The 72,089-nt window shown below is 44.0% G+C and overlaps 1 protein-coding gene across 2 annotated transcripts; it reads left to right on the forward strand.

The window, feature by feature from the left end:
• The first annotated feature begins 18,069 nt into the window (after positions 1–18,069).
• spata48 (spermatogenesis associated 48) lies at positions 18,070–60,139 on the forward strand. Of its 2 annotated transcripts, XM_033049813.1 has the most exons (11): positions 18,070–18,775; positions 27,909–28,006; positions 32,799–32,875; positions 47,452–47,590; positions 48,389–48,421; positions 52,237–52,310; positions 54,455–54,496; positions 54,584–54,691; positions 54,993–55,088; positions 57,003–57,096; positions 58,975–60,139. In XM_033049813.1, exons 1-11 carry the CDS (start codon positions 18,373–18,375, stop codon positions 59,107–59,109), a joined length of 1,299 nt encoding a protein of 432 aa, XP_032905704.1. In that variant the 5' UTR covers positions 18,070–18,372; the 3' UTR covers positions 59,110–60,139. The 2 variants fall into 2 exon arrangements, with proteins under 2 accessions (XP_032905704.1, XP_032905711.1); XM_033049820.1 differs by lacking the exon at positions 48,389–48,421.
• The last annotated feature ends 11,950 nt before the right edge of the window (positions 60,140–72,089 follow it).

Consider the following 72,089-nt stretch of genomic DNA (forward strand, 5'->3'; position numbering starts at 1 on the left):
CTGCCCCTATTCCCCCCTCCCCCCCCCCCCCGCCCCGCCCCACCCCGCAACCACGGGTTGAGGGGACGGACCCAACGGGTCCCCCTTGGTCTAGTGTATTTTAAACATATCAAACCATGAGACATAAACAATACAAATTCACTAAAAAACAGTACTATTCTGAATTATGCATCTGTTCAATATGTATTTGCTTTGAATATTCAATAATAATAATGCAATATTTCCCTTTTTGCATTATTTTCCATAGAGCTGGACAAGCAGCAAAATGAAATGCATCAATTCATCAGGCCTACCAGAACTGGTTCCTTCACCCAGAAGATTTGGTGTTTCAAAATCTTTCACTCTACCTTGATACAGGTGACAATAATAGAACCAATACCAACACCAATTTAATTATTGATATACATATTAAAAGACTGTAGAGAAAAAAATACATCACAAACTGAATCTGCCATTTAAGCCATTATAACAGAATATACTGTGTTCCTGATTAATGATGTAACTGTTTCTTGAGCTAATCAATCAAACTCTGATTTTCAACAAAAATTCCAAGGCTATTTTTCAACTGTTCTGAATAGACAATAGTGATATACAATAGAAAATAAACTTTTAAAGCAAAATAGAGAGGAAAATAAAATTAAAAATAAGAATTTAAGTATAAAGGAAGAAACAGAGATTCAAGTGAACACTGACTCCCAGGGAATGGGGCTTGGGTTATCAGTAAAACAGGAATAGTAGAAGAGTTAAATAGCTATTTGCATCAGTCTTTACAAAGAAGATAGTATGAACATCGCATGAATACTGAATAATGCTAGGGAGGAATTGAATGCCATCACCAAAATGAGAGAAATGTTGTTTGGCAAGATAATGGGGTATAATGGCTTGGGTAACTTTTCATTCAGGACCCTAATAGAAGTGGCTACTGAAATAGTGGGTGCAATGTAATCATACAAATCTAATGAGCCAATTATGTTCTCATATTTCTATATAAACTTCTCCCTAAACACTCGTCTAACCTGTTAAATAAGGACGTAGTTTTAATCTAATATTTTAACATGGTCTTTGCTTCAATCAATAAACTGCATGCATTCTGCAATGTCAGCTTTCTCAATGAAACCAAAATGTGCTTGTCCTTGACCATAATCCCTCCGATCTTTTTTCTTCTCACTCAGTTAATGAGTTTATTTCTAAGCTCATACAATGCATTCAGAAAGTATTCAGACCCTTCACATTTTCCTTACAGCCTTATTCTAAAATGGATTAAATTCATTTTTTAATCATCAATCTACACACAATACCCCATAATAAAAAAGCGAAAACAGGTGTTTAGAAATTTTTGCAAAGTAATTAAAGTAAAAGAAATAACGGAAATATCACATTTACATAAGTATTCAGACCCTTTACTCAGTACTTTGTTGAGGCACCTTTGGCAGCGATTACAGCCTCAAGTCTTCTTGGGTATGACGCTACAAGCTTGGCACACCTGTATTTGGGTAATTTCTCCCATCCTTCTCTGCTGATCCTCTCAAGCTCTGTCGGGTTGGATGGAGAGCATCGATGCACAGCTATTTTCAGGTCTCTCCAGAGATGTTCAAGTCTGAGCTGTGGCTGGGCCACTCAAGGACATTCACAGACTTGTCACAAAGCCATTCCTGCATTATCTTGACTGTGTACTTTGGGTCGTTGCCCTGTTGGAAGGTGAACCTCAGCCCCAGTCTTAGGTCCAGAACGCTCTGGAGCAGGTTTTCATCAAGGATCTCTCTGTACTTTACTCCGTTCATCTTTCCCTCGATCCTGACTAGTCTCCCAGTTCCTGCAGCTGAAAAACATCCCCACAGCATGATGCTGCCACCACCATGCTTCACCGTAGGTATAGTATTGGCCAGGTGATGAGTGGTGCCTGGCTTCCTCCAGAATGCTTGGCATTCAGGCCCAAGAGTTCAATCTTGTTTCTCATGGTCTGCGAGTCCTTTTGGCAAACTCCAAGCGGGAGTTCAGCCTTTTGCTGAGGAGTGGCTTCCGTCTGGCCACTCTATCATAAAAGCCTGATTGGTGCAGTGCTGCAGATATAGTTGTCCTTCTGGAAGGTTCTCCCATCTCCACAGTGCAACTGGAGCTCTGTCTGAGTGACCATCGCGTTCTTGGTCACCTCCCTAACCAAGGCCCTTCTCCCTCGATTGCTCAGTTTGGCTGGGCAGCCAGCTTTAGGAAGAGTCCTGGTGGTTCCAATGATCTTCCATTTAAGAATGACGAAGGCCATTGCGCTTTTTTTATACCCTGCCCCAGATCTGTGTCTCGGCACAATCCTGTCTCGGAGGTCTATGGACAATTTTACTCAATTTTGAGTGTCATAGCAAAGGGTCTGAATACTTATGTAAATGTGATATTTCAGTTATTTCTTTTTAATTACTTTGCAAAAATGTCTAAACACCTGTTTTCGCTTCTTCATTCTGGGGTATTGTGTGTAGATTGATGATAAAAATAATCAATCAATTTAATCCATTTTAAAATAAGGATGTTATGTAACAAAATGTGGAAAAAGTGAAGAGGCCTGAATTATTTTTGAATGCACTGTACCTTCACAATTTCAAACACCTTTGGACCAGAACAAATTGTTAGTGATATTACATCTTGGACCTTGAAACTCTTGACCATTTCCATCCACCTCAGCATTATTGATACAGACAGGAGTGAGTATTATACCACACTTCCTAAAGTTAATGCCCAGCTCCTTAATTTTGCTGACATTGAGGGAGAGGTTATTGTCAGGAGTGGAGAATGAAGGTGACATGCTTAGTATTGTTCCGGACAACCATGCACACTGAGTAATACTATTATGTAAACGGGGTACTGGACTTCAAATAGCAATATAGACATTTATTGTATTGTTGGAATCCATGCTCATATAATTTACCATGCATCATGGAGCTGCAAATTTGCTCTTAGTAAATACTGTTCACCTCAAACGGATCGTTTGTTTACTGGTTGATGACACTGAGGCAAGGTAGAAGCAGCTATTTGGATCAACTATGAACAGAGTAGCGAAAGAATATTGATTGGATTGTCATAGCCGAGCAAGCAATGATAAATGCTCAGTGTTTTCTGCTGTTTAATTCTGTGCTTCTTTCTAGTTACATTGCAACAATACCTTTTCCCACATATTACTAGCCTGAGTTATCCTCACAAAGTCAGTGTTTACTGTTCATTAGAGAGGGTGAGAACATGACAGAACAGTCAACAAAGAGCAGCAAAGTAAAAAGTGGAAGTTAAAAACATAGTAAGCAAATAAATTGGGAACAACAAGAAAGAAAGCAGCAAATTGTGTTTGAGTACAAAAGAATAATAAAATGTCAGATTTAAAGGAAAATAAAACCAAATGTAGCATCCAGTTAGTGGTAGCACCACTCGCAGTATTACTGGTAAAAATGGATCCCTCCCCAATGAACTCAATGCATTGTACACCAGCTTTGAACAAAGGTTGGTGGAGGAATGCCACCCACACTGCTCGTCGAAGGCACGCCAGTTCCAATGGTTAATAGACTAAGTGGGACCCATTGGGTCCCAGTCACACCAGAGGCCTGGTTCTCCCCAACGCAACCCATTCCCCAACACAATATTCTACCACTCACCTGTTCCCCCAATGCAACCCGTTCCCCCAAAGCAATATTTCACTACTCAGGGGAGGTGGTGTGGGGGAGGGGTGGTGTGGTGGAGGGGGGGTGTGGGGTGTGGGGGAGGTGGGGAGGGGGTGTGGGGGAGGGGGTGGGTGGAGTGGAGGGGGGGTTGGGGAGGGAGGAGTGGTCACAGTAGACGCAGCTCACACCGCACCTTCAGCTTTCGGCCTCACGCAGCAGATCCAGGTCCCACTCCAGCTTCACTCAGAGGCTTCCCGTTCAACTCAGCAGTTTCCGGCTAGTCGTGCTATTCGCCGCTGAAGCAGTCCGCAGGCTGCACACTCTCCGCGAGCTGCTAAGTGTCCACGAGCTGCTGACTCTCCACGAGCTGCTCAACACACTCCTCCCCTTCAGCTTTTATTCTCCTCGCCGCGTTATTGACAGCTGGTTCCGGAAGGGGCGGTTTTTACGATTTTTTAACCTTCATTACTTTTATACTACTTCACCAATCTGAACAAAACTTATTTGACTTGCAGCAGAGGGTAATGGTGAGTAAGGTGGCGAAAAATCGTAGCGCTATGGGGGATCATTTTTGAACAAATTTAATTACAACACAGACAAGATGAGAGTTTTTGTGATAGTATAGAAGATAGATGTGGCAGTGCAAGTACAGCCTTTCTTAGACTGAATCTGCGGAAAGCAACTGTCCCCGATGGAGACCCTGGCTGCGTCCTCAGGAATTGTGCGGATCAGCCAGCAGAGGTATTCACAAACATATTTAACCTCTCACTATTCTTGGACCCTACCTGATTCAAGGCCACTATCATCTCAGTGCCCAAGAAATGTAGCGTGCCTTAATGACTACCATCCAGTGGCTCTGACATCCGCAATCATGAAGTTCTTCAAGAGACTGGAGATTGTGCATATTAACTTAAGCCTCTCAGCCAGCCTTAATCCACAAAAAATTTGCTTACCATCACAACAGGTCCACAGCAGACGCCATCTCCCTGGCCCAAACTCATCTCTGGAACACCAACACAACAAGGACTCCTACTTTAGACTCCTATTTATTGACTACAGCTCTGACCACAACACATAATCCCATCCAAACTCATCTCCAAACTCTTGGACCTTGGAATCAGTAGCCCATTTTGCCACTGGATCTTTGACTTTCTGACCCACATACCACAATCAATAAGGATCACTGACAACACCTCCTCCACTTTACTTCTCAATATCAGTGCCCCGCAAGGAATGTGTTCTCAATCCTCTACAATACTCACAATAGTCACAATTGTACAGCTGAATTTGGCTCAAATTACATCTGCATGTTTGCAGATGATACCACTGTGGTGGGTTGAATAGTTCAATAGTGCTTTATTTGTCACATATGCAACTGCAATGAAATTCATTTTGCATATATTACAAATGTGGGCGCCGCCATTTTTTGCGCCATTATTCAAAGTCAGGTTGGCCCTTGCGTTCAATGTACTGGACTAGTTCCCGCAAACCAACGTCCCTCTCCTCACCTGGCCATCTTTATGTCCAGGGGATCCTCCTCTAGCCTACCTGAAGGTGCTGGAGGCATTACCCCGGTTCACCCAGCTTGCATCTGACACCCCATGCTCCTCGCATCTGACTTCTCCAGCTCTCTCCCAACCCCTCCAGTTGACGAGCCTTTGGGTGGGTTCCCAGTAACATGGTGTCAGGACATAACCTCTCTCACAATGCCAGTGAGACAAAGGAGCTAGTTATGGACTTTAGGAAGCATGATGGAGTACTTGCCCCAATCAGTATTTGCACCTCCTCCAACCTCTGCTACTGTATCCGGTGTTCACTCCTATGTCGGCGAGACCAGGCTCAGACTGGGCGACCACTTCGCTTAACACCTACGCTCGGTCCGCTGGGCCTACGTGATCTCCAAGTTGCCAAACATTTTCCCTTCCCACTCCCATGATGAACTTTCTGTCCTGGGCTTCCTCCACTGTCAGAGTGAGACCTCACACAAATTGGAGGAACAGCACCTTATAATTCGATTTGTCAGTTAACAACTCAGTGGCATATTGATTTCTTTAACTTCAAGTAATCCCTGCAATCCCTCTCTCTGTCCCGCTCCCACCCTAGTCCTCTTGCTAATTTCACCGTTTGTATTCCTTCATTATTATTTTGTCCTCAACCAACAATGGGCCATTGTGGACTCCACTTTTCCTGTCATCGATGCAGGCTCTACTTTGTTCTGTACCTTCCCATATATCTAGTGTCCCCCTCCCTGAGTCTGATGATGGTTCTCAACCCAAAATGTCACCTATTCCTTTTCTCCAGAGATGTTGCCTGATCCACTGAGTTACTCCAGCATTTTGTGCCTATTTTTGTGCCAAAATGCAAATAGTTGGGAGCTTCAAGTTCCTTGGTGTTAATATTAAAAATGATCTGTCATGTGCCATATTTATGAGACAGCCAAAAAGGTACACCGACACATCTACTTCCTGAGGAAATTTGACATGTCTCCAATGACTCTTACAAACTTCTACAGATGCACCATAGGAAACATACTGTCAAACTGCATCACAACATAGTTTGGAAAGTCTGCACAAGACCACAATAAATTGCAGTTATCGATGTAGCCCAGTCTTCATTCACCCCATCTACACTTCACGCTGCCTTAGAAAAGCAGCCAACATAATTCAGACTTGTCCTAGCCCAATCATTCCTTCTTCTCCCTGCTCCCATCCAGAAGGTACAAAAATTTGAAAGCATGCACCACCAAACTCAAGGACAGCTTCTTCCCCTCAATTATCAGGCTTCTGAATGGTCCTTCTGCGAGCTAGGGTACTGTCAGATTCATCTCCACCCTATTGTGGACATTGGACTTTGTCTTGGAACTGATATGGTACAATGCTGAGATTTATCCTCTGCACTTTGTATCTGCACCTTTGTTGTATAATTTGTACTTTGACTTGATTATATTTATGTATTATATATTTGATGTTTGGACAGCTTGCAAAATACTGTTTTTCACTGTACCTCACTGCACATGACAACATAAACATAAACCTCAGTCACTAAGGTTGGTCAGAAAATCCTTTATAAGTATGAACCTTCAGGAAGTATTCAGTACCGATGGTTTACCTGATCACATTCTTAAAACCTGCACAGACTAGCTGGTTGGAGTTTTTGCAGGCATGTTCAATCTCTCATTACTGAGGTTTGAGGTTACCACCTGGTTTAAAAGGCCCGCAATACCAGTGTCCAAGAAGAATAAGGTGACATGCCTCAACGACTACGAACGGCCATGGAGATGAAGTACTTTCAATGGGTGATTAGATGGGTGATTCAATGGGTGATTATGGGCATATCAAAATTAGTTTTTTTAATTTGTTTATTGTCACTGAACAGAAATAGAAATGCTTGCTCTATAGTCATAAATTCACACTATACATAAGTACAATAGTTCCTCTTGGAAAAGCACACAGAGAATCAGCATGTTCCATCCAGTGCCTTCTTGCAACTTCAAACACTGAAAAATCTGACCTTGACTATAGGAGGTATTCAATTTTTTATTTTCTCACTTTAAGTCCCGGTATCCTGGCAGCACTGAATTGACGCTGCCGGCTCATTCCACTGCTGCTCCATATTACTGCCGCAGGCTATGCTTGATCCACTCAATCATCCGGCTGCTGTAGGACATCCTACAGGCACCTCTACCATGGCCAGCACAAACAGCAGGCTTCCGTATGCCAAAGCAACCATGTCCCACTTCCCAAGTCGTTCACAACACTTTAGCATGCTTCCCGAGGGCACAGGAGCCGGGTTTCTACCTTAGTAAGGACCTGGACTATCAACAATTCACCTAGCGCCACAAGAGATCAACAGGGGATGCGATTTCCCTGACTCTTCTCTCTACTTTGAATTGAATTCTGTCTTTACTTTGTGTACTAGTCATGTCTCTACTATTTATTTCATTCCCCTTACATGTTTTTCCTCTACCTGCTAAATTTTTGTAAGGTGTCCTTGAGAGTCTTGAAAGGCGCCCATAAATAAAATGTATTATTATTATTATTACATTGGACCACGTGGACAATGAAAATACATATGACATGTTCATCGACTATAGTTCAGTTTTCAACACCATCATCCCCTCCAAACTTATCATCAAAATCAGAACTGGATCTGATCATTGATATGTAACTGACCATAATCAGTATGAATTGGCAACGCTTCCTCCTCAATAATCGTCAACAAAAGAGCACCTCAAGGCTGTGTGCCTCGTCCCATGCTCTACCCGCTCTATAACCATGACTGTGTAGCCACATACAGTTCCAGTGGCATCTTTAAATTTGCCGATGATACCACCATTGTTGGATTGGTAATGATGAGTTATAGAGTACAGGAGATTGAACATTTGATTGAATGGAGCTAAAACAATTTTGTTCCCAATATCAACAATGCTGATCAACTAATGCGGCTTTTTCACGGGGCGACTTGACGCAAGATGTAACCAGAGTGAAGTGGTCGTGGTCTAGCACGATATCACACGATATAACGGGGGGGTAGATAAAGTGTTCCCACGGTACTCGGCATTTCTGTTATTTGTGCGAGTGACTTGTCCGTCTCCCGAGCTTTCCCGTTAAATCTTGAATGAACATTGTGAAGTGTTGTTAAATCATCACGTGGCACAAATGATGTCACTTTTTTTTCACACACTATAAATATCCTCCCTTGGTTGAATTGGCTCATTTGGAGACATGTTTTACTGTGTATGTGGGAGACACAGATGGACTGAGCACAGTACCTCGGTCTTACTGTGTGTGGGAGAGGGGGAGAAAGAGACGTACACTCACAGAGGCAGAGTCTCTCAGCCTGTGTAAGAGGGAGGGAGGGAGAGAGAGAGCGAGGCACACACAAGGTGGATGTGATATCTCACCTGCCTGTTTCAGTGACAGACACCCGCCGCCAGTAAATGAAGACACCCCCCATCTGTCTCCCCCTCCTCTCCCTCGACTCCCCCACCTTTCCCTCCCAACTCCAGTCCTGTCCCGACCCCCTGGGAAACTGAATAGAGCAACAATCAACTGCTGCCTGTGCGCTGATATGACAATAAAGGCTACTTTACTTTACTGAGTTAAAGAGTTCCCACGGTAGACTGTAAAACTGGGACCCTGGTTCTGGACTCCCCCAACATCGGGAACATTCTTCCTGCATCTAGCCTGTCCAATCCCGTAGATACTGATTAGACCGGTATCTATTTATTTACTTTATTAATGATTTCAATTAAATATTGGGAACATCAGGCCGCAAACGTTATTTCTTGAGTGTTAGTGCTGGACTTTGACTCGACCTTCCTAGTTAGCCGGCGCCTGAGACTGAGCCAAGCAATGTCCAGACCTGACTTCAACACAAAGTGATGGAGGAACTCAAAGGGTCAGGCTCGTCCAACGCTCTGTGTTTTGCTCGTGATTCCTGCGTCTGCAGTTCCTCGTGTCTACAGACCAGAGTTGCCACTTTACTCCGAGATGACCATCACAGAGCATACGGAAGATAGACACAAAATGCTGGAGTAACACAGCGGGACGGGCAGCATCTCTGGAGAGAAGGAATGTGTGACTTTCGGTTCGAGACCCTTCTTCAGAGTCTCGTCCCGAAACGTCACCCATTCCGAGGGTCTCGAATGAGGTAGGTAGTAGTTCAGGAATGCTCTGTGGTTGGTGTTAGGATGGTTCAGTCACATAAGTGCTCAAATGTAGGCACCGTTTTCGCAGTGGAAGCTCCGAGACTGTGCAGCGGGCGATTGTCGTGTTGGCTGGGACTCCTGTTATCCATGCAGGGGATTGACCTCAGTCTGAAGAAGGCTCTCGACCCGAAACGCCACCCGTTCCTTCTCTCCAGAGTTGCTGCCTGTCCGGCTGAGTTGCTCCAAGCAACTGGTGTCTATCTTCAAAGGACTGACCACCGGGCTGGATGTCGGAGCTGGCGTGTTGCGTTTCACAGACCGAACTGTCCAATTAATGGTAACAGATGGGCACTGAGGGAAGTCCCCCCCCCCCCTCTGTTTATCTGCCCTTTCTTTAACTTTTGTGCCTCTATGCAAGTATCTCTCTCAACCCCCCCCCCCCCCTCCCCCCTGCTTCCACCCACACACAATAATGCTGGAGAAACTCAGCGGGTGCAGCAGCATCTATGGAGCGAAGGAAGTAGGCAACGTTTCGGGCAGCCTGAAGAAAGTGTCGCCTGTCCATTTCCCTCCGTAGTTGCTGCCTGGCCCGCGGAGTTCCTACAGTCTTAGAAACTGCTTTAGACAAAAAGAGACACAAACTGCTGGAGTAAAAAAGCTCAGCAAGTGAGGTGCCTGAACACTCAAAAATGAAAAAGAATGAAAATGTGATTATTTCACCTCCCTTCAACTATTTTGTGTTTCAGCATGAGAGGGATTATAACATTAGAGACATTAATCTTGTAGTGACGTGTTAATGAAGAATTGCAGACATCAATCTGATAGTAAAAAATATATTTATTTAACAATGAGGTAAAACAAGCACTGACAATCAAACTGCTCAGTTACTCACCGTTCGCAGGAGTTCCCACGGTACCCGCAAGAGTTATTACGGATATCGCACTGGCCACTATGTTCATACAATGTTGCAATGCTCAACCACAAGTGTACAAGTCACTCTTGGAGAAATTCAAACTTTCGTGAATTTTCTCCCGAGTGACCAAGTACACGATTACCTGCCGTTAGCGCTACGGTGGTCCACGGTGGTCCACGAATGCCGTACTGTTATCGCACGAGGTTCCCACGATGTTAAACTCTGGTTAACTCTTGCGTCAAGTCGCCCCGTGAAAAAGCCGCTTAATTGTTAACTTCAGGAGAGGAAATTCAAGGATCCACAAATCTATCTTCATCAACAGGATGGCTGTGGAGGGAGTCAATAGCTTCAGCTTCCTGGACGTGCCCATCTCTGAAAATCTGTCCTGGGTCTAGCACACTGATGCAATCGCAAAGAAACCTCAACTAATTCCTCTATTTCCTTTCTAGGTTGTGGAGAATTGGTATGTTGACAAATACTCTATGAATATTTAGGCTGAATTGTCCCAACCTAATGTGTAATGAGACCCATACACAGGAGTAATAACTCATAGTCTTTATTGCAACACAAGCTAAGGAAACATTACATGCTATCGTCTCCGTGGTTAGCATCTAGTCTGAATATGAGACAGTGACGTGCTGTAATAGTTCAGGTTTGGGATGAAGATCCGAACTGGACTATATATGGAATGTGCAACATGCATAATATGTGTGGTGGTAGATATAGTAAAGGCAGGCTAATATGATTAATCTACATCCTTCCCCTTAAGGAATTAGCCCGTCATAAAATAGATATGATAATCGCATGCAAAATATATGTACCACTGATTACATGTGGTAAGTATAAGTAAGCTGAAGGGAATTACACCAAAGGCAGTTCAAACGTAATCCTGTTACTTGAATTTGGCTTGCAGGTGCGATCTGCACAGGTACGGTACAGTCCTGCATTTCTTCCCTTCACTGGAGATGAAATCGGTGATAGAACAAGTGCAGGAGAATAAAGCAGTATCGCTGGTGACAAAACTGGAGACCAGGCAGGGGTCGAGATGACGTGGTTGTGGGTGAGACCGTCAGATCAGGAGTGGCTGGCAACGGTGGTATGATCGGGTCAAGGCCGTTTCATGGGGATGGAAGTATGCTTGTGCGGTCGGGATGGTGCGGAGGTGGTGCTGGTTCATTCACAGGCAGGATGTGCTGTCTATTACGTCTATAGGTGCCGCCGTCGGCGTTGACTAGATATAAACATGGTTCGGGAGCAGTTACAGATATTACACCGAGGCGGTCGTGACCCTTTTCGGTTTGCAGACGGACTACTTGTCCCTTGGACAGTGGTGGAAGTGGTCTGCTCGTTTTGTCATACAATCTTTTTTGAATGTCTCGTTTTTGTTGTAGCTTGGACTGGATTTCGGATATCAGGCTCCAATGTCTGTTTAGCCACAGGTAGTGTGGCTCTGGTCTGTCTTGACATCAGGCGCTGGGCGGGTGAGCCCAGGACAGGATCACGGGAGATGTTGCGCAGGTTGACCAAGTCTAAGAAAATGTCTGATCCTGTTCTGTGGGATCGTTCCATCACTTGTTTGGAACTCCTGACAGCACGTTCAGCCTGCCCGTTTGACTGTGGGTATTCGGGGCTGCTGGTGATGTGACGAAAGTCCCAGCGTGTAGCAAAGTCTTTGAAGTACTGGTTTGTACATTGACTGCCGTTGTCAGAAAGTAGTTGATAGGAAACCCCGTGGACAGAGAAGTGGCGTGCCAACTTCTGGACCACCGCTGCAGTGGTGGGGCTATGGAGTAGATCAATTTCAAACTATCCGGAGTACGAGTTGACTAGGATCAGGTCTTGTTTGCCATACCAATCATAAATGTCACTTACCACAGTGGACCAAGGGAGATCAGGAACAGGGTGTGAGAGGAGTGGCTGCTTTGGTTGGTGTGGTGCCAAACTGTTGCACACCGTACAGGACCCAACCTTCTCACGTTTACAATCAGTCGTTCCAGGCCAGAAAAACATGCTTTTCACTGGTAGAATAGTCGCCTCTGCGCCTGGGTGTTCCCCATGGACGGCATCAAAGTATTTGTTGTGTTGTGAGGCAGGAATTACAGCTTTGTGGCCCTTGACGTTAATGCCATCTTGTAGTACTAGTTTGTCACGAACGGAGAAGGGCCGAATTGAGAGCGGTAGTCTGTATTGTTTGTCCGGCCATCCGTGCTGTATGACAGAGGAGAACGATCGTAAGGTATCGTCAGCAGCAGTCTGGGCTGCCAGGTCTTCCAGACAGGACGAAGGAACATAGGAGACCATCATGACAATTAAGCCGTCCTCATCCATTGATGATTTCTCGCAGGTCTTACATGGAGCTCGTGACAGGATGTCAGCCAAGAGCATGTCTTTGCCATGTTTGTAAATCAGAGCAATGTCATACTTCTGTAGTTTTAACATCAAATGTTGGAGATTTGCTGGAGCAGCGTGTATCGGTTTGTTCAGAATGCTGATAAGTGGTTGATGGTCGGTTTATATGTGACTGTTTTTCCGAAGATAAAGTAATTGAACTTCTTGCAAGCGAAAACGACCGCTAGCAGCTCCTTTTCAATCTGAGCGTAGCATAGTTCCGTGTCAGTCATAGTGCGAGAAGCATAGGCAACAGGTCAGTTACCGTCACCGTTGTTTTGGAGGCAGGCTGCTCCTAAGCCATACTGGGAGGCGTCGCAGTTTTACATCAAAGTAGGTGTGGGTGGGGGTACAAGACATCTGTTGTTTAAGAGTGTCGAACGCTCTCTGCTGTTGTTCATGCCAGGACCACACAGTATCTTTGTGAGATAACAGTGGGGCCGATAATTCGCTGAAATTCGGAATGTATTTCCAAAAGTAGTTTACCATACCAAGGAATCTCTGCAGGCTGGTCACATCTGTGGGTGCTGGCAACTCATTGATTGCACAGGTTTTTGATGGACCAGGTTTGAGACTGTCACTGGTGAATACCTGACCCACGTAGTTCACCTCACTCACCTGGACTTTGCACTTTGGGAGTTAAACTTGAGGTTGATCTCTTTGGCGCGGTCTAGAACCCTCTTTAAGTTTCCGTCGTGTTCTTGGATATTTTGTCCAGCAATGAGAATGTCATCAACAATAATTGAGCATGGGTAACCCGCAAATAGTTGCTCCATGGTCCACTGAAATACTTCACTTGCTGAGTTTATGCCGAATGGCATGCGCAGAAATTTGTAACGTCCAAAAGGTGTACTGAAAGTGGTTAGCTTGGAAGAGTTAGCTTGGAGCAACGGAATCTGCAAGAATGAACTCTTTGCATCTAGAATTGAGAATACCGTTGCCTTGCCCAGCTGCGCTGTGACATCCTCCATTGTGCTCATGGGATAGTGTGGTCGTTTAATGGCAATGTTTAAATCTTTGGGATTGATACAAATCCATATTTCTTCCTTGTTCTTTTAGGTTGCTACTACCATGGTTGAGACCCAGTCCGATGGATCAACAACAGGAACAATCACACCCAGAGTCTCCATCCTGTTGAGTTATCTTTGTTCGCGATCCCGCATGGCATGGGGAATGGCATGGTGGGCAGGACAGACAACTGGCAGGACCTCTGGGTCAGTCGTGATTGTGTACTAGATGGGAAGCTTGCCAAGCTTGCCGTCGAAGAGATTTCTGTATTGTGACAGGAACTGGTGAGTGGAGTCATGTGCGGGGAACAATTGATGAACCACTGTACCAAAGGTGACCAAACGTAGGTCGTTCTCGGACAATGAAGAAGCTCAGATTGTATTCACGTGATACTCGATGGCACTCTAACTCGACTATTCCACCAAGGTTCACTGCACCCCCTCCCAAGTAACGTAGCAGTAGTTTGTTTGACAACTTCAGCATCCCGAATCCTGTGAAGTTCAGATAACGATAGAATGTTGCAACAAGCTCCAGTATCGAGTTTAGCAATAGAAATGCTACACTTGTCGCTTTACCTCCCCCCTTGTCTCGATTCAAGGACCCAGTCTTTCCAGGTGCGGCAGAGGTTCAACAGCACCTCCTCCAACCTTATCTATTGCATCCGCTGCTCTAGATGTCAGCTGCTCTACATCGGTGAGACCAAGCGTAGGCTTGGCGATCGCTTTGCCGAACACCTTCGCTCGGTTCGCAATAACCAACCTGATCTCCCGGTGGCTCAGCACTTCAACTCCCCCTCCCATTCCGAATCCGACCTTTCTGTCCTGGGCCTCCTCGATGGCCAGAGTGAGGACCACCGTAAATTGGAGGAGCAGCACCTCATATTTCGCTTGGGCAGTTTGCACCCTAGCGGTATGAACATTGCCTTCTCTAATTTCAGGAAGTCCTTACTTTCTCCTCCCCTTCTCAGCTCTCCCTCAGCCCTCTGGCTCCACCTCTTCCTTTCTTCCTCCCGCCCCGCCCCCCCCCCCCCCTCCTCCACCAGTCTGAAGAAGGGTTTTGACCTGAAACGTTGCCTATTTCCTTCGCTCCATAGATGCTGCCTCACCCGCTGAGTTTCTCCAACATTTTTGTCTACCTAGCAATAACACTCGTTCCGTTAATGAGAGTGACCATGGGATCTCGGTGTTTACAAGACAAATCTGACAAGGAATGTATGTTGACATTCAGTCCATCGATAGCAGGCAGCACCTCCTTGCTAGACAGGGAGATTGCTGTGGGTGTTAAGTGGGAAGGTTCTGGCTGTAGCAGGTGCGCTGATTGCTTTGTCTGGTGCTTTGTTTCTACTGTTCCCACGCGAGACAGCAGCGGATGAAGTGATTTCTGCATTTACAGTAATGTTAAACTTTTCCATAAGCAGGGCATTGTTCATGAATGCCTACATGTGAACCACCACAGTTCCCACAATTATTGATAAATCCGGCATTGGATCTGCCGGGCACTTGTGAAGGCTGGCACTGGGCCTGGTAAAACGTGCCAGCAACATTTGCATCATATGCAGAGTGGGGACTCTGTTTCAGAGATTTAGTGTGAGAGTCTGTCAACTCTGCAACACCTCAGCAATTCTCAGCTCTTTCCAGAGTGAGGTCTGCATCACGTATAAGTTCATCTCGCACCTTGTGATTGAGAATACCATATACCAGTCAGTCACAGATGAGACTATCACACAGGTTTTGAACTCGCACCGGCTAGCGATGTGCTTTAAAGAACTGATCAAGGCTTCGACAGGCTCACCTTGCCTTTGGCTGCGCTCAAAAAATCTGTTATGCTCCATTACGAGATTGGTGCGTAGCTCACACAGCTGTCTGAACTTGTTCATTAGGCAGACGGGATAGTCTATAGATTCTGCCAGGATGATCTGAATACCCGCGACATTTACCTGGGCCGGAGCGTAGTGGAATCGGCGTGCACGTCTGATGGCTTCTGGACCAGCCAAATTGATCAGAATAGAGGCACGAATGTCTGGCGGCGCAGCATGATGAGGAACCATTTCATGCTATCGTCTCCGTGGTCAGCATCTAGTCGGAACATGAGACAGTGACGTGCTATAACAACAGTCCAGGTAGGGATTAAGATCCGGACTGGACCATATATAGGGAATGTGCATCATGCATATGTGTGGTGATAGACCTAGTAAAGGCAGACTAAAGGGCCTGTCCCACCAGCATGCGACTGCATGCGGCGAGCGTGACCAAACATGGTGGCATGAGGCGTATGACCTCGCGGGGCCGGTCCCACTTCCAACCGCGGAGCCGTCTGGAGTTGTGCAGGGCTGGTCCCGACATCATACTCACCAATCAGCTGGCAGGACCTGGGCTGACTGAATTTGGACGTTGCACGGCATCAGGCAGTTACATCATCGTGCAACGCCACGTGCTAGGCGTACGCCGTCAAGACGCTGCATACGGGGTCCAGACGCTGCGTACGGTGTCGAGACGCTGCGTACACCCATCGATGCACTGCGTACGGCCTCAATGCGGCTGCAGGCCGACAGGCCGTTGCTGCGCGGGATTTTTGGACAGTGTCAGTTTTTCGGAGCCCCGCGCGATGTCGGGACCAGCCCCACACAACTCCATACGGCTCCGGCGATCGAAGTGTGACCGGCCCCGCTAGGCCGTACGGCTCAAGCGACCACGTTAGGCCGCGCTCGCCGCATGCAGTCGCATGCTGGTGGGACAGGCCCTTAATATGGTTAATCTACACAACTGGAAATGTCACCTATTCATGTCCTCCAGAGATGCTGCCTGAGCAACTGAGTTACTCGAGCACTTTGCGTTGAACTCAAGGTTCCAGCACTTGCAGTTCCCTGCTTTTTCAGATACTGGACTCCTCACCAACTAAAGAGAAACTACAAGAGGTGCAAGCTCTAAAAGGCAGCCAATCAGATCAAAGACCCACATCACCCTGGCCAAGCTCCTACTTCACTACTGCCATTGGGAAGTAGGTACAGCAGCCTGAAAACCGTGACCACAGCTTCAAGAATAGCTTCTTCCCTGCAACCATCAGGTTCTTGAACACAGCATTACACTTTCCTCGGCAACTATGAACTTCTGTGGACTGTGTCTTTGGTCTACAAGTTTATTGTACTTGTATTATCTTTATTAACTTATTGTTCTTTTTCAATTATTATATTTATCTGCATCTATTACATATATATGTCTGTTAATATGCTGCAAATAAAAATGTAATGTCATTGTCAGTACATGTGGTCTTTAAACACCTGAAGTGAAAGCTTATTTTATGTGGTCTTAAAGACCATAACCAGAGCAATACGTGCAATTTTGTTGGATTTTTTTCCAGATTTTCAAATAATAAACTATAAACAAGTTAGAAACAATTCATGACTGACAATGATCCACTATATTACTGGGTCAGATTTGTTTCAAGTTAGAGGTGCATTAACTGACGTTTATCAAATTTCTTAAGGGTTTGACAAGTTTCTTCAGGTCGAGTCTAAAACCACAGGACAGGTTCAATATAAAAGGTCCAATATAAAACATCTGCCAACCCCTGCTGTGCAGTGTCTACCATTCAGTGGTGGCCAGTGCTCTGTGCTCTGTTTTTTGCTGTGGCCTGTTGGGGAGATGGCGCCCGCATAGCGGACAAAAACAGACTGGACAAGCTGATCAGGAAGGCCGGCTCAGTGGTCGGGGCTGAGCAACGAACGGTCCAGCAGGTGGCAGAGGCCAGAACTCTGAACAAACTGGGTTCAATAATGACCAACCCCACTCACCCACTCCATGCCCTGAAGGTGATCAAGAGCAGCATCTTCAGTCAGAGACTGATTGCACCAATGTGCAAAACTGAGAGACATAGGAAGTCTTGTATACCAGCTGCTATAAGGTTATATAATGCGCATAAATAACTGCACTTTTTTTCATTCATTGTATTTTAACTTGTATTTTAACTTGTATTTTAACTTGTTAAGTATGGAAGCTACTTGAGGAAATGTGTGGTGTTATGTCTGTCTTGAAGCTGTTGTGGCACTATAATTTCCTGTAAAGGATTATTAAAGGTATAATCAATCAATCAATGATTAAGATAACATTAGATTTTTTTTTTCACTCAGAGGGGTGAATCTTTGAAATTCCCTACTCCAGAATGCCTTGTAAGCTCAATCACAGAATGGATTCAAGCCCAAGATAGATTTCTGGACAGTGGTGGAGGGTGTATGATGTGGAATTATGTTTAAAATATATTTGACAGTAAAATATCAATCGCTGCATGGATTTAAGACTGAGATAGATTTCTGGACAGTGGTGGAATCAAGAAGGTGAAGGGACAGGGGAGAAGGGTGTTTGAGGTGGAATTAAAATGTTTCAAATATATTTGCGTTACATGAATAGAAAAACGTTATAAGGATAGGAACCAAATACAGCCAAATGAGACTAGCTTCATCGACATCTTCATCGGTGTAGTTGGACCCGTTTCCTTACTGCACTGATGTTGTTGGACGCGGAGAAGAGGCCAGAGGGGCCGAGTGTCCTTTACTCTGCTCTGCTCGAGGCGCGGCCGGTTGCCCTGGCGACACCGCGCTTCGTCGCCGTCACCGTGCAGCGGGCGTTCCTTTATGGCCCCCGGTTGCCAGGCAGCGCGACAAGGCGCGGGCCCGTGATTCCCGCAGTCGCCCAGCGACGTCCATCTGCAGACAGCGCGCCCGGAGCCCGCACCTCCGCAGGGTCGAGACTAACCCATTGGCGAGACATCACTAGAGGCAGGGAATGGCGGCCGCCGTCAGTCTAGTGCGGCCGGCGAGGACGGCCCAGACCGTAATCCCCTTAGTGAGAGGTCCCGAGGACCGGCACTTCTTCACCAGCTTCCAAGACCAGAACAACGTCGCTTTCGCCAAGTGGTCCCCTTACGCGGTACCTCCGGATGACCTGTACCCGCTGGCGCCTCACCGGCAGGAGGTGCCGCTACTCGACTCCACCACAGGCTTCAGGAGCGTGGTGGCCAACGTGGGCGGCCCGCGGATCCCCAGCGCGCCCTTCTACAAGGGACCGGGTGGCGACTACCGGGCCCGCACCGCCATCGGCATGCGGCCTCTGCTGCTCGACATGGCGGCACAGGCGCGCTGGAACTCGAAATCCGTGTCTGCCGAAGCTATGCGGGCCAGAGTGGGAGGTACGACCCGAGGCGCCGGCTTCCCTGCATAGCAATGTTACAAAATTTTGAGATTAAAAAAATCAAGTCTGCAATTTATCCCATCAGATAAAGCAAAAAATAAGTTTAATTTGACACCTAATTCACTTTCATATCTCAAGTATTTAAAAAGTTATGGCCTTTTTCATACTCGGAAATTAGCAGCTTGTTCCCTATTGATTTTCTATGGAGATAACAAAAAAGCTGTGATCGTGGACAGTCAAAAGCCCATAACTTTCTTAAAAATTAAGGGAACTGAATGAAATTTTCAGTTATCATAGATTGAAGCATGCTGAAACAAATATAAAATAATCTCACTTGGATGACCTGAAATTAAAGCAAATAATTAGTTAGTTACCCAATTGTAGCTAATTCCAAACTTCAATTACTAGATCTAAACATCTATCTATTTCTTAATAAATGATTAACATTTTTAAATAGCCTAAGTGTCCAAATAATATTCACAAATAATTCACAATAAAACATGATTTTTAAATCTAATTTACATTAATTTATAGGCCAAATGGAAGGAATTTAGTGTTCAATTGCTGTAAATTAAAGTCCATTTAAATCAGCTTTCTAATGGGATCCTGTGAACGCGCTGGTTTAGAACGTTCACATTGCGGTAGATTTGTGCCCTCAAATGCCGAGAAAAATACTGCGGGATATAATGGGCCCAAAATTAGCTACTCGCAATATTAAACTTTGTATAAAGGGATCTTAAGAAGCCCTTTTTAACGTAAAAATATACAGCCTACCTTCCGTTTTCCCCTGTATGAGATCTGGCCCGTTGTCGGCGGTCGGGGGTTTAGAGGTTAATTTTTAAACTACTATAACAAGTAAGGAAAGCCCTTAAAACTAATAATAGCTCAAGCGAGGGAATCTTCCAGCGATTTTTCGTTAATAATCAACTAGACTGAAAAACCGCGATTTGAACAGCCTAGGGAAAATCGCGTTTTAAACCCGCCCCCTTCTAAACGGCGCCAAAATCGCGCACACGGGCTGGGACAGATTTTCAGCGACGCTTCAGGTAGGCTTTGCAACATACCTACATTACATGGGATTACATTTCATCCTCTTTGGTTTTATCTTATTCTATTATTTTGTGTTATTATTGTGTTCATATTATTTAGGCTAGTTTAAATAGTATAGTGTTAGCTAAAACCATGCACTGTCTGACGATCTAAATTTCAAAATCCATGTCACCAAGGCAATTTGTTCTACCTTCACACATTTCCATACCTTATTCCAACTATTGTCAAGAACCTTATTGATGCTTTGATAGCTCGAAGGTTTATGGAGGCAAAATTGGCCCATGAAATGTTAGTTCCTCTAAGTATTCCTGGAGTCATTCAGCTGCCAATTACTATGGTGAATCATGAGTCGACGTGTTTAATGTGATTTGCACCACTTGACAAATAGGTTACTCAGCAACTAAAGAATAGCAGGCTGTTAATTATGCAAGTCCTGCGCAAAGACACATGACCAGGACTGCCAAAACAGCTGTGATGATTTAACATCGCATGTTAATCATACATTAAAAAAACTGCTATTTGGCTGTAGGAAGAATAATAATAATAATAATAATAATGGATGGGATTTATATAGCGCCTTTCTAGAATACTCAAGGCGCTTTACATCGCATTATTCATACACTCCTCAGTCACACTCGGTGGTGGTGAGCTACTTCTGTAGCCACAGCTGCCCTGGGGCAGACTGACGGAAGCGTGGCTGCTAATCTGCGCCTACGGCCCCCTCCGACCACCACCAATCACTCACACACATTCACACACAGGCAAAGGTGGGTGAAGTGTCTTGCCCAAGGACACAACGACAGTATGCACTCCAAGCGGGATTCGAACCGGCTACCTTCCGGTCACCAGCCGAACACTTAGCCCATTGTGCCATCTGTTGTCCCATGAGCCCAACCACTGCACCAGCCCTTCATCCAGAGTATTTAAATTATTTGTACCACATTTTAAAATAATCTTTATTCCTCATGTGCCAGTCATCTGTGTTCCTTAAACACAATTCATGATTACAAGTTTCAATGTTCATCAATTAAAACCATGTTCATTTAGATTCAGATTCAGATTCAAACGTTATTGTCATTGAGCAGTGTACAAGTACAGAGACAACGAAATGCCGTTAGCATCTCACCCAGAAGTGCGAACACAGAATAATGGAACAGTGATATATATATATGTGTATTTACAGTAGCAGTAGTGCAAATATCCGGGGGGGGGGGGGGGGGGGGGGGGGTAGATCAGTCACTGAGGGAAGGAGTGTCCACGAACGCTGAAAATCAACTCAGGATGTGGAGTAACGCCCTGGAGTAACTATTACTTCTGGTTTCCTGGTCCTCCATAAATATTCTAAATGGAATTTAAACTGTAGGTGGTGGAGGGCTGAACAATAACAGCCTATTGCATTTTATCTGTTTATTTATTGTGTATATATATATCGTCTATGGTATATAACCATATAACCATATAACAATTACAGCACGGAAACAGGCCATCTCGACCCTATAAACACACTGAACATTTATCTCCTGTTCTGTATTATGTTTACATATTCTGTTGTGCTACAGCAAGCAAGAATTTAATTGTCCTATCTGGGACACATGACAATACTCTCTTGACTCTTGACTTGGACTTGAGCAAAAAAGGGTTCTTGGGGGGGAAAAAGAGGTACCTTAAATTTAGTTGCATCTGGTTGGGTAACTATGGTAGGGTGAAGACTATTCCATGCTTTAATTGTGCGGGGGAACTCCATGGAGCAGCCAGCAACTCTGGATAGAAGAAATTGGGTGATGTTTCGGGTAGAGACTCTTCTTTAGACTCCCTCTGATTTTAGTGTTTTTAGTTTAATTTAAAGATACAGCGTGGAAACAGGCCCTTCGGCCCACCGTGTCCACGCCGACCACCGTACACTAGTTCTATCCCACACATTAGCGGAGAGAGTCAAGAGTGTTTTATTCTCTCACGTCCTGGTTAGAACAATGAAATCCTTACTTGCAGCAGTACAACAGAATATGTAAACATAGTACTCTGTAAACTATGTTATAAATGAGAAAACAAAACGGTGTATATTCCTATATGAATATATAACTATATAAGTGTGTGTGTGTAATATATATACACACACACACACAATTTCCCTCGTGGGATTAATAACGTTTTATCGTATAGTATCGTGTGTGTAGGAAGGAACTGCAGATGCTAGTTTCAACTGAAGATAGACACAAAAAGCTGGAGCAACTCAACAGGTCAGACAGAATCTCTGGACAAAAGGAAAATATTACGTTTGTGTTGGGTCTGAAATAGGTTCCTGCATACCTTTGGAATGTGGAAGGAAACAAGAGCAACGTGAGAAAACACACGCGATCAAAGGGAAAAGGAGCAAACTATATAGACAGCACCCATATTCAGGATCAATTGCGGGTCTCTGGCACTTTTAGGCAGCAACATTATGGCCAATGTACTGCCCCATAGTCTTGAACTTAATTAAAACATACAGTAGCTGTAAAGGGGGACATAGCGTCACTTGGAGATTTAAAACTGAAAATGGATATTTTCATTTTTTTAGTAACCAAAGTTATCAACATAATTTTTTGTGTGTTGGAAAACAAAATATAGTGGCACAGCTGGTAGACTTGCTGCCTCACACGCCAGAGATCTGTGTTCGATCCTGTCCTCGGGCACTGTCTGTGTTGAATTTGCACATTCTCCCTGCAAGCGTATGGGTTTCCTCCCACATTCCAAAGACGCATTGGCTTTGTAGGTTAACTTGTCGCTGTAAATCTGTCCCTAATGTGTAGGGAGTGGGTGAGGAAAGTGAGATAACAGAACTTGTGTGAATGGGTAGACAAAAATGCTGGAGAAACTCAGCGGGTGAAGCAGCATCTATGGAGCGAAGGAAATAGGCGACGATTCGGGTCGAGACCCTTCTTCAGACTGATGTGAGGGTGAGGGGGAAGGGAAGAAGAAAGGAAGAGGCAGAGACAGTGGGCTGAGGTAGAGCTGGGAAGGGGAGGAGAAAGCAGGGATTACCTGAAATTGAATAAGTCAATGTTCATACCACTGGGGTGTAAACTGCCCAAGCGAAATATGAGGTGCTGCTCATCCAATTTACGGTGGGCGTCACTCTGGCCATGGAAGAGGCCCAGGACAGAAAGGTCGGATTCGGAATGGGAGGGGGAGTTGAAGTGCTGAACCACCGGGAGATCAGGTTGGTTTTTGCTGACCGAGCGGAAGTGTTGGACGAAGCGATCGCCAAGCATACGATTGGTCTCACCGATGTAGAGCAGCTGACACCTAAAGCAGTGGATGCAATAGATGAGGTTGGAGGAGGTGCAGGTGAACCTCTGCCGCACCTGGAAAGGCTGCTTGAGTCCTTGAATGGAGTCAATGGAGGAGGTAAAGCTGCAAGTGTAGCAATTCCTGCAGTTGCAAGGGAAAATGCCAGGAGAGGGGGTAGTTTGGGTGGGAAAGGACAAATTGACCAGGGAGTTACGGAGGGAGCAGTCTCTGCGGAAAGCCAACAGGGGAGGAGATGAGATGATGTGGCCAGTGGTGGGATCCTATTGGTAGACAAAAAAGCTGGAAAAAATCAGCGGGTAAAACAGAATCTATGGAGCGAAGGAATAGACGACGTTTCGGGTCGAGACCCTTCAGATTGATGTCGGGGGGCGGGGACACGAAAAATAAAGGAAGAGACGAGACAGCAGACTGGGAGAGCTGGGAATGGGAGGGGAAGGAGGGAGAAAGCAAGGACTACCTGAAATTAGAGAAGCCAATGTTCATACCGCTGGGGTGTAAACTACCCAAGCAAATATGAGGTGCTGCTCCGCCAATATGCGGTGGGCCTCACTCTGGCCATGGAGGAGGCCCAGGACAGAAGGATCGGATTCGGAATCGGAAAGGGAGTTGAAGTGTTGAGCCACCGGGAGATCAGGTTGCTATTGCGAATTGAGTAGAGGTGTTGTGCGAAGCGATCGCCAAGCTTGCGCTTGGTCTCACCGAGGTTGATCATACGCTGAATAATCCAACCACATTTTTGTTTGGAAGTGGAAAGAAATAATAGAAATTGCATTCATTGCAATGTGTATAAAGAGTTGAGATACTGTATTATAATTTTGCTGGATGTCATTGTGGTATATATCATGTCTTGATTGGTGAATATGTTTAGTTCGTGACTTTATTTGAAGCAGAAATCATATGTGAATGCTTCATTGGGCATATTTCCGACTGGTAACTACACACTTCGTCCGAGCACATTATCGCACGCATCATGCAAGCCATCTAAATGACCACTTAAACTGTTATTTGGCAACTTAAAGCTGCCAGGGTTGCCCGGCTGACAACAGAGAAAAAAAATTAAGTGAGAGCCCTGCAAGGTGTATAATATTTTTGACACTGTCATATGCCTTTCTTACATATGCTGTCACAACGCACTGTAGTCTCTAAACAACACTTCAGTAATTTTCCTTGATTAATAGTGTTTTAAGCCAATAACTCGACACTAGCACTGGAGATAGATAGATAGATAGATAGATAGATAGACAGACAGACAGACAGACAGACAGACAGACAGACAGACAGACAGACAGACAGACAGATAGATAGATCGATCTTTCCAGCCCCTTATCTCATTGGCCACGCTCGGCTGCAAATCGGTGTCAATCTGGTGGACCATCTTCCTCTCGTCGTGGGGGTGGGGGATTGGGAGGGGCCTCACAAGTGGAACAGCTTAGGGCCTCTCTTCATCTAAATCCGGCCCTGACTGACAATGTGCCGAAAGCCTTTTTGACCACTATCTACCTGTGCTGCCACTTTCAAGGATTATGTACCTGCACTCCTAGATTCTTCTGCTCTACAACACTCCGCAGTGCCCTGCCATTTTCAGTGTACATATACAGTGCATTCAGAAAGTATTCAGACCACTTCACTTTTTCCACACTTTGTTATGTTACAGCCTTATTTTAAAATGGATTAAATTCATTCATTAATCTACACACAATACCCCAAAATGAAGAAGCGAAAACAGGTGTTTAGAAATTTTTGCAAAATAATTAAAAATAAATAACTGAAATATCACAATTACATTATTCATACCCTTTGCTATGACATTCAAGGTTGAGCTTAGGTTCATCCTGTTTCCATTGATTATCTTTGAGATGTTTTTACAACTTGATTGGGGTCCACCAGTGGTAAACTAAATTGATTGGACATGATTTGGAAAGGCACACACCTGTCTATATAAGGTCCGACAGTTAACAGTGCATGTCAGAGCAAAAACCAAGCCATGAAGATGAAGGAATTGTCCGTAGACCTCCTAGATATGATTGTGTCGAGACACAGATCTGGGGAAGGGTATAAAACAATTTCTGCAGCATTGCAGGAGTCCCGAAGAACACAGTGGCCTCCATCATTCTTAAATGGAAGAACTTTGGAACCACCAGGACTCTTCATAGACCTGGCCACCTGACCAAACTGAGCCATCGGGGGTGAAGGGCCTTGGTTCAGGGAGGTGACCAAGAACCTGATGGTCACTCTGACAGAGCTCCAGAGTTACTCTGTGGAGATGGGAGAACCATCCAGAAGGCCAACTATATCTGCAGCACTCCACCAATCAGGCCTTTATGGTATGGTGGCCGGACGTAAACCACTCCTCAGTAAATAGGCACATGACAGCCCGCTTGAAGTTTGCCGAAAGGCATGAGAAACAAGATTCTCTGGTCTGATGAAACCAATATTGAACTCTTTGGCCAGAATGCCAAGCGTCACGTCTGGAGGAAACCAAGCATTGCTCATCACCTGGCCAATGCCATACCTACGGTGAAGCATGGTGGTGGCAGCATCATGCTGTGGGGATGTTTTTCAGCATCAGGAACTGGGAGACTAGTCAAGATCGAGGGTAAGATGAACGGAACAAAGTACAGAGAGATCCTTGATGAAAACCTGCTCCAGAGCGTTCTGGACCTCAGGTTGGGGCGGAGGTTCACCTTCCTACAGGACAACGACCCTAAGCACACAGCCAACACAACGCAGGAGTGTGTGACAAGTCTGTGAATGTCCTTGAGTGGCCCAGCCAGAGCCCGGGACTTCAACCCGATCGAACATCTCTGGAGGGACCAGAAAAGAGCTGTGCATTGGCGCTCCGCATCCAATCTGACAGAGCTTGAGAGAATCTGCAGAGAAGATTGGGAGAAATTACCCAAATACAGGTGTGCCAAGCTTGCAGCTGCCAAAGGTGCCTCAACAAAGTACTGAGTAAAGGTCTGAATACTTATGTAAATTTAAGTTATTTATTTTAATAACATTGCAACAATTTCTAAACACCTGTTTTCACTTTTATTATGGGGTATTGTGTGCAGATTGATGATTAAAAAAACGGAACCCATTTTAGCATAAGGTTGTAACGGAACAAAATGTAGAAAAAGTGAAGGGGTCTGAATACTTAATGAATGCACTGTACATAATAAAGGGAATAATGTGAATAACATTTAGTGCAAGGTAAGGCCTGATCAAAGATAGTCCGAAGGTCTCCAATGAGGTAGATAGTACCTTAGGATTGCTCTCCAGTTGTTGGTATGACGGTTCAGTTGCCTGATAACAGCTGGGAGGAAACTGTCCCTGAATTTTTTCACACTTCTTGCCTGATGAAAGAGATGTGGAGTTGGAGTTGGCTGGAGTGTGACTTGTCCTTGATTATGCTGGTGGCCTTGTGGAGGTAGCATGAGGTGTAATTGGAGTCAATAGAATGGAGCAGACACAAAAAGCTGGAGTAACTCAGCGGGTCAGACAACATCTCTGGAGAAATGGAATAGACAATAGAAAGTAGACAATATGTGCAGGAGCAGGCCATTCGGCCCTTCGAGTCAGCACCACCATTCAATGTGATCATGGCTGGTCATCCCCAATCAGTACCCCGTTCCTGCCTTCTCCCCATATCCCTTGACTCCGCTATCTTTAAGAGCCCTATCTACCTCTCTCTTGAAAGTATCCAGAGAACCGGTCTCCACCGCGCTCTGAGGCAGAGAATTCCACAGACTCACAAGTTTAGAACGTAGACGAGGAAACAGGTTTTCTCACAGAAAGTTGTGAGTCTGTGGAATTCTCTGCCTCAGAGGTCTGGGGTGGAGGGGTGGGGGAGTGGGGGTCGTAGGGGGGGGGGGGTGAGGGAGGGGTGGGTGGGTGGGGGAGGGGGATGTGGGGAGAGGGGGGGCTGTGGCAGAGGGGGGGTGTGAGGAAGGGGAAACTTTCAAAACCTTCATAACTTTTGTGCTATTTCTCCGATTTGAACATAACTTATTTGACTTGCAGCAGAGGAGAATGGTGAGTAAGGTGGTGAAAAATCGTAGCGCTATGGGGGATCGTTTTTGCGCAAATCTAATTACAAAGCAGACTGGAAGAGGTCAAGATGAGAGTTTTAGTAATTAGATGGATGGATGGATGTTCCATTCAATGGTGCAATTCATACTTGGAAATGCACTCCTATTAACCTATGTTGTAACTTTTCAAATCAACCTTCTTTCTGCGTAGCAGTGATAATTACTTCCTATTCACCTTTGTCCTGCAGGCCTCTAGATGCTGGTTTAAGCATCCTAATTCATGCAACCTAGTCACACAGTCAGGAAAGTTTTAATCAGCCTGAGCTAGATTTTTACTGGTTCCAGAAGTGAAAATGACACTTGAGAAGTGATAATGGGCTATAAAGAAATGGCAGGTGGATGTTGGCCCTGAAATCCACATATTTCACTTTTAATAGTCTCCCACTTGTCTGAGGTCCCTTTACTACAAACACCCTTTCCCAGTTAACCTTTGCGAGTTCCTATCTAATGCCATCAAAAATATCTTGCCCCGATTTAGGACTTTAACAAGGACCAAACCTATCTTTTTCCATTTCCTCTTATCATGTTCAATTATTAATGAATTGAATATGAAGGTTTATTGTTAACAATCTGCCTGCTCTAAAATGTTTTCAGTATTTCTCCATTCATTTCTTCATTTGCTGTAACTGTGAAGTAAGACTTTGAGTATACAGCAAAACAAGGTAGAAACAGGTTAACTGATTTATGCTTATTGATTAAATTATTCTTTTTTTCAAGGTTGGACAAGCCCAGTTCGAGTGACACCAACACCACATGCAGTTCCTGTTAATCTGAAAACCCATACTTTTAATTTAAATGTGGATCCTACAGATCAGGTATGTCCAGTTATTGCATATATACTTGAATACAAACTTTGTCTTTCTAGTAAAAATAATAGTAAGATTAAACAAGAACTTACCAGTTTGAAGTTTGATCTTTATTTTATGAGGAGTTACGATGAGGGATTACGTGAAGACCCCGCCGGCACGCATGCGCGACATTCTTCAAAGCAGCGGTGTGGAATCACAGTAATAGTAATTGAAATAAACATAGTAAGATAAGAAGAACTAATATACCAGTTGACCTTTATAATAGAGGGCGGGAGCAGAGGGCACGTAATCCCTCATCGTAATTCCTCATAAAATAAAGATCAAACTTCAAACTGGTAAGTTCTCGTTTAATCTTACTATTTTACTGGGGTGGAAGATTGCAACCTTCACGTGGTCCGCCCTGTTTCGACTAATGCAATCAACTAGACGTGCACAAACAGAAGATCAAATAGAACAAGTTGTCCTACAACTTTAAGCTGTGCATGCCACACGAAAGAAGAAGAAGACTATTTTACTTCGGAGTCACTTGAGTGACCACGTGAAGCTTTTAAAGATCTGTGATTTCAAGCCATGGAACAATCCATGCTTCACTCACGGCTGAAGTCATTCAAGGGAGGAAGTATGTTATCGTATTCAGACATGTATCCAATTCAAACAATAACAATTTATTTTAACAAAATAATACTCCCTAGGGCTAAATATATTACAGAATTCAAACTTGATTCTGCAACACCGCAGGTTTGGTTATTGGCTTATTATAAAGAATTGGAAGGTCTTTCTCTAGACCATCCTGCTGTTGTCAGGATATGGTCCACAGGCACTTCCATGTCTCTTGCTGCCGGTGTTGCTGTTGCCCTTGTGGATAGAAATTTAAGATGTCAGTATCCACCCCAGCAGCTCCCAAACCTGTCTGAGTCATCTAGAGATGGTTTGTGCTGATACCCGGCCATTAGGCTGTTTATGGCTGCCCATAGTGCCAATTTACTTCCTCTTAAAGTTTTAGTAGTCTTAAGGTACAGTAGAAGTTGTGTTATTACACAGAGTCCGATGTCAGATGGGTATGCCTGGAATTCCAGTTTACCCCCCAGGGACAGGGACATTGCTGGTGCATCTAGCAATGTTAGTACAACACTGACGTCCCAGATCTGGGAGTACCTCGCTGTAGGAGGGTTAGTGTTGTAAATAATCTTCATAAGTTTGGCAACTAGAGGGTGAGATCCCATGGAGAGTTGTCGTGGCGCCTGCCACCAGCAAGCTGACAGGGCACTCCTGCGCAATTATAGCACTGCCGCTCAGTCCTTCATCTACATGAAGGCTGGACAGGAATTCCCAGGATGTTGGTGATTGTAGCTGTATTATACGCAACACCAGTCCTTGTTGATTCTTGATAGGCCGCCGTGATCATGTTCATGGTCCTGTCCGCCAGCCCGGATCTTAGCATGGTGGACTATGGTTCAGAGACTATGTCAAGGACCACAGGGACCCATGGCTGTGTAGGCCAATCAGGTACTTCCAAGACACCTGATGCTGAGACCATATGTATTTTGCATAGGATCCGACTGATGAGGCAGGAGGGGAAAAACATTGTAAACAATTTTCCCCAATTCCGTGAGAAACGTCCATTGCTGCTGCCCCAAGTGTGGTTCCCAAGCGACATATGTTGGTAACTGGTGATTGGGTCTAGATGCAAATAGATCGATATCTGGTGTCCCTATCTTTTAGTAATATCAGCAAACTTTTTTGTGGTCCAACAGCCATTCGGTGCTGTCATTGAATTTTCATGACCTGGTGTGTGCCACTGTATTGAGCTTACCTGGTAGGTAAGTTTGCTGATAGCCAAATATGTATGTTAACACACAATTGCCAGATTGTATTGGCCAGATTGACACATGATATCGATTTTATTCCACCCATATGATTAATATATGCCACCACTGTAGTATTATCAATTTGTAGGCGGACATGCAGATGGTGCATTGTGAGCAGTAGGCTTTTAGCCCATGAAACGCACCCAACATCTCTAAATAATTTATACCCAGTGTTTTTAGTAATGATGATTCCTAATGTTCCGTGTGCCACCAGTTCTGGATATAGTGTTAGTAGCTCCCCAGCCATGAGCGCTGACCTCCATTTGTAACGTGAATGATGATTACTAATAATGATGGGCTGGAACTATGCCAAGTATTCCCTTTCATCATTATAACTCCGAATTGCTTTGGCTGGTAACTGCATAGGTCGATCAAAGTGACCTGCAAGGTGTTTTTGCTCTTGCACTTTTGCCCTTTTTGAGCTTTAATGATGCAAGGCCCAAACTGAGTAGCTGGAAATGCTGCTACTAGTTTCCCAATTACTCTTGTCTCCTGTCGAATAGATGGTTTATTTTGTAATAATTAATTTTGTTGTAGGCTTCCACCAAGTCTGCTGCTTTACTCTTTGGCAAAGTTACAGACATATGGATAATGTTAATTGTAAATCCCAGAAAGTCCATAGTTGTGGATGCCGTCAACTTAGATTTATCTGGATGGAGATGACCCCAGAGTTTCAACCCAATGTTTGTTAGCTAAAACTGCTGATTTAGCTAGTTCCAGGGTTTTCCCCCACAATTGATATATCATCAAGATATGCCATGACAATATGTTTTGTTTCCTAAGTATTGCCAAGGCCAGTTTTAATATCTTGGTGAACAGTCATGGGGCTGAAGTTTAGCCCATTAGGCAACGCTATACTCTGCCATAGTTGCCCCATCCAGTAAAATTTTAGGTATCGACAATGATCCCTCCATGCCTCCCAAAACAAGTGTAACATTCCCCCTGTTAGTACAGGTCGTACACCTTTGTGTTCTGGAAGGAACCAGATCCACCTACCTCCCTTGTTGCCGGTGGTAGTCCCTTTCTTCTGCAGAAGAGGCGCCGGAGTGCGGGGTTGGCACATTTTCCATGAGGGTCGCTCTGGGCCTTGGCCTAAAAAGGACCTTCGTGGTTGCTGCGCGGCCCTAATGCTTTCACCAGCGTCCTGGTGTTGATGCCTGCTGGTGGATGCATAGGGGTGCTGCCATCTGAGGTGTGGTCTGCCCGTTGCTGATGACGCTGTCATGAGCCCGACGGCTTTAAACTCTTCGTCAAGCTTTTTTACTTGTTTAGACAAGTTCCCCCCCCCCCCCCCCCCCCCATCGGTTGTGTTGCAGCTGTTTCGCACAACCCTGCAAATTTGGGGTTTAGTGCAGGTTTACTGTGCTCTCGCAAGCAATTGATTTCATAGTGGGTATTGCGGAGCAATGCCAGTCCTGCTGAGTGCCGTCATTTCTGTACCATCGTCTGAGCGAGCAACCAATGATATGCCCGCTGTCAGAAGTTTTAGAATCTGGTGTAGTTTGACCTCCTGGGCTTTTGTGCCAGTCCCACTGTACCCCCAGATCACATTGTTTGCTGCAGGCACTTTTAACGAAGTAAAGTTCACAGGAGGCATATACTTCTCAGTAATTTCGTTGCCTGTTCCTGCAGAGGATGGAAGTACAGGTAGTCGATGCTGGCCGCCAGCTTGGTCTGCAATGGTACTCCTGCTTTCGATGATCCGCAAATTTGGTAATCACTCACAGTAGCTCCTTAGGACTCTGCACCCCCAGCACACTGCCGTTTTCTACAGCCACGTCCCCTTCTTCAGGACCAGCCCTGGTCCACAATGCTCTCCTCTGTTGAGGGAGATGCATTGTTTTACAGCCCTCGATAAGGTGCTGTTATGGGAGTGCGAAGACTCCTATAGTGAGCTTGCTCCATCTCCCGGAACAAGTCACGGACGGACCTCTGCTGCACTCGGGCAGCGCGTCCTCTGGGCCGGACTCAGATGAGTATGATCGGCCGGGCAGAATCCTGCTGGGCTTTGCCTCCAGCCTGCTGCGCTGCTTTGAGCTGTACAGCTCATGGCGCTGGATTCAGCTTGGCAGAGTTGGAGTCGGTAAGTGGACCTTAGCAACCACTCGAAACGGTCACTTCCACTGCCCTTGGGCAGTGCGTCCTCCTGGCCGGACTCCCCGAGTCTATCGGCCGGACCGACTCCTGTTCTGCTTGCCTCCAGCCCGCTGCGCTGTTTCCGGGTATACAGCTCGCGGTGCTGGGCTCAGCCTGCGCCGGTCGTCCCCGGCTGTCGGCTGTCGGAACCTTTCCAGTTCCTCACAGCCTGCGGTCCAGGTGCCTCTGGTCGCCCACAGCTGTCGGCTGTCGGAACCTTCCTAGTTCCCCGCAGCCTGCGGTCCTGGAGCCGCTGGTCGCCCATGGCTGTCGACTGCCGGAACTTTCCCAGTTCCCCGCAGCCTGCGGTCCAGGTGCCGCTGGTCGCCCACGGCTGTCGGCTGTCGGAACCTTCCTGGTTCCCCGCAGCCTGCGGTCCTGGAGCCGCTGGTCGCCCACGGCTGTCGGCTGTCGGAACTTTCCTGGATCCCCGCAGCCTGCGGTCCTGGAGCCGCTGGTCGCCCATGGCTGTCGGAACTTCCCCAGTTCCTCACAGCCTGCGGTCCAGGTGCCCGTTTTTTCTTCCCCTTGTCCAACGTGCTGCAACATAAAGCACAGCAAGGGGAAGAAATACAACTTACCTTCTAGGTCCGTCTTTCAATTTTGCCGCGGGAGCGATCCACCCCCGCCCGTCGCTGTTGCACTGCGTGAGACGCTATGGCATGCATGCGTGCTGGTGGGGTCTTCACGTAGTCACTCACGTGACTCCGAAGTAAAATCTATAATTAGCGGCACAGTTTTTAATTCAGGTGTTTCATATTTATAAAATATGCATTATCTTTAATTTATCATAGATGACCAGTGATCCAACACCTGACAGTATAAGAGACAGAAAAGCAAAAAAATACATGTACACTTCAGCCACACAAAGGTAAGGAAATATAACTGTATTTACTTGTGTATCAATTATGATTTAAATATAGATTTATTCTTACCAACTTTTTGCTGTGTGTTATAAGAATGCATGATAGTCAAAGTACCAGACATGATTTTATTCAGGAGCAAGCACCAATATTAATGGAAAATCAAAATTCTACAGATGGTCAGATTCTGAAATAAACACAGGAAATGCTGGAAATAGTCAGCAAGCCAGGCAAGCGAATAAGAAACAGTGCACATTTCAGGTTAGAGAGACCTTTTATCAGAACTGGGAAAGTGAGACCACAAGCAGACAGTATGGGAGGACTGAGTGGAAATGAGACCAGAATTACCAAGGTGAGTCCGCTGTTTATACAGCTGTGTAGTTGATGGATCAATGAGGACAATCTGAAAGAGAAATGTAAAGGCTGTGAAATATTATTGCTTTCTCCACCAGGTGGTGCCCGTAATGGCTACCTCGCCAGCAGTCTGTCTTGCCCCTTCTCTGTTTTTATTATTTTAAGTATGTCTTGAATGTTTGTTTTTATGTCTCTTGGTATGTTTTATGTGGGGGATATAGGAAGGGGGGGGGGGTTCGGGGGAAACCTTTTTCAGTCACTTGCCTCGACGGAGATGCAAATTTTTTTTTTCTCCGTGTGACATCTCAGCCCCCCCCCCTTTTGTAGCCTACAACGTGGAGTGGTGCAGCCTTTCCTGGAGGCCGGCCCGGAGCTTTAAGCCGCGGGTGTGGCGTGGGCTTAACATCGCGGAGCCTGGGATCTTTTGCCGAGGATTGCCAGTGTTGGAGCTCCGACCATGGTGCTTGTGAACTTTAACACCGTGAAGCAACGGTCTCTGGTAAGATGCGGCCGACTAGGGAGCTCCATGCTGCGGGGTGTTCCGATCCGTCCCGACGCGGGAGTTTCGATCATCCCGACGAGCGGGCTTGAACAGCGGACCATCGGCAACGGCCCCATTCAAAAAGCCACGACCACAGGTGAACAAAGGAGGAAGATGACTGAACTTTATTGCCTTGTGGTGGAAGATGATATTTATCTTTATTTTATGTGCTGTATCTATTTTTGCTTTTTTAATTCATTTGGCTGTACGGTAACTCAAATTTTACTGTACCTTAATTGGTACATGTGACAATTAAATTGAATCTTAAATCTTGAAAGTAAAAGGAGAAAAACTGAAGGTAGACACACAATGTAGGTAGACACAAAAGGGAGTAACTCAGCGGGACCGGCAGCATCTTTGGAGAGAAGGAATGGGTGACGTTTCGGGTCGAGACCCTTCTTCAGACTGATGTCAGGGAAGGGGGCGGGACAAAGATAGATATGTTTTATTATTTATTATTATTTTTTATTTTTTATTTTTATGATACTGCCTGTAAGGGAAATTCATTTCGTTGTCTCTAACTGAGACAATGACAATAAATTTGAATACAATACAATACAATACAGAATGTAGTCGGAGATGGCAAGACTATAGAATCATAGAATCATAGAAAGTAGGTGCGAGAGTAGACCACCAGGTCCGTCGAGCCCGCACCGCCATTCACTCATGGCTGAACACTAAACAGACACACTTACCCACAAACAGTAGACACAAGACACAGAACACAAGACACTACCCTCCCCTTTATACCGCTATCACCCCTCTCCACCCCAAGAACCGCGTGATCTCCTGGGGGAGGCAAAAAAACGGATAAAAACCCAGGTCCAATTCGGGAAAAAAATCCGGGAAATTCCTCTCCGACCCCAATCCAGGCGATCGACACTTGTCCAGGAGATCACTCAGGTCTTACTATACTAGTGGGAGAACTGGGAAGAAGGAGAGGATAGAGAGGGAAAGCAAGGGTTATCTGAAGTTAGAGAAGTCAATGTTCATAATGCTGGATTATCTGAAGTTAGAGAAGTCAATGTTCATGAATGAATGAATGAATACGTTTATTGTCATTGCACAATACTGTGCAACGAAATTCCATTACATCTCCTCCGGTTAAAAACAATACAAACACGACAACCATTGACACATATGTACACTTATTAGTAAAAAATAAATAGGTGTTTTAAAAGAATTTAAAAGAATTTAAAAGAATTTGGCGGCATTTCTTAGAATTACATTTTGCTTCCCCAGCATTCTCTGTTGGAATTTAGCTCTTTTATCGCACATGGGTAGAAACTATTCTTTAGTCTACCAGTGCGAGCCTTCAGAGTCCTGAATCGCCTCCCAGAGGGTAGCAGAGTAAAAAGGTGGTTGGCAGGGTGGGATGTGTCCTGCTTGATATTTGTGGCCCGGCGCAAGCATCGGGCCCTATATATGTCATCCAAGGAGGGCAGTTGGGCGTTTGTAATGTTCTGCGCAGTTTTTATAATTCCCTGCAACGCCCTCCTCTCAGCCACAGTACAGCTAGCAAACCACACCAGGATTCCATAGGAGAGGATACTCTCCACGGCGCATCGGTAGAAGGACAACAGCAGCGGCTGTGAGACGTTTGCTCTCCGCAGAGACCTCAGGAAATACAGCCGCTGATGTGACTTCTTCACGAGAGTGACGGTGTTCATTTGCCATTTAAGGTCCTGGGAGATGTTTATTCCCAGGAACTTAAAGCCAGTGACTCTCTCCACCATGTCTCCTTTGATGTATAGAGGAGCAGGTTCCTCTCTCCTCTTCCTCCTGAAGTAAACGACCAGCTCTTTCGTCTTCGATGGATTGAGTACCAGGTTGTTTTTGGTACACCAGACAGTCAGTTTTTGGACTTCATCCCTGTAGGCAGACTCGTCGTTGTTGCCTATCAGTCCCACCACAGTCGTGTCGTCCGCAAACTTAATGATCCTATTTGTACTGTGTGTTGGTATACAATCATAAGTGTATATTGTGTACAAAATGGGACTCAGCACACAACCTTGTGGCGCTCCTGTGCTGAGCGTCAGGACCGGGGAGTAACTGGACCCCATCCTGACAGTCTGTGGGCGATCTGTTAGTCTGTGGGCGATCTGTCATACCGCTGGAGTGTAAACTACCCAAGCAAAATATGAGGTGCTGTTCCTCCAATTTGCGCTGGGCCTCTGACAATGGAGGAGGCCCAGGACAGAAAAGTCAGATTGGGAATGGGAGGGGGAGTTGAAGTGCTGAGCCACCGGGACATCAGGTAGGTTAAGTCGGACTGAACGGAGGAGTTCAGCAAAACGATTGCCGAGCCTGCACTTGGTCTCGCCGATGTAGAGAAGTTGACACCCGGAACAGCGTATACAGTAGATGGGGTTGGAGGAGGTAACTGAGGTAACTCACCTGGAAATACTGGTTGGGTCCTTGGATGGAGTCAAGCGGGGGAGGTAAAGGGACAGGTGTTGCATCTCCTGCGGTTGCAGGGGAAAGTACCTGGGGAGGGGGTGTTTTGGGTGGGAAGGGACGAGTTGACCAGGGAGTTTCGGAGGGAACGGTCTCTGCGGAAAGCAGAATGGTGTGGAGATGGGATGATGTGGCCAGTAGAGGGATCCCGTTGGTGGTGGCGAAAATGCTGTTTGCGGCGGCTGATGGCGTACAAGGGGGACTCAGTCCTTGTTACGAATGGGCGGAGGGGGAGGGTAAGCTGGAGCAGAGCTGCTGGATATCGAGGAGACCCTAGTGGAAGCCTTATCTATAATGGAAGAGAGGAGAAAAACTGTTCATTTTTTAAATATAGTATTCCATCCCAGGTAGTTGCAGGCCAGTTAGTTTAACACTTAAGTGTAGGGAAATTATTTCAATCCTTTCTGAGGGATAGCACAGGCCTTGCTTTATAAAGGGAGACATTTTTTTTTTTAATGACTTGCAGAGACCTTGGGATGCAGTTAGATAGTTCCATGAACATGATGACAGCTGTGGTCAGCGTGATTAAGAATGCATTTGCCATGCTTGCCAGAATATTGAGTGTATCATGTGACAGATGTTGGCAAGGCCACATTTTGGAGTATTGTGCAATTCTTGTCAACATGCCAAAGGAAGGAAGTAAAAAACTGGAAAGAGTTTTAAAAAGATTTTAAAATATGTTACTAGATTTGAAAGGTTTGAGATGTATGTAAAGACTCAATTAGCTGGGAATTTTTCCCTTGAGTATAGGATGCTGTTGATGACTTTATATAGAGGTATACAAAATCATGAGAGGCATAGATAAGGTGTATAGCCAGCTGTTTTCTCAGGCTAGGGGAGTCAATACCAGATAGCATAGGTTTAAGGTAAAATGCAAAAGGGACCCGAGGGGCAACTTTTCCACACACAGAATGGTGCGTACATGGAACGAGCTGCCAGAGAAAGTGATGCAAGTGGGTGTAATCTGTATTATACTAAAACTCTCATTTTGTCCGCTTCGGTTTGCGTTAATTTAAAATTTGTTCAAAAACAGTACCCGATAGCCACCTTACTCGCCATTCTCCTGTGCCGCAAGTGCAACAAATTTTGTTCCAATCTCCAGCGTGCGGAGAGAGAGCGCGCAGCATGCGGAGAGAGAGCGCGCAGCGTGCGGAGAGAGCGCGCAGCGTGCGGAGAAAGAGAGCGCAGCGTGCAGAGAGAGAGAGAGCGCAGCGTGCGGAGAGAGAGAGCGCAGCGTGCGGAGAGAGAGAGCGCAGCGTGCGGAGCGAGTAGCTGCGGGGACCAGCATGACGAGCCGGGAGCCGGTGTGTGGAACCAGGAACCATTAAGTGAAGCCAGAGCTGGACCGGGAGCCACTGTGTGAGGCTGAAAGCTGAAGGTGCAGGGTGGGCAGAGTGCGACCACAACACCCTTCCCCCCAGCCACCACCCTTCCCCCGCGCACACACACCACCACACCCCCCCTACCGCCATACCCCCACATCCCCCCTTTCCCCACACCCCCCCCTTTCCCCACCCCCCCCTTTCCCCACCCCCCCCCCCTTTCCCCCCCCCCCCCCTTTTCCCCACACCCTCCCTTTTCCCCACACCCTCCCTTTTCCCCACAACCTCCCTTTTCCCCACACCCTCCCTTTTCCCCACACCCTCCCTTTTCCCCACACCCTCCCTTTCCCCACACCCTCCCTTTTCCCCACACCCTCCCTTTTCCCCACACCCTCCCTTTTCCCCACACCCCCCTTTCCCCACACCCCCCCCTTTCCCCTCCCCCCCCCCTTTCCCCACACCCCCCCTTCCCTACACCCCCCATTCCCCACACCCCCCCCATTCCCCACAACACCCCCCTCTCCACAACCTCCCCCACAACACCCCCGTCCCCCACAACACCCCCCTCCCCCACAACACCCCCCTCCCCCACAACACCCCCCTCCCCCACAACACCCCCCTCCCCCACAACACCCCCCTCCCCCACAACACCCCCCTCCCCCACAACACCCCCCTCTCCATCACACCCCCCTCACCCCCAGTCCCTCCATTCCCCCCTCTTCCCCACCGCCCTTCCCCACCGCCCCCATTCTTTCCCCCACTCCACTCTTTCCCCCACACCCCCCCCCTTCCCCCACACCACCCCCTTTTCCTCACATCTACCCTCTCACCCCATTGAGTTGCATTGGGGACCAGGCCTCCCGTGTGACTGGGACCCAGCGGGTACCACTTAGTCTAGTTATACATTTAAAAGACACTTGGGTACAAAAAGAAAAAATGTTTGGAGAAATATCTGACAGGCATGTGCAAACGGGTCTAACTCAGTTAAGAAACTTGGTCAGCATGGAAGAGTTGGACCAAAGGGTTTATTTCCATACAATATGATATAACTACTGAGCCTGTCCCACTTAGGCGATTTTTTTAGACGTCCTCCCGCGACTGTCATTGTCTTGTCAGATCGCAGAAAAACCAGCGACTGTACCCCATCCTGCGACTCTTTCTTGGACAAGCTATGACAACCTACAACCTATACAACCGGAGTCATGACTGCCATGAAGAGGGCATTGCTCTCAGTAGAAGAAGAATCCCTGCTGCTTGCAGCAGCCCTCATGCTTATAGATCCGCAAGCCAGAAGGAAAGGAAGAATGGTGAAGAAGCCCAATAAGAGGTTTGTGTGGTTGAAACCCTTGTTTCAGAGGAGACCCAGGCTGGGCTAATATGAGAACCTGATGACCGTACTCCAGCAAGAAGATCAGGCTACTTTCAGATACTTTACTAGAATCCCCCCTGAGCTGGAGATAAAGGAGTCCCACATGAGGAAGCCACTGACCCAGGCCTGCGCCTAGCCATCATCCTCCGCTACCTGGCATCAGGAGACTCCTACAAGAGCCTCTCCTACAACTTTCTTGTGGCCCACAACTCCATCAGCAAGATTGTCCGAGAGACCTGTGAGGCCATCATCAATGCTTATTGTAGATTGATGATGCATGTGAACCAATCACCCATAAGCCAGCATCACTAACTCCACCCCACTATAACACTTATACTAACACTCGTTTCCGGCACTGCCAGTCTGAGCAGCTAGGATGGACTGACAACCTATCGGCCTTAACGCTGTAAAGTTACAGTGCTGATTAAAGATGTGTTTAAATCATACACTGTGTCTGGTGCTTGTTTACATGGTGTCAGAAGTGGGATGATCCACTCCTGTATAACGGTTTTTATTTTATCTTTTGTGAGTTTTTGTTTTACGATGGCCTCTTCTTGTCTTTGATGCGGATATCAGCGAACGCTGGGCCACGTTTGAAATTGATTACCAACACTACATGAACATGGCACACCGAAATGAACCAGATGCTGTCAAGGCCTCTCTCCTGCTCAACTTTGTGGGCCCAGATGCCCTTTGTCGATCCGGAACATTTCGTTATGCTCCGGCAATCCGCGATGCCAACGACCAGGTAATAACCCCAGCTGAATCTCCTGATGACCCCAATGTTCTGCTGCGTAAACTAAACCAGATCTGTGATCTGCCCTCAAATCACATTTTGGATAGGGCAAGGTTTTTCTCCCGTCGTCAGCTCCCTGGTGAACGAGTAGACTCGTTTATCTCAGACTTAATGTATTTAGCCCAGCGCAGCCGATACCAAAATATGCCGGTTAATCAGCTGACTGATCAGTTAACGAGGGACATTTTAGTGATGCTGGCTTATGTGTGATTGGTTCACATGCATCATCAATCTACACTTATGAAGTAGATGGACTGCCCTAGTACACCAAATGACTTGAATAGAGTGGCGCAGGGCTTTGATACAAGATGGAACATCCAACACACATGTTGGGCAGTTGAAGGCAAGCATGTGGTCATCAGGTGTCCACCCAAGGGAGGTTCAATCTACTTCAACTACAAGAAGTTCCATTCCATCGTACTCATAGCTGTGGTGGATGCAAACTACAACTTCCTGTTTGTGGATGTGGGCACACCTGGCTGTGTTGCAGATGGTAGGATCTGAAAGGAGACCTCCATTGGGCAAGCACTGGAAGAAGGAACAGCAGGCTTTCCTGATCCAGAACCTCTGCCAGGAGAACACAACATTGACATCCACTACACACTGGTTGCTGATGATGCCTTCCCACTCAGGTCATGGATGATGAAGTCATACCCTCACAGGCAGATGTCAAGGGAGCAGAGGATCTTCAATTACAGGCTGTCCAGGCCTAGGAGGGTCGTGGAAAATGCCTTTGGCATCCTCGCCAGCAGATTCAGATGCTTGCTGACTACGATGGAGCAGGAGCCCAAGAATGTGGAGACCATTGTGTTTGCAGCATTACCTCCACAACCTGATCCGTACCAGTAGTGCAGCAGCAGCAGCCATGGAGGAGGGTGACCGAGTGGACAACCAGACGGGCAACATCACACCTGGCTCATGGAGAACTAGAGGACAGGCTGCACCTATGGTGTCCCTGGAGAGATTGCCAGGAAACACCAGCAAAAAGAGAGCCAAGGAGCAGGGAGACCATCTCTGCACTTACTACAACTCCGAACTGGGTAGTGTACCATGGCAGAAGGACATGATCTGAAGACCAGCAGCAAACATCCCACACCACAAACAGAAGTCCACCACTCCAGGAAGAGAGCCCACTACAGACCATAAGATAAGTCCCTTTTCGGGGTCACCCACATCCTCCCAAAATAGTTTAATTTTAAATGCAGTGCATTGCTTGTGTTTGTGATCAAAATATATAAAAATATTTTGCTTTTTAATGCATTGCACTGCTAGTATTTGTGTTTATTCTATTCATCACAATATATAAAAAGAATTTCCTTTTTAATGCAGTGCACCATGTGGAGCTGTGTACTTGCGTTTTTTCAATGCGCCAATCAAATTCACTGGACAGCAACGGCGGCAACCTAAGTCACCCTGGCCACAGCCTAGGTCATCCTGGCGACCCACTACCACTGTACCCCCGTCATTGCGTCAAAACCACTGTCTCCGCTCATTTTTCAACATGTTGAAAAATGAGCGGCGACCAGAATTCTGTTATGACTTGTTGCGCGTCTGAGGAAACTACTCACGGCCATGGAGGCAACACCTCGGCAACTACCCACGAACATGTGGCGACCGCATAGTCTCCTGCAGTCGCCTAAATGGGACAGGCCCATTAGGCTCATCAATTGGAAAGGTTAATACTGTTTTTCTCTTCTAACTTGTTTGGTGCTTCCAACATTTTATTATAATTTTAGATTTCCAGCATCTGTAGTGCTTTGATTTTCTATTTAGAAAGGCATAGGTTTAATTAGGGGTAGCAATTAAGGATTTGTTAAAGAATAATGTGTCATTGAGATATAATAGTGCAAAATTGTATTTAATTCAGGCTTAAATTGGAATAGTTTATATGAAAGCTTAATTTGAGCACTGTACTACACAAATTACCTTTTTTCCACATTCTCTTTCAGTATTCCTAAGCTACACTGAAAAATGTGAAATAGATTCCTTGAGCAATCAAAAGCAAGATGCTCTTCTGCAATTCTCAGTAAGGTTAAGCCTTACCTGAACTGGACAGTATATTTCACCAACATTTAAGAGCAGCGTCATCCAGTTATACTGCATGGAAATAGGCTCTCTGGGCCAACCCATCCATGCCGACCTAGATACTTGCCAGAGCTAGTCCTATTAGCTTGCATCTGGTCCATATCACTCTAAATCTTTGCTCTCCATGAATCTGCCCAAATGTTTTTTAAACATTGTAATTGTATCCACATACACAGCTTTCCTCTGGCAGCTCATTCCATATATTTACTATCTTGCCTCTTGGGTCCCCTTTAAATCATTCCTCCCTCAGTTTAAATCTGGGCCCTCAGTTTAAATGAGGAAATCTGGGTCCTCCAATTTTAATCATCAGCCCTAGGAAAAAGACTGTGGATATACACCTTCTCTATGACTGACATGATTTTGTAAATGTCTTTAAGATTACCCAGCAGCCTCCTAAGCTCCAGGGAAAAAAGATCCAGCCCCTCCAGCTTCTGCATGTATCTCAAACCCTCCAGACCTTGTAACATCCTCATGAATCTGTTCTCAACCAAAACTGCACACACAGCACCAGAGATCAGGATTGAACCTGGGTTGCTGGACCTACGAGGCAAGAACACCAGCTGCTGCTCCACTGTACCACGTGTTTTGGTCATTACATATAATCTGATTATTAATGCAGGACAACCTCTTCCTTTCTAAAATAATTGATATGAAGATTCCTGATGCCTTTAGAAGTGTCATGCATGTCTGTGTCTTTGGGGTTTGCTTGTAGGATGACTGTATTCGTTGGGTTCTTGCAATCATCTCTTACTGATTTAATTTATGCAGCTGTGTTTAAAACCCTAAAGAAATGCCAGTCCTTTTCTCCTTGATATTTTGAAATTCAAAGAAAATTGAAGTATTATCGAGTAAGAGCAGCAATAAAGAAAAATCTAACCGATGCAAGTTACAACAAAGTGAAAAGAACTACACCAAGTCTTTTAACAAAGTACCTTCTTCCTTTCAAAAGTCTGGTTCAGCATTGCAGAACTAATGACAACCTAGTTTTACAGGGTCTTCGATTGCATTTCATTTGTGCCTCATCTTTTACTCCCTGCCCGGAATAGCACAGGGGCAGAATTTCCCTCGTCTTCACCTTTCACTACACCAGCCTGCACATTCAACTGATCATCCTTCACTATTAGTACCAGCTCAAATGTGTTTTCAACATCGGGGACATATCAGCATTTCAAATGATCTGTTCCCGAATGGGCCTGTGTTGTATGATTCTATGTGAGAATGGAGGGGGGGGGGGGGGGGGTGTGAAACAGGCCAGTAAGTAAAACATAGACATAGAAAATAGGTGCAGGAGTAGGCCATTCGGCCCTTCGAGCCTGCACCGCCATTCAATATGATCATGGCTGATCATCCAACTCAGTATCCTGTACCTGCCTTCTCTCCATACCCCCTGATCCCTTTAGCCACAAGGGCCACATCTAACTCCCTCTTAAATATAGCCAATTAACTGGCCTCAACTACCTTCTGTGGCAGAGAATTCCAGAGATTCACCACTCTCTGTGTGAAAAATGTTTTTCTCATCTCGGTCCTAAAAGATTTCCCCCCTATCCTTAAACTGACCCTTTGTTCTGGACTTCCCCAACATCGGGAACAATCTTCCTGCATCTAGCCTGTCAAAGTCAAATGGGGTGGGGTGGGGGGTGGCCAGGTGTTAAATAAATATTTATCATCCATATTTACTGAGGTGAAGGACATGAATACAAAAGAATTGGGAGGAAGGAGTTGCAATGTGCAGGCAGGAGATGCTAACAGTCTTAAAGAATATTGAGGTATGTTAATCACCTGGGCCTGACTAAGCCTACCCTTGGATATTGTGGGAAGCTAGAAAAGAAATTGCTGGGGCCCTGACAGAGTTATTTGTATAACTGTGCAAGGAGGGGATGTGATGGATGGTTACTGGAAGATTGGAGGATGCCTAATGTTCTACCTTTATTTAAGAGGGGCTTGACATCAGTGGTGGTTGTATTGCTGGAGGGGATTCTGATGGACTGTAGGAAATGATCAGACTCGCACATAGTGATTAGAATCCATAGTCTTATTAGCAACTCTGTGGAGGAAACACTTTGTACTATCATCTCCATACTTCAGCTAGTCTGCCCGAGCGAGAGAGAGAGAGCTCACTTATTAGCCTGTGTGCGGACCAGCAGTGTGAGTGACACACTAATCCACATCCTCCCTCTTAAAGAATTACATGCAAATGCAAAATGACTGAATACTACAAAGAACTAAAGCCAAACTTATACTGTTGATTATATAAAGCGCACATAGCATGTCGCAATAAACTGGGGGAAGTTTAAACATAGCCTGGGTACTTTACGGTGGGTTTGCAAACACGACCACCTGCATCTCCTCCCGTCACCAGTTACACGCTTGGTGGTGAAACAGGTGAGGTTGAAATGGCACTCCTGGGGACGAAACAGGAGACTTTGGTACAGGTGAAGGCAGCATGGCCATCGGCAAAGTAATCGGATCAGATACAGGTTGTCATGCTGGTGCAAGGGTCGATGCCGCTGGATGTGGATAAAAGTGTACCTGTGCGGCCAGGATGGCGGAGGTGCCGCTGGTTCAAGCACAGGCAGGATATGTTGCCTATTATGTCAGTAGGTGCTGCCATCGGCATTGACCAAGTATAAACGTGGCCTGAAGGCAGTCCCAAGCATTGTCTTTGTGGGTTAGCTGGCGCAGTGGGGCTGATTGTTCACTCAAGTTTGGAATTAATTTCCCCAAATAATTTACCATGCCAAGAAGGTCTGACGCCATATATTAAATGACCAGACTCACACATAGTGATTAGAATCCATAGTCTTTTATTAGCAGCTCTGTGGAGGAAACACTTTGTGCTATCATCTCCATACATCAGCTAGTCTGCCCGAGAGAGAGAGAGAACTCACTGATAAGCCTATGGGCAGACCAGCAGTGAGTGACACACTAATCTACAGGGACAAGATCCACAAGCATTTGGATAGGCAAGGACTGATTAGAAATAGTACAGCTTTCTGTGTGGGACAACACGTCTCACAAATTTGAAGTCACCAAGAGAATTGGCAAGGCGATGGATGGTGTTTACAATACCATTAGCAAGGCCTTTAATTATATTAACAATTTGGATAACAATGATTAGTAAATGTGTGGATGACTCAAAAATTGATGTATATGGGCAGTGAAGAAGGCTATCTAAGTTTTCAAAAGGATCTGGATCAACTAATGAAGTGGACCAAGGAATGGCAGATGGAATTTAACTCTGATAAGTGTGAGGTGATACACTTTGGTAGGTCAAACCAGGTAGGACTTGCACAGTAAATTATAGAGCTCTGTAGAATTATAGAGCAGAGATGTGTAAGGAAACTGCAAATGCTGATTTTGACTGAAGATAGATACAAAAGGCTGGAGTAACTCAGCAGGCCAGGCAGCATCTTTGGAGAAAAGGAATTGGTGACATTTCAGGTTGAGAGTAGGGTCTTGACCTAAAACGTCATCAAGTCCTTTTCTCCAGAGATGCTGTCTGATCTGCTGAGTTATTACAGCTTTTTGTGTCTACCATAGAGTAAAGAGACCTAAGGGTTTCCTGAAAGTGGCGCTGGGTCTCATCCAGTCAATGCGAAAGGCCATGGATGGACAGACAGATAGCTGTGGGAATGGGAAGGGTTAAATAGCATGCAACCGGGAGTTTGGGTTAGCAATTGCGGAGAGCATGAAGGTCTCTGCAAACTGGTCGCCTTGTCTGCTTGGTTTCTCACCTTCCTCAAGGGGCTGTCCCACTCTACGAGCTAACTCAAGAGCTCTCTCGAGTTTAAAAAAAAAAATCAAACTCGTGGTAAGCACGTAGAATGTACGTAGCGGGTACGTCGGAGCTCGGGACGTCTCTTAGCGGCTCGTAACGCTAACGGCAGGTACTTGGGAAACGCGGTAAGTTCGTGAAGACTCGTGAAGATTTTTCAACATGTTGAAAAATGTCCACAAGAGCCCCGAGTACCTACGAGCGGCTATTACCGTAATTCTACAAGTTCGAATCAGGGGAAACTCGGGAGAACTCTTGAAATAGCTCGTACGGTGGGACAGCCCCTTCACATACCAGATTCCAGCATTTACAACCTTTGTGTCCCCACTCATCAGCCAAGAGCCCCTTTTTCCACCACCTTCCCCATCCCTTTTGGCTTTATTTGCTTTCCTCAGTCCACCTGTTATTCAACTGCTCCTGTCACATTCCTTACCCTCTCCTCATCCCTTCCCATTTCCTTTCCCCTCAGCTATCTTCTCTATTGATATAGGGTCTTGAACCAAAACACAAATTATTTCCCTCCATAGATACTGTTTGACTGACTATGTTTCTTCAGCTTTTTTTCTCCAGCTATTTTTATTTATATATACCTTAAAATTCCATTATTTACTATGTTGCCATTATTTATTTTGTAATTCCATTATTTACTGTATCTTATCCGTATTATAAAAATGGCATACTTGCTTTTTCTAGACATCTGACAATTCTACGACATAACTAGCATTCACTTTGAAGATTATTTTATGATATTGCCTATTGTAGCAATGTTACAAAATTTTGAGATTTTAAAAATCAAGTCTGCAATTTATCCCATCAGAGCATAAAAAGAAGTTTAATTTGACACCTAATTCACTTTCATATCTTCAGTATTAAAAAAGTTATGGCCATTTTCATACTCGGAAATTAGCATTTTGTTCCCTATTGATTTTCCATTGACTTAAAAGCTGTGATCGAGGACATTTAAGTGCCCATAACTTTCTTAAAAATTAAGAGAACTGAAAGAAATGTTCAGTTATTATAGATTGAAGCATTCTGAAACAAATATTAAACAATCTTACTTGGATGACCTGAAATTAAAGCATATAATTAGTTAGTTACCCAATTGTAGCTAATTCCAAAATTCAATTACTAGATCTAAACATCTATCCATTTCTTAAGGAAAGATTAACATTTTTAAATAGCCTAAGTGTCCAAAGAACATTCACACAAGAATTCACAATAAAACATGATTTTTAAATCTCATTGACATTAATTTATAGGCCAAATGGAAGGAATTTAGTGTTCAATTGCTGTAAATTAATGGCCATTTAAATCAACTTTCGAGTGGGATCCTGTGGAACGCGATGGTTTGGAACATTCCCATTGCGGTGAATTTGTACCCCATATGCCCAGAAAAATACTGCGGGATTTAATGGGCCCCCAAATCCGCTACTCACAACATAACATTTTGTATAAAGGGATCTTAAGAAGCGCTTTTTAATGTAAAACAGCCTACCTTGCCTTGTTCCCTACATGAGATCCGTCCCGTTGTCGGCGGTCGTGGCTTTAGAGGATGATTTTTAACCTACTATAACAATTAAATAAACCAATTTAGTTTAAAAATAGCTGCAGCGAACTAATGTCGCAGCGATTTTTCATCAGCAACTAAGTAGGCTGAACAACCTCGATTTCAATAGCCAAGAGAAAATCGCGTTTTAAACCCGCCCCCCTCTCAAAGGCGCCAAAGTCGCGCACACGGGCAGCGACAGACCTGCAGCGCCGCTGAAGGTAAGTTTTGAAACATACCTACCTATTGATTCTCAATTGTAAGTTTGGTGATTTTCATGTCTCCTTATTCATCAGACGTTAATGTGGGTTGTGATGTTTGTTTTTTCGAAATGCACAGGAGTTACGAGGATGTTAACTGGGACTGCATGTTACCACCCAAAGCCAAGCCTGCAGATCCAACACAGGACATTCAATCTGACCCTTTGTCACGACATTCAACTCTAAAACGATTCGAACCAAGACCTCATGTGTGGCAAGTAAGGGTTTGCATTGGACTGTATATATATTATAGATTTAATATGGAAACATTCAAAATATATGTGCCTAACCTGTTTGTTACTTGTTGAACATTAACATTGATAAATTACAGATATATTCCAATATGATAATTTTAAGAATGTACAACAAAATAAAAAACAATTTTGGAAGAACTCAGCCAGTCAAGCAGCATCTCAGAATCACTGAGTTATTCCAGCAAGGAAAGAAAAATCAGTTAATGTGTTATGTAGGGGGGACCCTTCATCAGAACTTAGGGAAGAATGGAGGGATGTTAGTTTTGAAAGCAGAGCTTGGAAGAGTGAGGTTTAAGACAAAAAACGAAGGAGATTAGGTAAAACAGATTGGGTAACAAGGAGCATGAGAACTGACCGTTAGTGAGGTGACTTTATAAAAACAAGGTGAGAACAGGGCACAGGAATGATGATGATGGGAATCAATGAAAGTACAGTTCATCTGAAGCTGTCAGACAGTACCCAAAATTGTCATAATTTCAAAATTCAGCACTGTCACCGTTTAGATTTTATACTTTTTTTTATTTTTACTGTCTAAATGCAGAATTTCATATTTTCCTGCATTATATTTCTATATGCCAGATCTTTCCCCACCTGCTTAAGCTATAGTCCTTTGTGGCCTCATCCTGTTCACTTCACAATTTACTCTCTAGCATACCTTTGCTTTTTAGCACTAATCCCTTGTGCCCCTATATTTGTCGTTAGTATAATTTCTACAAAGTTGAGGCCCCAGCACTGAATTCTGTGATGTGCCATTTATTACAGCTCACCAACCATTTGTGCCTATTCTGTTTCATGGTAGGCAGCTTATTTCCTATTGATGCTAATATCTTGCTTCTGCACCACGAGCTTTCATTTTCTGTATTTTGAACTGGCATACTCATGAAGACAAATTCTTTGGGGCCAAATATATAATGAGGAGAGAAAGAAGCAGTTAATCTTTCCTACCTCGTCCCCAGCTCCAGGTCAGTTTAGAAAAAAATCATCAAGTTAAACGAGGATTTTTAAGCAAACAAAAATCAATATGTAAGGAAAATATATTGATCAATGCCTGATTTGATCAATTTTTAAGGAAGCTGAGACATTCCAGTAAAAGAAGCCTAAAAATATAAAAGACCAAAGTTATTCAGTATTAATTGAAAGATACAGCATTGAAACAGGCCCACCAGCCCACTGAATCCACCCCAACTATCAATCACCCATTCACGCTGGTTTTGTTATCTCACTTTCTCATCTCCTCCCTGCATGCTAGGGGCAATTTACAGAGGCCAATTATCCTACCAGCCCACATGTCTTTGGGATGTGGGTGGAAAATGGAACACCCAAAGGAAACCTACATGGTCACAGGGCAAATGTGCAAACTACACACACACAACCGAAGATTAGGATTGATCTGGGTCTTTGACGCTGTAAGGCAGCAGGTCTACCAGCTGTGCCACCCAATAGATCAAGCAGCATTTGTCAAGAATCAGTGTTTCACTCTCTGCAGTTTATTGTTTCTTTTTTTTTTTAAAGGTAGATTAGTACATCTGCCAAAGTTTTTAATTAATATTTAAATACTCAAATTCACCTTTACATTGAAGGAGATTTGCTAAACTTACAATTGTCTTGCACAATATTCAGTTATGAGTAATATGGACATCACAGCTGTTCAAGCTTACCCCAGTTTACAAAAGAGACTATAATTCAGTACAGATTTATGTCCTTTGTAATATGCAACAACAAGTACAGGAAGGAGATAGAGAGCTTAATAATGCTGTGTTAAGACAACAAGCTCTCACTTAATGTCAGCAAGATGGAGGAGGTTGTTATTGACTTAACAAAACAGAGTAATGTACATGCTCCTGTCAGCATCAATGGTGCTGAAATGGAGATGGTTAAGGGCTTCAGGTTCTTGGGCATAAATATCACCAATATCACCAATAATGAATCCTGGTCCAATCACATTGACACTGTGGCCAAGAGAGCACACCAATGCCTTGCCTCAGGAGACTAAGGATTCTCGTCTTCAAAGATTCTTACCAATTTCTACAGATTTCTACAAAGTTGAGGCCCCAGCACTGAATTCTGTGATGTGCCATTTATTACAGCTCACCAACCATTTGTGCCTATTCTGTTTCATGGTAGGCAGCTTATTTCCTATCGATGCTAATATCTTGCTTCTGCACCACGAGCTTTCATTTTCTGTATTTTTGAACTGGCATACTCATGAAGACAAATTCTTTGGAGCCAAATATATAATGAGGAGAGAAAAGCATCCAACCAGAAAGCAACTTGACTTGGCAACTGCTCTGCCCGAAACTGCCACAAGTTTCAGAGAGGTATGAATGCAGCCCAGTCCATTGCACTAACCAGCTTTTGTTCTGTTGACATCATCTATACTGCACACTGCCTTGGAAAAGCAGCCAACATTATCAAGGACCACTTACACCCAGGTCATTCCCTCTTTTCCCCCTTCCCATCCGGCAGAAGATACTAAAGCTTGAAAGTACATGCCATCGGATTCAGAAACAGCTTCTTCCCTTCTGTTATTAGACCACTGAACTGATTTCATTTGAGTTTAGGGTGTAGTCCCGATTTCCAAACTTACCTCACTGTTGCTCTTGTACCATTTTTTTATTGACACTTTCTCTGGAACTGTAACACTAAAATGCCATTGTAGCATTATATTCTGCACTTTGGTTATTTTTCCTGTTGAACATGCATATTCCCCGATTGTATTTGTATTTATATATGGTACTAGACTAAGTGGGACCCGTTGGGTCCCAGCATCACACGGGAGGACTGGTCCCCCAACGCAATATTCCACCTCTCCACCAATTCCAATATTGGTGGCCAGTGGAGGGGGGGGCTAGTATGGACATTGGGGGCCGAATGGATTCTTGGGCTGGCAGCTCAGTCACTCAAGCCTGTTGTGCTGGCAGCTCACTCACTCACGGCTGGTGGGCTGGCAGTTGACACGCTATTCCTTGAAATTCCATTTCAAGCAGGGTGCAAGGCCACCAAATTCAAATGCAGTTTCATACCATTTCAAGCAGGGTGCAAGGCCATTAAAGATAGTGAGTCGTGACCTCTCCCTCCTCCGTCTTGCAGAGACTGAGCCACGCCCACACTTCTGGGTTTTATAGTCCCTCCCCCCCTAAACTCACAGTTTAGTAGACATGTTTTCAGTGTTATTCACAGCTGAGACTGAGAGACGTGACCCTCTCGCTCCTCCATCTTGCAGAGACTGATGGAGGCACTCAACACTTCTGGGTTTTATAGTCCCTCCGGAAGGGGCGTGGCCTTCAGGAGAGAGAATCTCAACATTTTATAAACACTAATAACTCTTTTATTTTTAATCGATGGGAAAAATCCTCTTGTCCTGCGCAGCGGAGAGGGACTCTGAGTAAGATGGCCAAAAATCACAACCGTAAGTGGCAGCGTGTTTTCTTAAATCAATATACAGAAGAACAGGAAGTGGTCAAGATCAGACTTTTAGTAATATAAGATGACTTTAGTGGATAGCATGCAAGGTTTTTCACTGTATCTTTGGTATGTCATTGATAAATCAATACCAATTACTACTACTAATTATAGCTCTGCAATCTCCTACATGTTATTAACTGTAATTATTCAGCGAAAATGGCACACTAACCTTCCATAAGTGAAGTTCTATAGGAGTTCTGTACCTCGAATGTCACATCTGAAATTGTAATCATTTTATATGGATTATCTAGCATGCAAATTATGCCAAAATGATGATGAAAAAGCAGCTTACCCCATCCTGAGACCTTTTCTTCTAAAATTTGATGATAGATAGCTTTTATGTCTGGAACCTGCACACATAAGCTAATATTTATTTGATTCGATTAGCGATGGCTTGGTGTTTTAGAGCTGCTTGAAGATATCATCTTTGAATCAGCAAAGGTTACTTTGTGTCATCCTGTGGATGTTTGGAATGGGAATACTCTCTCCTGCAACATGTGGAAATGCGTGCATTTAAAACGCATGAATCTCACGAAATCAAATTATGTAATTTTCCTGAAGTGTACACGAGAACAGAAAAGTGAGCTTGGAGCTGGGAATGTTATTGATCAATATTCAGTGTTAATCCTGGAAATTTTGGCTTATCTAGTTGGACAGGAATTCATCTGAATCTAAATCTATTTTTACTTACTTGCACAATTCTATTACCACACGGGCAGTCACGGTGGCGCAGCGGTAGAGTTGCCTTGCAGCGAGTGCAGAGCCGGAGACCCAGGTTCGATCCCGATTACGGATGTTGTCTGTACAGAGTTTGTACGTTCTTCCCGTGACCTGCGTGGGTTTTCTCAGAGATCTTCTGTTTCCTGCCACATTCCATGGACGTACAGGTTTGTAGGTTAATTGGCTTGGTAAATGTAAAAATTGTCCCTGGTGGGAGTAGGATGGGTTAATGTGTGGGGATCGCTGGTCGGCGCAGACCCAGTGGGCCAAAGGGCCTGTTTCCGTGCTGCATCTCTAAACTAAACCACACCATTTTAACCTTTAATAGGAATTTGTTAAGGAATATTCATACCATATTTCCCTTTTTGTTAAAAACAAATATAACTGACACAATAAGTTACTTGGTTATTTACTGTTATCCCTAGGCTGTGAGTGGGCTTGGAGTCTGGGACAAATGTCAATCACGGCCCTCAACCGCAGTAGTTAAGCCACACAATTTGTGAGTGATTCTTATTAGCACCTTTAAATTCTTCTTCTTCAACTCTCAATGCTTAATCTAGCAAATATTATAATGAAAATACCATTGATCTGGTTTTATATATTACAAATGTATGGCTATTAAATGTATGGTACAGTTATTATTATTTTTGAATTTAACATAAACTAAAAATGTGATTAGTCAAATAAATTAAAATTCAAGTACATGGCTTTTGTAGATTGTTTTATGCATGCAACCAATCATATATAGGTTAGCATCACTAACCCCGCCTTACTGTATCATTTATATTAACACCCACTTCCTATGCTACGCAGTTCGGTAGCAGACAGGAGTCAGTGACTACTAACATGCTGTTAAGTCTGTGTGTGGGTTAAAGATGATCTTAAAGTTACGTGTTGTGTAGATGTCATATTTACATGGTGTCAGAAGTGGGATACGAACCCACGCCTCCAAATACTCTCATCAGTGATCAAAGGGGGTTGGCCAGACAGGCGCGCTAGCGTACCAACAGAGGCGCAGCCGTTCTTCCCAGTCCGCGACGAACTGGTCATACAGGACGGTGTCATAGTCAAGGGCCACAAAGTCGTGATCCCCTCATCGTTGCATGATAAATACTACAAAGAGGCACACAGCGGCCACCCGGGAGTCGATGCTACACTGACCCATGCACAAAACCTGTTCTACTGGCCTGGGATGGCCAAATACATATGGGACCGTATATCCTCTTGCCCCACCTGCAACAGTCTTGCACAGCACCAGCAGAGGCAGCCCCTACTGCAACAACCTGCACCAGCCCTGGCCTGGATGGCGGTGGCGGCAGACATCTTCGAATGGCGCAGTAAGCATTACCTCGTCCTCGTCGACTCATTTTCAAACTGGTTTGAACTAGACCTCCTGACCTCCATCACATCTGAGATGGTCATCCGAAAATTAAGGAAACACTTCTCCACATTCGGCCCACCCGTCCGTTTGCAGACCGACAACGGAAGACAGTTTACCAGCCACGAGTTTAAGCTCTTTGCCAACCGATGGAATTTCCACCACGTCACGAGCAGTCCTGAGTACCCACAGAGTAACGGACTTGCCGAACGGGCTGTCAGAAGCGCTAAACAACTGATGGAGCAATCGCGCCTGGCCAATTCCGACTTTTACCTTGATCTCCTGAACCTCAGAAACATTACCAGAGACGGGACCCTGGGATCATCAGCCCAGCGACTGATGTCCAGGACAACAAGACCTCCGATTCCGATTGCTCAGCAGAAGCTGATACCTCGAGTGCTGAAGCCTGCTTCAATCCAAAAGCGTATTCAGGAGAAACACGATATTCAGAAACGGTCGCATGACAAATCATGCAAACCCCTCCTGCATCTACTGCCGGGACAGGTTGTTCATTTACAAACTACCAGTGGACATTCCCGTCTGGCTACTGTTGTCGGCACAGCTGACGCACCTCGATCTTACCTTGTGGACTATGAGGGGACAGTCTACCGCAGAAGTCGTCAACATCTGCTTGCTGTGCGAGAACCCCGTCCGCCGACGGCAGGACCCTATGCTCCACCGCTTCAGTTCCAGCCGTTCGCTGCCGAACCTTCTACCGATCCCCGCATACCCCACACCCCTCGCATGTTCCATACTCCTCCACGAGGCGCAGCTGTGGCTAACCGCGGGGTTACCCCTCCTGCGCGCTTCCCCTTTCAGTCACCACAAGCCTCTTCCGCGGCATTCTCGCCTCCGGGTTCACCGCCTCCCTCTAATCTTTCCGGTGAAGGAGGGGAGGACTTGGTCCGTACGTTTTCGGGCCGCATCAGTAGACTGCCTGTTAGATATGGCGAATTTGTTTAACTTTAATGGCATGGATGCTCTGCTCACTATACTCGCTCTTTAAAAGGGAAGGATGTAGATTGGTTTATGCATGCAACTAATCATATATAGGTTAGCATCACTAACCACGCCTTACTGTATCATTTATATTAACACCCACTTCCTATGCTACGCAGTTCGGTAGCAGACAGCAGTCAGTGACTACTAACATGCTGTTAAGTCTGTATGTGGATTAAAGATGATCTTAAAGTTACGTGTTGTGTAGATGTCATATTTACAGCTTTAATGGGGTTTTGTTTAAATAACTATAACATCTTTTACAGTACCAGCCCTTTTCCCAGAATTAGCCAGATTCCACTCTATAGGTAAGTCATTTGGTCCAGCAATAATCACAAAGTATTTTTGTGTTATTGGATTCAAATTCAAATTTATTTTTATTTTTTCTTTGGAAGTGGCACTGTTGGTAGCACTAACGTTGATGATGTGGATAATCCTTACACTGAATTTACCCCCTTCACTGTTCTTCGAACGAGAAAACCACGACAAACAGATACGAACTAGTACGTACCTAAAAGTGCTATGTTTATGAATCAGAAAAGTTGCCTTTGCATTAGTCCCATTGTAATATACAAACTGTTAAATGCTAGAAATAGTCTGAAATACAGAAATATAGGAAAACTGTTCCATTGAACTTCTCAGGTTAGATTTCTAGATTATGAAATTTGCCAAAGTTATAATTTTATCAATGTTCTTTCAGTGGTCTAAATAATTATCTGTAAACATTTGATTTCTTTCTGTTTCAATTAATTCTTCTGGCTGTAGTACTACTTATGGTATTAAGTTATTTTTTACTTTCTGCAGTCGTCCAGATATCCCTGGTTACACAGGTAAAAGGCAATGGCTTGGCACAGAATCTAACAAATCCAACATTTCAAGTTCTCCAGAACACGTACTGGGGTAGGTAGTTATCTTCACTGATGCTTATAGTAATTTGCATATGATGCAGTGGCAAGAGTGCAACAAACATATTTGATAATCCCAATATGATATAAAATCTGCTAAATGTCTGTGTCCGCCCAAAGCTGAAATTATTGGTGGGCTTTGTAAATATTTTTGTGGAATTTCAAATGCATTGGGAGAAGCAAAATGTCAGGGACCAGAATTTTGTTCACTTGCAATTGTGTTATTGAGAAATTTCTTGATGCTCTTCAAAGTGTCGCACTTTTTAAATAGCATCAAGGCCATTTTCTTAACATGTAAATATAAAATGTGCCTACGTGTGTTCATTCACAGTGATTTTCCAAAGAACTATATCACCATCTGCTGGTGGAAAAGCCTAATTTCATGAATACACATGTGTTTCCATCATACGAATTGGATAGAGCACGATGAATAAGTGAATATTATTTATATTTGCTAGGCCAAATTGATTGCAGTCTGATTTTCACTAGTAATTAAAGAACCACTTGTAAATTGCTTTGGACAATGGAAAAAAAAAATCTATCTTGTGAAAACAGTCTAGGAGAAAAGACTCTCCTCCGAAATCAGACACCATTGTCTCCAAGATACAAGATACATTTATTTGTCACATGTACCAGTTGGCTCAGTGAAATGTGATGAACTAACAAAGAACTTAACTGCTATTTTAACTGTAGTTTGCCATTGAACGTCAAACAATCGCTTTTAATGACACGTATTACTAACCAATGTAACATATACAGCCTTTAGCAATAAAAGTAAATTAATTGCTATTGAATTGACCTTTGTTTGAAAATCTGGCAGAAAAAATAATTTTGTTATTGTATGTCTGAAACTCTCTAGCCCCTAATGGGGCTGTCCCACTTGGGCGACCTAATTGGCGAGTTTAGAAGAGTTTGGAAAAATGTCATGTTGAAGACCTCCTTCGACTATGTAGAAGACCTTCGATTATGTTGAAGACCAGCTTCGACTAACTTCGGGAAAATTAGACACCGAATAGTGGAGAGTGAAGACGACCTCCTTCGACCTCCCTTCGACTATGATGAAGACTATCTATGACTACCCTCGATTACGTACGACTAACATGCCGACCTACTACGACTAAACCTACGAGTAAAAAAACCTATACCGTAATTAAGACGGTCAAAGCACAGTGTATGGGGAAAGGTCACTTAAGTCCTTTAAAAGAGGGGGGGGAGATGAGGTGGGGAGAAGGGGTGGAGAAAACATTTAAGAAGCCAGAGATAAACGGCTGTGAAGCACGGCGGACATTAACATTACCGGTCGGATATCCTTGGTTCTGGTTCTTCTTCTTCTTGCGTATGACGTGCACAGCCTAAAGTTGTAGGACAACTTGTTCTATTTGATCTTATTTGATTGTGCACGCCGGGTTAATTGCATTCGTTGAAACAGGTGGACCACGTGAATGTTGCAATCTTCCACCCCATCCTTGGTTTTGAAAACTACTGTTTACGTTTTTTTTTCCTAATGAGCCAATGAAATTCACCGGTCAGCACTGGCGACAACCTATGACCTCCTGGCGACCCACTACCACTGCACCTACGGCATGAGAATTCTCGCTACTCTCTAGTTCTGAGAATGCAGGAACTACTCACGACCATGAAGGCGACCTCCCGGCAGCCACCCGCGAACATGTGGCGACCACATAGTCTCCTGTAGTCGCCTAAAACGTTGTCTAAGTGGGACAGGCCCATAAGCATCCTGATCATCCTGTCAAACATTTGAAAAAATATAAGTTCTGTTCAGGAATTTATGCATTTCCTATTTCATAAATCTGGCTCTAAGCTAATAAATAATGGTTGGAGTGCAGATAAAGGAATTGAAATAAAAGAAAAAATCAGAATATTCACAACTTAACCTTTTTCTTTCCAGAATTTCACAAGGCACTGAAAATTCAGCAAAGCATGGACATCAATCACCCTTATCTAAGATGGTGACAATAGTTCCACCCTCCAATCCTTTTAATGTAAAAACGCATAAAGTATTTCTGAAGCAATTTGTTTAGCAATATTATAAGAAGTCATATTTGCATAGAAAATTTGTGTGATGATTACGACTGTGTAGATTTAATCATTTATTGAAACTGGAATATGAATAATCATTTTATAAACATTTTCTTTTTGTTCCATCAATTTTCTCCCTTTTGCTTCTGAAGCCATTGACATTTACCAAGTTTGATTTTACAGGTCAAATAGTATCTACACAAATTCCTATTCTTCATTTATTAATCTGCACGGGAGATATTGGGCAGATTATTCAACAGATGAAGGCAATGTATCCGAATTTGGTTTTCGCATCTCATATGTTACAGCAAGCAGAAACAGGGACCAGTTCCAAATTTTAAAAACAAAAGGAACACAGGACAGTTTTTGCTGGAAAGATAATGTGTGTACATTGCTAATGTGCATTGAGTAAGTTCGAAGGATGAAGAAATGTGCAGCGGTTGCAAATCCCACAAATGTAGTGGTCATTTATTGTATTGCCATGATTTGCTTTGCATACTGACAGGTTGTCTTCCAAGTCATGCTGGTTAAAGAGCTCGCAATTCTACAGAAGCAGTTTCATTTTTGGAACCCACTGGCAGCTTGGTGTCTGATGGTGTCCTGATGGTGGGAATAGTATTTGAATCTGCACAGACTCAACCACTGTGTATTATCTTGCACTGTGTACCATCATGCGCTGTGGCTGAGTTTGTAAGAATTCCATTGCACAGTTTTCTAGTTTATGGCAATCAGTGGCACTTCACCTTGTGGTTTGAACACAAAAAGCTTTCTCTATACTTCGGTACGTGACAAACTAAACAAAACCTTTTTTTTTAACCGTATGCTATAGAACAAAATTTTATTCAATCCATTGCATAGGAATAGCGTACAATCTGAAGAGGGTCACGAACCAAACGTCATCTGTCCTTGTTCTCTAGGGATTTTGCCTAATTCGCTGTTGCTCCTGCACTTTGTGTCTTTATAGGAATAGAAAGACTGGTGTAGAGCATATATTTTCATTGTATTGAGTAATTTTGTCGTCTTATAACATTGTTTTTGTTGGGTTAATCTAAGGAGAGAAGAATGGAATTAATTCTCCGGAAAATGTTATAACATTGATTTGTTGCATCAACAGCTCACAGCTTTAAAGATTCAAGCGGGTATCAGAGGCTTTCTAAGGACTGAATATAAAGAAATATGAATGAGGATCTTGAAATTTAATCCAGTGTTGCATCTACTCATGGGTCATTGTGTGAATTTGATACATACTGTGAGAGACATGTTTCTGTAATTTGCTTCAATAGAGTTCAGTAGGATAGCCTACCATAACTCCCTATTTAAGGTAGAAGAGGGTTTATTAATTAAATAATTTAGAAGTATACATTAAACTTAACACCTTTCACTGATTTTGACAGCTGGCTGTGAAAAATGTTTTTAATTTTTCTTGGGTGCTGCCGATGTGTCCCCACGCTTGAGACAATGTTGAAGACAGATGGAGAAGAGCCATCTTATGGCAAGTAAGAATCTGCTTTTTAAAAGAAAAAGGTGTTAAAAAACAGTCGGGAAGAATTTGCAGTTGGTTCAAAACTGTTGGTTCAAAACTGATAGGGGAGAGCGGACTTGATGTCCGAGCATCATCTCCACTGGAGTTCGACCGATAGTGCAGTTTGAAACGTCGTCAAATCCTTCTCTCCATAGATGCTGCGAGTTTCTCCAGCATTTTTGTCTACCTTCGATTTTTCCAGCATCTGCAGTTCTTAAACAGGACTCAAGAGGAGGTATGTTCAGGAGACAAGTCACTTGTGAAGGTGACAAGGAAACCGAGGATAACAAACTTAAAAATGCAGTTACGTATGTTACAGATGATGACTGATGCGGGCAAGGACAAACCTATTCTCAAGAGAAAATACCAGGACCAAAGTACCCTCAAAACACAAGAAAAGAGTGGAACGATGAATATATCGGGAATGGCTTTTTCCTTCCCCAAGATGAACTGACAAGCCCTGCTCCCTCTGTTTTGCAGTGTAAAATATAGAAACGAGCGCCTGGCTCCTTCAAAATTCCAGACTCATTTAAGAACAAAGCATAGCAATCATCAAAATAAGTCCATACAGTCTTTCAAAAACACTCGTGAGTATTTGTGGAAGCAGCAGAATTTTCTCTAGTCGATGGTAAAGAGTGACACTGCGACTAAAAAAACTTCTTCTTCTTGCCTCTCTTTCATGTGCTCATGAAAGAATAAAAGCCATACACATAGGCTGAGAAAGTTGTCAACCGTGTGTGAAAATCGCTGTCAATCTACAACATGGTGGAAAGCAAGCAGTGGATAAAGATGTGCAAATTCCTTTCCAATGAAACTTCGATCTACTATGATTGCTGACGATCTGAAGCATCAACTGATGGCAAAACTGTTGGAAGCACCATTTTTCACTCTGCAGTTTGACGGAACTACAGACATTAAAAACTATGCACAACTCATTGTGTATTGTCGTTTCCCGGATCAAAGCTTGAGAAAAATTGTCGAGCATTATCTCTTTTGCTTGCCAGTTGGAGAGCAAACAACAGGTGAATTTATTTTCTCCAAGCTTGACAAATTAATGGAATATGAAAATTTATCTTGGAGCAAATATGTTGCTGTGACGACAGACATTGCTGCAGCCATGATGGGGAAACAGAAAGGAGCCACTGCCGCATCAAAGAAAAATCCCAGAATTGCACCTTTTTACATTGTTGTTTACATCGGGAAGCACTGGCTGCCAAGAAACTCAACACTTGTTGCAATGACCAGAGCTGGAATAAAATAGTTTAAGAAGCACTAAAGCAACAAAGGAGTTTTTTCAAAGCTAGAAAATGGTCAGTTCCTGAGTGGCAAAGTCAATCACCCGATCTGAACCCAATTGAGCATGCCGTTTATGTGCTGAAGATAAATCTGAAGTGGACTAGCCCCCAAAACAAACATAAGCTAAAGATAGCTGCAATACAGGCCTGGCAGAGCATCACCAGAGTCAGGGGGACGGAAATTTATATCAAAACATGGGGGGGACACGGTTTCTTGGTGGCCACGCACATACGCGAGGCTTCTGAGGCTTCGGCCATGGGCCCTGTGGACGGTCACATCGGAGCTGACCTGGTTGGTGACCGACTCTGAACTCCAGCAACAGCAGCTTCGACCACCCCGAATTGTGGGGCTTGAATTGGACCGTTTGCGGGGCCTTTCATCGCCCCGTGCGGCTTAAAATCGGCAGCGGGATCTTCCATCGCCCGGCGGGGACTTCAACATCGGGAGCCTCGATCGCCTCGATCGCCTCGAGGCAACAGTTTGACTGCCTGACCATGGGGCGATGGAAGATCCCACAGCCGGATGATGAAAGGCCCCACGAGTGGGCTGATTCAGTCCTTAGAAAGCCTCTGATGCCCGCTTAAATCTTTCAAAAGCTACAATGTGATAAATAACACAAACAAATAAAACTGAAGCAAATAAAGGCAAACAGAAGCACCCTTGGAGGGGGGAGAGAGAGATGAAAAAAAACAACTAAATAACGTGAGTGGCAGTGAATGAGGGACTCGCCTGCAAGCCCACCAGGAAACCCGTTCGACCGGAGCCCTTAATGACCTGACCCGTTTAAATCTGATACCCGTCTAAATCTTTCCCATCCACCAATACAGCCAATTAGTTCAAATGGTAATTGTACCCGTATCAGACAGTTTTAAGAAATTCTCCGTGAATACCATCAGTAATACTCAGTCAAAACACAATGTTAATTCAATGTTAATAGTGACATTTAACAAGTGCTTAACAGTGACACCCTCACTGTCTCGTGGAAAGCGGAGATTTTTAATAGATTTTTTTTCACCAAATTTCAAAATCCGGATTGTCCCCCACCTCTCAAAACATGGGAGGGACGTGTGACCCCCCATCTCCCCCCCCCCCCCCCCAATAAACATGACTACCTTAATTTACATGACATTACTGTGTCCTATACATTATGGTGCTCGGAAATGGGGGTCACACGGCTCCGGAAGAACGGGTTTCTTGGTGGGCTTGCAGGTGAGTCCCTCATTCACGGTCACTCACGTTATTTGGGGGGGTTTTCATCTCTCCCTCCCCCTCCCCCTCCCCCTCCCCCTCCCCCTCCCCCTCCCCCCCCCTTGCCTTTATTTGCTTCCGTTTTATTTGTTTAAATGTTATTTATCACATTGTAGCTTTTGAAAGATTCAAGCGGGTATCAGATACAAATCTCAAATTGTGGAGTACAGAGGCAAATAAATAAATGATGGGTCTTTGTCCCAGACATTATGGAGGGCACTGTAGAAGGATTGCATAAAATGAATGTAGCAGACCATCTTGACCAGCTACTGCGTGGGAGTGGGAAACCATGCAGTAGACGTGTTTTAGTACAGGATTTTTTAATCTGCACTTTTTCCATAGTTACTGTTATTATGTCATAAAATCATATTCGCACTCTGGTATTTTTCTGTTTGCACTACCTGTTGTACTTGTGTATGGCTCGAAAGCACATGTATATTTTAATTTATTTTTCACTGTATCTCGATACACATGACAATAATAAACCAATACCAATACTAAAATCAAGTGCAGCTTGACCAAATGTTTTGTACAGATACAACATAACATCCAAACTCTCTTCCTTGATGCTGCGGTCTATGAAGGCACGCATCTCAATGCCTTCTTCATTGCTTTATCCATTGTTTCAACATTATCAGGGAGCTGTGGAATTTCTACCCGTGATTCCTGTGTACATCAATAGTATCATGTTCCTGCCATTTCCTGTATATGATCTATTAATATTTGATGCCCCAAAAATCATTACCTCATGCCTGTCTGGATATGATATTTAAAAGTTAGTTTATATTTTGGTTATCGACCAAATAGCAAAAATGTTCTTTTTAGGAGGTGCAATTTTTGCTCAATTGCATCTTGTTTTGCACAATTTGCCAGATATTGCTGCAATCTACCTTAAAATTGCAGAGCATCTTGTATTATCCAAGATGCTCTGCAGTTTGAGGAGCATCCTCCCCTCCAAGACCATCTCCAATTAATCCAACTCCACACCCAGAACGGAGCCAGCTTTCCTGATGCGCTTGTTGATTCCATGTGTCCGCAGCCTTCGCTCTGCTACCCCAGTACACGATAGCGTAGAAGATGGCACCAGCCACCACAGATTGATAGAACATCTGCAATATATTACTGCAGACGTTGAAAGAGCGGAGCCTCCTCAGAAAGTACAGACGACTAGGTTCCTTATACATTGCCTCAGCGTTCCTGGACCAGTCCAGTTTACTGTCCAGGTAAACTCCAAGGTACTTGTACTCCTTGGTAAACTGCACATCCACACCCTTGATGGAGACAGGGGTGTTTCTCTCCTAAAGTCCACCTCTAACCCCTTAGGCTTGTCAGTGTTGAACTGCAGGTGATTCAGCCCACACCACTCAACAAAATCGTTGACTATACCTATGTATTCAGCTTCCATCCCCTCACTGATGCAGCCCGCAATTGCAGAGTCATCCGAAAACTTCTGCAGGTGGCAGGAATCCAAGTTGTATCCGAAGTCCGAGGTGAAGATGATGAATGGGAAGGGTGAGAGGACTGTCCCCTGTGGAACCACTGTGTTGCTCACTACCATGTACGAGACACAGTTCTCTAGCCTGACATACTGTGGTTGTCCAGTCAGGTAGTTGGTGATCCAGGACACCAATCAAGCATCCACCTGCATCTTCATCAATTTGCTCCCTAGCAGTGCAGGCCAGAAGTAGTTGGTTTTTTTTCTTTTGTGTCCTTATGCTATATAGTGGCTTGCCACTGCTGTACACATCGTTGCACTATTGGTGTTATGTGCAAGGTCTGCAATAGTATTGGATTATCCAGCAATGGGCATTGCAGTAGGTGTTGCATTGTCTGGGTCTGTGTGCCACAGTCACAGGTTGTTGTACCCTCGACTAAGCCCAATTTGTGCATTGTCACCCTTGATGATCTTCTTTGCATGTGTAGATCTCTCCCAAGCGGGGCGTTGTTAAAAGCACTGGAGAAGTTTAAAAAAAACATGACTCACAGTGCTTCCCGGCTTATCCAGGTATGGATAGGAGTAATGGAGCAGGTGGTAAAAAAAAAACATGACTCACAGTGCTTCCCGGCTTATCCAGGTATGGATAGGAATAATGGAGCAGGTGGATGATGACTTCCTCAAATATATGGCATGCCATATAGATATATGGCAGCTCAAATAAAGTTTCTACAATATTTTACATTAGATTAAATAGCACGGGGTTCACAGCGGCGCACCTAATGGAGCTTCTGCATCACAACCCCCCCCCCCCCCCCCCCCGACACCTGGGTCGATCTTGACCTCGGATGCTGTCAGTGTGGAGCTTGCATCTTCTCCCTGTGACCGTGTAGGTTTCCTCAGTTACCCGGTTACCAGCCACATCCAAAAGACGTGCAGGTTTGTCGGTTAATTAGCCTCTGTAAACTGCCCATAATGTGTTGGGAGTAGGTCAAAAAGTAGGATAACATAGAATTCATGTGAATGGGTGATCGGTGGGCTGATGGGCCTGCATCCATGCTGTAATGTTTAATCAAAAACCATTGTCATAGCAGCTGGTACTGCCACAAAACTAGTAATTCCACCAGATGAAATTGATGAAATCATCACCACAAGTAGTCTCCACTGGTTATGTTCATCAGCAAATCTCCAAGGAAAGTGAATGGGCACAAGGATAGTAACAGGCTTTTTATAGTGCAAGACTATAAAACCCCGGATGCCTGGATGTGAGTCAGTCACTCTGCAAGATCGCAAGGGAGAGGCCACGACTGTCATTCTAAGCTGTGAATCAACTGAACTGTGAGTCTGCAATATACTTGCAATAAATGACTTGTTAGCCCTTAATGACAATGCCATGAGATGTTTGGCCTACTGCCCTGCCTGTGCTTGAAACTGCAATGCTTTATTAGGTCCGACTGTGTTTGGAAGGAATAAATGCTTTATTAGGTCCGGCTGTGTTTGGAAGGAATAAATGCTTTATTAGGTCCAGCTGTGTTTAGTCCAAAAGTCCCGCTCATTTTATGACTTCCGCTTAGTGGACAGGTCGCACTGATTGCGTAATTTCCGGTAAGTGCAGAGGTCATGCTGATTGCGGAAGTGCCGCTGACTGCGGAAGCCCCACAGTGGAGAGGCCCCGCTCAGCTGTGTGAGTAGATTCAAGAATGTTTACTGTCATATATATGGTGTGTGAGTATGTATGTGAGTGTGTCTGTGTGAGTGTGTCTGTGTGTATGTGTGTGAGTGTATGTGTGTGAGTGTATGTGTGTGAGTGAGTGTATGTGTGTGTGTATGCGTGTGTGTGAGTGGGAATCTGTGTGTATGTGTGTGTGAGTGAGTGTATATGTGAGTGAGTGTATGTGTGAGTGAGTGAGTGTATGTGAGAGTGTGTGTGTGTGTGAGTGAGTGTGTGCGTGAGTATGTGTGTGTGTGAGGTGGAGGGTGTGTGTATGTGTGTGAGTCTGTGAGTGTATGATGGAATTGGTGGAGAGGTGGAATATTGCATTGGGTGACAAGCCCTCCCGTGTGAAGCTGGGACCCAACGGGTCCCACTTACAGTAGTCTAGTTCTTATTAAATCTTTTCCCCTTCACTGTAAACCTATGTCCCCTGGTCCTCGATTCACCTACTCTAGGCAAGAGACTGTGCATCTACCGGATCTATTCCTCTCATAATTTTTTTTTATACACCTCAATAGATCACCCCTCATGCTCTTGTGTTCCACGCAATAGAGTCCCAGCCTACTCAACCTCTCTCTGTAGCTCAGTATATTTTCAAATAACCATATAACAATTACAGCATGGAAAAAGGCCATCTCGGCCCTTCTAGTCCATGCCGAACACTTATTCTCCCCTAGTCCCATCTACCTGCACTCATACCATAACCCTCCATTCCTTTCCCGTCTATATATACATCCACATTTTTTTTTTTTTTTTTTTTTTTTTTTTTAATATTTTTATTTTATTTGAATTAAGTACAATCGTATGGCACCAAAGTGCCTAATATATATTTTCATAATACATTTTATGTACAGCTTCTTATTTTTTTTTATTATAATAAAGAAGAATAAGAAAAAGAAATTAAATAATAAAGGATAGAAAAACGTGAGATATATAGTGTGTGAAAAAAAAAAAAAAGAATGAAAGAAGAAAGTTGAAGAAAAGAAAATAGAAAAAAGAGAGTAAGAAAAAAAAAAGAAGTAAGGAGATCATTATTTATAATCTTGACCATCCCTCGTCCAGTCCTGAAACAGTTAGCTTTTATAATTGTGTTGCACCATATGATTTCAAAAAGACTACAAAAGGAGACCAACTCGTTATGAATTGGTCTGATTTATCTATTAGGAGGAATCGCATTTCCTCAAGATGTGCGGTGTCCAATATGCTTGCGATCCACATTTTAAGCGTTGGTATTGATGTATTTTTCCAAAATTTAAGTTGTTTTTTTTGCTATTATTAAACCATAATTAAAAAATAAATTTTGAGATGAGTTCAATTTATTCCCATCTTCCATTACTCCAAATATAATCATTTCAGTATCAGGTTCCATTCTTATCTTAAATAATTTTTGTAGATATTTCAAAAATATCACTCCAAAATCTATAAAGTTTTATGCAGGAAACAAAAGCGTGTGTTATAGTTGCGTTTTGGGATAAACATTTATCACAAATGGGGGATATATTTGGATAGAATTTATTCAATCATGTTTTTGTATAATATAATCTATGTAAATGTTTTAATTGAATTAGATTATGTCTTGCATTAATCGAACATTTGTGAATATATATCAAGTACTTTTCCCATGTAACCTTTGTAATTTTTATCATTAATTCCCGTTACCACACTTCTCTAAGTACCTCTGTCGATGGTAGGTCTATATTTAAAATACTATTATATAAATATGATATTAATTTTTGTGAGTCAGCTTTAATATTCATTGCTTCTTCCAATAAGTCAGGAGTTATTTTTTGATATCCTTGTATGTATTTCTTCATGAAATCGCAAATCTGAAGATATTTAAAATATTGGTTGTTTTTCAATTTTAATTTTAATTGTAACTAGACCAAGTGCAGACCCGTTGGGTCTGTTTCCCCAATGGCGTTTGCGGGGGGGGGAGGGTGCGGCATCACACTCACATTAACCACCCCCCAAACACACAGGTGGGGGGGAGGGGGGGTGAGAAGAGGGGAGGGAGGGGAGAGGAGGAGGAGGAAAAGGGACAGGTTTGGGAGGGAAAGGAGAGCGGGGTAGGGGGTGAGAGAGGGGGATGGAGAGAGATGTGGGGGAGGGGGGGATGGGGAGGGAGGGGGAGAGGGGTGGGGGGAGAGAGGGGAAATAGTGGGGAGGGAGAGTGGAGGGGGGAGAGGTGGAAGGGAGGAGGAGAGGGGTAGGGATAGTGATGGAAGAGGGACAGAGGGGTAGGAGGAAGGGGGCGGGTGGAGAGAGGGAAGGAAGTGGGATAGAGAGGGATGGGGGTTGGGGGAGAGAGGGATGGGTGGGAGAGGGAGAGGTGATGAGAGGGAAACATAGAAACATAGAAATTAAGTGCAGGAATAGGCCATTCGGCCCTTCGAGCCTGCACCACCATTCAATATGATCATGGCTGATCATCCAACTCAGTATCCTGTACCTGCCTTCTCTCCATACCCCCCTGATCCCTTTAGCCACAAGGGCTACATCTAACTCCCTCTTAAATATAGCCAATGAACAGGCCTCAACTACCTTCTGTGGCAGAGAATTCCAGAGATTCACCACTCTCTGCGTGAAAAATGTTTTTCTCATCTCAGTCCTAAAAGATTTACCCCTTATCTTTAAACTGTGACCCCTTGTTCTGGACTTCCCCAACATCTGGAACAATCTTCCTGCATCTAGCCTGTCCAACCCCTTAAGAATTTTGTACGTTTCTATAAGATCCGCCCTCAAACTTCTAAATTCTAGCATGTACAAGACGAGTCTATCCAGTCTTTCTTCATATGAAAGTCCTGACATCCCAGGAATCAGTCTGGTGCACCTTCTCTGTACTCCCTCTATGGCAACAATGTCTTTGAGCATTGGGCATTGTGACATCACACGATGGAACGTTCACCAGGGGCTGGGGCTCCTGCAAAGGCATATGTAAATGGATCCATTCCGATTGGACATATGTGAACATTGGGCATTGTGACATCACACAATGGAACGTTCACCAGGGGCTGGGGCTGCTTCTATGGGTGAGAAGCCAGTTTTTTTTTTGAAATATTGAGGGGGGGGGGGGGGGGGAGTAGGATTTGATTAAAAATGTGTACATAAACATGACGAAATCTAATCAGGAGTGGATACTTAGAAAGAAAAGTGAAATCTCTACCGAAATGGAAAAGATCTCGGCGATTCTGCGTCTGGTTTCGGCGTAGCAAGGAATCAAAGGAAGAAAGGCAGCCGGCAGCCGGACGGACGCCGGCAGCCGGCAGCCGGACGGACGGACGCCGGCAGCCACAGAGTTTTAAAGATAGATAGATAGATAGATTGTTGGAATGATAATAGATTTCCCATTTCATACATATCCCCGATCCTTTTAATTCCGAAACTTTCCCATTGGTTATATGTTTTATCAATAAGAGATGGTTTAAATAAAGGGTTATTCGCTATTGGCATTAACAATGATAAATTTCTTAATTTTAAGGATAATTTTATTTGTTTCCAAATTCTTATTGTATCATGTATAATTGTGTTCCGTTTTTTGGGGGAGAAGAGGATCGTTCCTATATTACAAGGAAAACAATCCTCTTTCTCCATTTTATCCATTCTTCTGTCTGTTGGGTAGAACTGTCCAACCAATAAATTATATTCTTAATATGCACTGCCCAATAATAATACAAAAAATTTGGGTGTGAAAGTCCCCCGACATCTTTTGGCTTACATAAGTGTTTTTTTTTAATTCTATGTGATCTATAATCCCAAATAAAATTAGTAATATTAGAGTCTAATTTTTTTTTAAAGTATTTTGTTATATATACTGGTATAGACTGAAATAGGTATAATAATTGTGGTAGAAAGATCATTTTTATAGCATTTATTCTACCTAATAATGATAAAGGAAGTGTTTTCCAAAATTTAATCAGCATATTAAGTTTATTTAATAAAGGTATAAAATTAGCGTTGAATAATGCTCTATATTTTCTAGTAATCTGAATACCCAAGTATTTAAATTTTTCTGTTGCAATTTTAAAGGGGAACTTCAGTAAGTGTGTAGATTCTTGAGGTTTTAACGTCATGATTTCATTTTTATTCCAGTTTATTCTATATCCAGAAAAGGACCCGAATTCCTCTATTAAATTTAATAAATTTGGTGTGCTCGTTTGTGACTTTGTAATATATAAAAGTATATCGTCTGCATATAATGAAATTTTATTATTTGAGTCCCTAGTATTATAGCCCTGAATATTCAGATGAATTCTTATACTTTCAGCCAAAGGTTCTATCATAAAGGCAAATAGCAGGGGTGATAACGCACATCCCTGCCTATTACCCCTTGATAATTGAAATTTTTTAGATAACTTATTATTAGTTAATATTCTTGCCATCGGTTTATCATATAATAATTTTACCCATGTAATAAACTTCTCTCCCATATTAAATTTTTGCAGTACTTTATGTAAGTACTGCCACTCTACTGGATCAAATGCTTTCTCTGTGTCCAAAGAAATAATTGATATATCTTCTTCCTCTACTTAATGTGAGTACATTATATTAAACAGGCGTCTCAAATTATTAAATGAGTATCTTTTGGGTATAAACCCCGTTTGATCAGGGTTTATCAATTTACTAATATATTTGCTTAATCTTCTTGCTAAAGTCTTTGCTAAAATTTTCTGGTCTGTATTTAAAAGTGATATAGCTCTATATGAGCCCGGCTCATCTAAATCTTTATCTTTTTTTGGAATAAGCGTAATAGTTGATTCTGCTAATGTTTCAGGTAGTTTATTTTCTTTAAAAGCGTGAGTATATAAATTAAATAAATAAGGAGTCGTTATCTCATGAAATTTTTTATAAAATTCATTACTAAAACCATCTGGTCCCGGTGTCTTACCATTTTTCAACGATTTTATTGTTTCACCTATTTCTTCGATTGTAATTTGGGCTCCAAGTTCCTCTTGTTCCAAAAGGTCAAGTTTTGGAAGATTACAGTTATCTAAATTTTTTTTAATTTTACTATCTTCTATTTTAGTTCTAGATGTATATAAATTTTGATAAAATTGAGCAAATCTGTTATTAATATCTTTAGGTAGTACAGGTGCACAACCTTTTATCCGAAAGCCTTGGGACCAGACACTTTTCGTAATTCAGAATTTGTCGGTCTTCGGAATGGAAAATGTTTAGCGTAGATTTTAATGGCTGGCTCAGTGGTAGAGTGCTCGGCTCATATCCGCAAGGTCGCGAGTTTGCGCCTTGATCCTGGCAGTTACTCGGTCGCGAGTTTGAGACTTCAATGTCGTTTTTTCTTGCAGAATAAATGTTTGTATGAAATGCAGTGTAGGAGAGGTGTACTGACTGTGTGGGCAGAACTTTGGAAGTGATTGCCCACCAGTCTAAAAAGCCGCTGTGTCTCCCTGTCCCTGGGATAGCAGGGGGCGATCAAACAGCACAATACCCCCCTCCCCCTCCAATTCCAGAGGAATCCGCTCCCCGATGGGCCGCTACGGCGACAAGTGGCAGTTTGCCCACAGCCCGAGCTGCACCCCCTCATCCGCCACCCCAAGAACAAGACGTACCTTGCACACCATCAGCTTCTGCCCCTACGTGTTCCTCTGGAGTTGGAGCGGGGCTGGGCTGGAGTTGCTGCTGGCTGTGGGTCTCTGGGATCTCCGTGCTTGCAGTGGGCCTGGGGGTCGGTGTCCCGTTGGTCCTGACGTCTCCGGCCACCCCCTTGCACTGGAGCTGAGACTGGGAACTGTACCGCCCTTGCCCCCTCCCTCTGCAACTGCAAACAACCCCACTCTCCTGCAAGGGCGGTACAGTTCCCGGAGGATGGCAGGTGGCCGGAGACGTCAGGACCAACAGGAACCCGCTCCCCGATGGCCCCTACGACGCCCCGAGCTGCGCCCCGTCATCCGCAACCCAGGTTCCTCTGTAGTTGGAGCGTGCTTGCAGTGGGCCTGGGGGTCGGTGTCCCGTTGGTCCTGACGTCTCCGGTGACTGGCACGGTCCTGCTGGTATCGCCGACTTGAAGACAGTGCAAAGCCCCCGCGCCGGTGCAATGGGCGGGGAGCTGGAGAGGGGAGGGAAGGGGTCACACACATGGCCGGGAAGCAGAGGGGTGTAGGTGGGGTGAAACTGAAGGGAGCGACAATCTGTTGCTCGATACATTGTGTATCGTGAGTCTACCGTGGGAACTTTTTAACTCAGCGGGCAGGCAGCAGCATATTGTCAATTATTAACCCTCCCGCGCAATATACCCTCACCTTCTCTTTTATGAATGGGGATTTAGTTCCCCTTTCTTCGAGGACCGACCGGAGGTTCCGCTGTCACCTCTGCGGGCCGCCCTCGGTGAACGTTTTCAAGGACCTTTCTTCAAGGACCGAAAAAATGACCGCTATTCGGAGGTTTTCGTTATTTGGATCTTCGGATAAAAGGTTGTGCACCTGTATTAGTAATTCACCTTTCTCTGATTTAATTTTAGGTATAGTATTTTCCTTTTATTGTTTTTTCAATTGACGAGCTAAAAGCTTATGTGGTTTGTCACCAAACTCAAAATGTTCCTGTTTTGTAATTTGGAATAATCTTATTACTCTTGCCGATAAAATTCGATTAAGTTTAAATTTCAGTAATATTATCTTATTATGTTTATCTGTAGTGGAATCTTTAGCATTATCTAACTCTAACTGTCTAATTTCTTGTTCTAACAACATTTGTTCTGTCTTATTCTTTTTGTTTTGAAAAATTTGATATGAAATTATAATTCCACTAATAAATGCCTTAAAAGTTTCCCATAATAAAGAAGGCGAAATACCTGGTGTATCATTTGTATCAAAAAAAAGTTTCATTTGTTGTTTTAATTATTGATAACCTTGTAAGTCATTTAAAATATATGTATTAAACCTCCAAAAAGATTTTTTACCCGGCATTCTCTCGAATTTTACTGACGATGTCAACGGAGAGTGATCAGAAATACTACTAATGTAGTATGTTTGATTAATTGTATATGGCATTAATTTCATATCCACTAAAAAATAATAAATTCTTGAATAAGTTTTATGTACCGAAGAATAAAACAATTATTCCCTTCCAACTGGATTAGCAGATCTCCATACATCTGTTATATTAGTATTTTTTATATATGTATTTAGAAGTTCACTAGTCTTAGATTTTAAATTACTCCTCCCTTGTTTTGCTGATTTGTCTAGATATGAATCTAAAACACAGTTGAAGTCCCCCCCCTATAATCACATTTTGGTAATTAAACTCTGATATTATATTTATAGTTTTATCAAAAAATTGGGGGTTGTCCAAATTCGGAGCGTAAATATTTATCATAGTTAGTGGGGTTGCATCCATTGCTCCCGAAACTATAATATACCTTCCCTCTTTATCTGATATAGTATTCTTTAATTTAAAGGTATACCTTTTCGAATAAGAATAGCCGTACCTCTAGATTTAGAAGTAAATGACGAATAGTATGTTTGACCTATCCACTTAGCCTTTAATCTCATTTGTGTTTGTTGTTTCATGTGAGTTTCCTGCAAAAACATTATGTCGCTTTTCAAAGATTTTAGTTGAGCAAAAATTTTACCCCTCTTAATTGGTTCATTGGCACCCCTTATATTCCAACTACAGAATGTAATTCATCCATTCTTTATTTGTCTATCATCTTGCATTATAAATCAAAATAGTATTCCTGAATCACATGGTGCAACCAAATACCTCAGAGTTCTGGGTGTTGGGTGGT

Source organism: Amblyraja radiata, chromosome 2 (assembly GCF_010909765.2).
Source record: "Amblyraja radiata isolate CabotCenter1 chromosome 2, sAmbRad1.1.pri, whole genome shotgun sequence".
NCBI lineage: Eukaryota > Metazoa > Chordata > Chondrichthyes > Rajiformes > Rajidae > Amblyraja > Amblyraja radiata.

Excerpts from the sequence above, each read along its gene's own strand:
- spata48 (XM_033049813.1), top strand. The coding sequence starts at position 18,373 with ATGGCGGCCGCCGTCAGTCTAGTGCGGCCGGCGAGGACGGCCCAGACC. Across the intron at positions 48,422-52,236 it reads TGTGCCTATTCTGTTTCATG|GCTGTGAGTGGGCTTGGAGT; the intron begins GTAGGCAGCTTA and ends TGTTATCCCTAG. Across the intron at positions 55,089-57,002 it reads TCTCCAGAACACGTACTGGG|AATTTCACAAGGCACTGAAA; the intron begins GTAGGTAGTTAT and ends TTTTCTTTCCAG.